This window comes from Capra hircus, chromosome 29, assembly GCF_001704415.2.
Source record: "Capra hircus breed San Clemente chromosome 29, ASM170441v1, whole genome shotgun sequence".
In the NCBI taxonomy this organism is placed as follows: Eukaryota; Metazoa; Chordata; class Mammalia; order Artiodactyla; family Bovidae; genus Capra; species Capra hircus.
The window spans coordinates 42,143,869-42,197,615 of record NC_030836.1 but is presented as its reverse complement, the minus strand read 5'-3'; the positions used below and the strand labels follow the sequence as shown (position 1 = coordinate 42,197,615).

The following is a 53,747-nucleotide window of genomic DNA, read 5'->3' as shown; positions in this document are numbered from 1 at the left end:
TGGTGGCCTGCAGTCCATGGGGTCGCTAAGAGTCGGACACTACTGAGCCAATTCACTTTCACTTTTCACTTTCATGCATTGGAGGAGGAAATGGCAACCTACTCCAGTGTTCTTGCCTGGAGAATCCCAGGGAAGGCGGAGCCTGGTGGGCTGCCATCTATGGGGTCGCACAGAGTCGGACACGACTGAAGCAACTTAGCAGCAGCAGCAGCAGCAGCTTACTGCATTGTGGTCAGAAAAGATGCTTGGAATGATTTCAATTGTTTTGAATTTACCAAGGCTAGATTTATGGCCCAGGATGTGATCTATCCTGGAGAAGATTCCGTGTGCACTTGGGAAAAAGGCGAAATTCATTGTTTTGGGGTGAAATGTCTTATAGATATCAATTAGGTCTAACTGATCTATTGTACCATTTAAAGTTTGTGTTTCCTTGTTAATTTTCTGTTTAGTTGACCTATCCATAGGTGTGAGTGGGATATTAAAGTCTACTATTATTGTGTTATTGTTAATTTCCCCTTTCATACTTGTTAGCATTTGTCTTACATATTGCGGTGCTCCTATGTTGGGTACATATATATTTATAATTGTTATATCTTCTTCTTGGATTGATCCTTTGATCATTATGTAGTGGCCTTCTTTGTCTCTTTTCACAGCCTTTGTTTTAAAGTCTATTTTATCTGATATCCTGCTTTTTTTGGTCTCTATTTGCATGGACTATCTTTTTCCAGCCCTTCACTTTCAGCCTGTATGTGTCCCCTGTTTTGAGGTGGGTCTCTTGTAGACAACATATATAGGGGTCTTGTTTTTATATCCATTCAGCCGGTCTTTCTCTTTTGGTTGGGGCATTCATCCCATTTACGGTTAAGGTGATTATTGATAAGTATGATCCTGTTGCTATTTACTTTATTGTTTTGGGTTCGAGTTTATACACGCTTTCTGTGTTTCTCATCTAGAGAAGATCCTTTAGCATTTGTTGGAGAGCTGGTTTGGTGGTGCTGAATTCTCTCAGCTTTTGCTTGTCTGTAAAGCTTTTGATTTCTCCTTCATAGTTGAATGAGATCCTTGCTGGGTACAGTATTCTGGGCTGTAGGTTATTTTCTTCCATCACTTTAAGTATGTCTTGCCATTCCCTCCTGGCCTGAAGAGTTTCTATTGAAAGATCAGCTGTTATCCTTATGGGAATTCCCTTGTGTGTTATTTGTTGTTTTTCCCTTGCTGCTTTTAATATTTGTTCTTTGTGTTTGATCTTTGTTAATTTGATTAATATGTGTCTTGGGGTGTTTTGCCTTGGGTTTATCTTGTTTGGGACTCTCTGGGTTTCTTGGACTTGGGTGATTATTTCCTTCCCCGTTTTAGGGAAGTTTTCAATTATTATCTCCTCAAGGATTTTCTCATGGTCTTTCTTTTTGTATTTTTCTTCTGGGACTCCTATGATTCAAATTTTGGGGCCTTTAACACTGTCCTGGAGGTCTCTGAGATTGTCCTCATTTCTTCTAATTTGTTTTTCTTTTTTCCTCTCTGATTCATTTATTTCTACCATTCTGTCTTCTACCTCACGAATCCTATCTTCTGCCTCTGTTATTCTACTATTTGTTGCCTCCAGAGTGTTTTTGATCTCATTTATTGCACTATTTATTATATATTGACTGTTTTTTATTTCTTCTAGGTCCTTTTTAAACCTTCTTGCATCTTCTCAATCCTTGTCTTCAGGCTATTTATCTGTGATTCCATGTTGTTTTCAAGATTTTGGATCATTTTCATTATCATTATTTGGAATTCTTTATCAGGTAAATTCCCTATCTCTTCCTGTTTTGTTTGGTTTGGTGGGCATTTATCCTGTTCCTTTACCTGCTAGGTATTCCTCTGACTCTTCATCTTGTTTATATTGCTGTGTTTGGGGTAGCCTCTCTGTATTCTGGCAGTTTGTGGAGTTCTCTTTATTGTGGAGTTTCCTTGCTGTGGGTGGGGTTGTAGGGGTGGCTTGTCAAGGTTTCTTGGTTAGGGAAGCTTGTGTCGGTGTTCCGGTGGGTAGAGCTGGATTTCTTCCCCCTGGAGTGCAATGAAGTGTCCAGTAATGAGTTATGAGATGTCAATGGGTTTGGAGTAACTTTGAGCAGCATGTATATTGGAGCTAGGGCTGTGTTCCTGTGTTGCTGAAGAATTTGCAAGGTATGTCTTGCTCTGGAACTTGTTGGCCCTTGGGTGATGCTTGGTTTCAGTGTAGGTATGGAGGCATTTGATGAGCTCCTGTCAATCAATGTTCCCTGGAGTCAGGAGTTCTCTGGTGTTCTCAGGATTTGGACTTAAGCCTCCTGCTTCTTGTTTTCAGTCTTATTTTTACAGTAGTCTCAAGACTTCTCCTTCTATACAACACTGTTGATAAAACATCTAAGTTAAAGATGAAAAGTTTCTCCACAGTGAGGGACACCCATAGAGGTTCACAGAGTTACATGGAGAAGAGAAGAGGAAGAAGGGATTTAGAGGTGACCCGAATGAGATGATCTGGAATCAAAAGAGGAGAGAGCATGCTAGCCAGTAATCACTTCCTTATGTGCACTCCACAACTGGACTGCTCAGAGATGTTCACGGAGTTATACAGAGAAGAGAAGAGCGAGGAAGGAGACAGAGATGGCCAGGAGGATAAAAGGGTGGAATCAAAAGGAGAGAGACAGATCCAGCCAGTAATCAGTCCCCTAAGTGTTCCCCACCGTCTGGAGCACACAGAGATTCACAGAGTTGGGTAGAGAAGAGAGGGGGTAGGGAGGAGACACAGGTGACCTGGTGGAGAAAAAGGAGAGTCCAAAGGGGGAGAGAGTAGTGAAGCCAGTAATCTCTCTCCCAAGTAAAAATGGGTACTGAAGATTGGGTTCTTAAAGGTACAAAATTGATAACAAATACCAAAGAGCAAAGATTAAAAATCTAGAGTAGAGTTTGGAATTTCGAAAATACAATATTAAAGAAAAGAAGAAAAAAAAAAAGGAAAAAAAATAAAGAGAAGAAAAACAAAGTCACAAAAATTATTTAAAAAATATATATGAAGTTTGCTTTTAAAAAATATAGGGTCTTTTTTTTGCAAAGTAATAGGTTATAAAAGTGAAAATTAAAGGAGTAATAGAGGACTTAAAAATTTAAAAATTAAAAAGAAGAATGATCATAAAAATAGTAAAAATATATCTAGGACTTTCTCTGGTGGTGTTGTGGGTATTGTGGGGTCAGTTCATTTTCGGATAGTTCCTTGGTCCGGCTTATATTTCTCAAGATCTATAGGCCCCTTCCTATGTAGTCGGTACTAATGACAGGGTTTTAATCTATTGCACCTGTCACTTCCAAGGTGGTTCCCTCTGTTTTAGCTTCTTCTGTTTGCTGGTCTCTTCAGTGTCTGATTTCTGCCCTGACACAAAGGGAGCAGTGGTGGACACTTTTTTTAGGCTCTCTTGTTCAGTCGCGCTGTAAGGGGGGAGGGAGGCTGCAAACAATTAACACTGGCGTGTGCTTGCAGTGCCTCAGCCACACTGGGCCTGCCCCCACTCACAGTGTGTGTACTCTCCCTGCCCACACTGCTCAGGCTCTAGGTTGCTCCACTGGGAACCATCCGAGGCCGGGCCTGGGCTGCATGCACCTCCCAGGTCTAAGCCGCTCAGGTTCAGGCACTGGGTAGTCCTCAGAGGCGCAGACTTGGTTGGGCCTGCGTTTTGTGCCCTTCCCAGGTCCGAGCAGCTCAGGTGATGAGGTGTTTGGCGAGCGCAGTTGCTGCGCTCCCCCATCCGTTCTCAGGCTGATGTTGACCGTCCAGAACCCCAAAGTCTTAGTTAGCAAAGAAGCCTGCTTACAGTTTTGTAGATAATGTCTCTCTGGGGCTGCGATCGCCCCATTCCGGCTCTGGCTGCCTGTCACCGGAGGGGAATGGTCTACAGCCGGCTATCTCTGTTTAGTCCTTTGTTCTGTGCGTGGGCTTGGCGGTGTATTAGGTTAGTTACCACTTTTCATGTGGTAGCTATCCCACAGCCTGGTTTGCTAGCCCAAGTTAGTTCACCCAGATTGTCCTCACGGCATTCAGGCCAGATCCTTACTCTAAGCAATGCAGCCCTGGCCTCCCTGCCCATCTCCCGCTTGCTAGTGGCGGGTGCAGGCGTCTGCGCTGCTTCTCCCCTGGGGAAGTTACCCTTGGGCTCTTAATCTGTGGGTTTTAATTATTTATTTATTTTTCCTCCCTGTTATGTTGCCCTCTGTGCTTCCAAGGCTCGCCACAGACTCGGCAGTGAGAGTGTTTCCTGGTGTTTGGAAACTTCTGTCTTTTTAAGACTCCCTTCCCAGGGCAGAGCTCCATCCCTACCTCTTTTGTCTCTTTTTTTTGTCTTTTCTATTTTTTCCTGCCTCCTTTAGAAGACAATGGGCTGCTTTTCTGGGTGCCTGATGTCCTCTGCCAGCATTCAGAAGTTGTTTTGTAGAATTACTCAGCATTCAAACGTTCTTTTGATGAATTTGTGGGGGAGAAAGTGGTCTCCCCTTCCTATTCCTCCGCCATCTGAGGACCACGTCCCCCATGTTTCTTAAATAGCCGTTGTCTGATTGCACACAATGTGAAGAGCAAGTATGAAAATCAGACATTTACATATACTTCTAAAGTCCTCTTTAGAAGAGAATATCCTGTTGGCATTAATGGCTCAGCTGTGTGGCAGGATATGCATATGCCTGTTGGAAAGCTGGAATGACCACCCAGTGATGCGCCTGGAACCGTCAGGGAGGGGCCGCTGGACCTGCAGGACGCAGCGGGGCTCACAGGAAGCCTGAGGAGGAATGTCCGTCTCTGAACAGCCGAGTTATCGAATGACCAGCTTCTTAATTCACTCGTGTGTGTTTCCCCTTTAGCTCACCTGTGTTATTTTGTTTCAAAATGCCATTTAGAAAAAGTCCCTGCCCCAGCTCGCTCCAGCTATAGGAGCAGGGATGGAGGTAGAGAAAGAGACTCTGCTGAGTCAGTACCAGGATGGGCAGCGCTTAAGTTTTGGCAGGGTTGCCAATCCCAACGAGAAGGGGAAGGTGGAGGAAAGAAGGTTAACGTAGGCATGGATATACGTCGCCAAGAACTGATTCTTTTCCATGAGAAAAGCACATTGTCTCCTCTGTCTCTACCCGAATGCCCCAACCTCGAGTCTCTCTCCTGGGTTCATTTTCCTTTTTCTGCCTCCCAGACTGGGCATCTCCGCGATGGGCTTCTTCCTTTCTCCAGTAGAGGGCGCCATCTCCCATGTTGCTGAGGGGAACTTGAACAGCCGCGTTTTGTTTCCTTGTTTTGACGGGCTGGGTAGGCAGTTTCTTTATTTTTTTATTTTTATTTATTTTTTAATGTCAACCATTTACTGTGGCTTCTCCTCTGGCAGGCACTACATTAAGACATGCAAATATTATATTAGGAGTATTCAAGTTCACTACAACAGACACCAAAGTAATAATTATTTAGCCAGAATAGATGTTTTTCTCTTTTGCATGACTCTCATAAGACATATGAGTATGTGTCTTACATTCTTGATATTGAGACTGTGATCCTTGGACCAGAAACATAAGCATTTTGTGGGAGCTTGTTGGAAATGCAGTGTCTCAGGTCCAAAAACGGTGTTCTGAATTAAAAACAGAATTTCCACAAGATATCCAGGTGGATCGAATGCATATTAAAGCTTGAGAAGGCTTGTGTGCATGTGTGCTCAGTCATTTCACCATTCACTTACCGGTAACTCCGCAACCCTACTTGTGTTTACCCAAAAGAAATGAAAATATATGTTCATGCATACAAACAAACCTGTATGGTAACGTCCATCAGTTCACTTCAGTTCAGTTCAGTCGCTCAGTTGTGTCCGACTCTTTGCGACCCCATGGATTGCAGCACCCCAGGCTTCCCTGGTGCCTACTCAAACTCACTTCCATCGCGTCGGTGATGCCATCCAACCATCCTCTGTCGTCCCCCTCTCCTCTCGCCTTCAATGTTTCCCAGCATCAGGGTATTTTCCAGTGAGTCAGTTTTTTTTGCATCAGGTGGCTAAAGTATTGGAGTTTCAGCTTCAACATCACTCCTTCCATTGAATGTTCAGGACTGATTTCCTTTAGGATTGACTGGTTTGATCTCCTTGAAGGTCAACGGACTCTCAAGAGTCTTTTCCAACACCACAGTTCAAAAGCATCAATTCTTCGGTGCTCAGCTTTCTTCACAGTCCAACTCTCACATCTCATACATGATCACTGGAAAAACCACAGCTTTTAGTAGGCAGACTTTTGTTGGCAAAGTCATGTCTCTGCTTTTTAATATGCTCTTTAGGTTGGTCATTGCTTTGCTTCCAAGGAGCAAGTGTCTTTTAATTTCATGGCTGCAGTCACCATCTGCAGTGATTTTGGAATTCCCCAAAATAAAGTCTGTCACCATTTCCACTGTTTCCCCATCTATTTGCCATGAAGTGATGGGACCAGATGCCATGATCTTAGTTTTCTGAATGTTGAGTTTAAGCAACTTTTTCACTCTCTTCTTTCACTTTCATCGAGAGGCTCTTCAGTTCTTCTTCACTTTCTGTCATAAGGGTGGTGTCATGTGCATATCTGAGGTTATTGATATTTCTCCTGGCAATCAAATATCAAAAGTCACAAAAACGTCCTTCAGCTGGTGAATAAACAAACGCTGGGACATGCATGAAACAATACACCACTCAGCAGTAACAAGGAACAAGTCCATTTTTGCTGAAACATAAGTGAGTGTCAGACATTCATTAAGTCAGCATTCTGCTAAGTTAAAGAACCAGACACAAAAAGCGAGCTTCTGTATGATTCCATTTCTATGACACTGTAGAAACGGCAAAGCTCTAGGGAGAGAAAAGAGATCGCAGGAGCTGAGGGGGGCAGCTGGGGGTGAGGGGCTGGCTGACAACAGTGGGGCATGGGGGAGCTTTAGGGGTGAGTGACTCTCCTGTGATCTGCGTTCTGCTGATGGTCACATGGATATGCGAGTGTGTCAGCAGTCAAAGAACTATATACAAAAGGGTCAATTTACTATTAGTAAATGTTCTTCACTAAGTCTACTTTATATATTTATTTTGAATACAAACATATATATATACACACACACACAAATACATGCACACCTATGTGTATGCATATGTGCTGTAAAGCTGTTTTAATGGTTGTATAACATGCCATTCATGCAAGGGCTTCCCTTGTAGCTCAGCTGGTAAAGAATCCACCTGCAACGCAGGAGACCCCAGTTCTATTCTTGGGTAGGAAAGATCCACTGGAGAAGGGATAGGCTACCCACTCCAGTATTCTCAGGTTTCCCTGTTGGCTCAGCTGGTGAAGAATCCGACTGCAATGTAGGAGACTTGGGTTCAATCCGTGGGTTGGGAAGACACCTTGGAGAAGGGAACGACTACCCACTCCAGTGTTCTTGCCTGGAGAATTCCATGGACTGTATATCTATGGGGTCGCAAAGAGTTGTACATGACTGAATGACTTTCACTTTCACTTAACATGCCATTACCTGCAGGTATCTATTTTATTTGGCCAATTCCCTGCTGTTTCCAGGGTTTGGGCATTCTCTTTAATGCTGTGATGCTGTGGAAGGAAGCAGGGAGTTGGTCCAGGACCTATCCAAGCCTGCCCCAGTGCCTCCACACACGCCTTCACTCCATCCCTACACAGCCCAGAGGCAGGGATTATTATCTGCTCTACAGAGGGTGCAGCTGAACTTAGCAGGGGGGTGGGGGAAGTCACGTGTGCAAGTTGCACACTCAGGGAGCAGGAGACCGAGGATCCCCAACTGCTTCTGTCCAGTTGGGAGGCCCACGCTCCTCTCCTTACACTGTGTGGCCAGTTGTTAATGATTGGGAGGAAATAGCTATTTCTTCCTCTTGTTCGTCCCTCCAGAACAACAAATATACAGGAGACTGGACCCAAGATGAGATGCTTCCCAAGAACCGGGGGCTGGCTTGAACTGAACCCCACTTTCCAATGGAATAAAGTCAACAGTCTGCCCATGAACTCACTTCTAATGAAGACGAGCCCTTGGCACGCTGTGGGGTGGGGAGCGTGCTGAAGTCAGCAAATGGCCCTCGAGTGCCTGTTGTGCCAGGCACTGAAGGGAGAACCAGTGCCTGCTGGTGCAACTGCTCCCCCTCCACCTCGACCCTGGGGCTTAAACAGAGAACCCGTCCTTGCTTGAGGGAGCCAGAAGGCTCACACAGCCCCTGCTCACAGAGAAGGCCAGTGTTCACAGCCAGAGGCAGGAGTCTCAGTCAGGTCTCCAAGTCTCAGTCTTGGCTTGGCCTGAGACAGGAAAACCAGAGACAGGCAGAGGGCAGCCCTGGCAGGGAACAGTCTAGAACCTGACCTCAAGGAGCCCCAGTCCAGCCTGCAGGCTCCCTCTGTTCATCACCCGCAGTCAACAGTTGGGAGCCCTTCTTGCACTGGTGAGAAGTCCCTCTCTTTACCTGGATGACTGGGCTGGAAAGGTGCTCTTTAGAGGACAAAGGCGAGACGGAGAGGGGGTCCAGAAGGCAGTGTGGGTGGACATGCAGCAGGGCAGTGAGTCAGAGTGATGTACACAAGCTGGGTGTGAGTGCACTGTATGTGCAGAGTATGTGTGTGTCAGAGAGTGAGTCCTGACTCCCAGGAGGTCTGATATGCCTCCTAAAGGGCCACCCGCCTTGTTCCCTGGGCGAGTGATATGAGTGATGGAGGTCCAACCTGCAAAGCCCGACATGCCAGACATGGTGCTCAACATGGAGCCGCATTATTGTCATTCCTGCGAGTAAGACCTGTCACTGCCCCACCTGACAGATGGGAAGACTGAGGCTCATGGATGTTAGATGGCCTTTCTCACCTGTAAGTAGAAGAGAAAGACCAAAACCTAGTTCTGAATGTTTCCAATGTTATGCCCTTCACGAACCCAGGACATCAAGGCCATCCTGGGACAGCTCAAGTCTGGCTCCAGGCCTTGAGCTGGCTGGGGATCATAGAGTGTGGTTGGGGTTGGTGGTGGGCAGTGCCATTTTGGAGCTTGCAGGAACAGGATATATGTTGCGCTGGTCACACTCAGAAGGCAAGAAACACCCTCCCACAGGAGTTTTTTTTCAGGAAGTCTCTGAGGTCAGGCAGCATCACAGCTTCCTGTGACCTGGCTGAGCCAGCCACACCCTGACCAGGGGGCTGAGCGACTGCTGTGGGCAGAGGATGCCAGCCGATAGTGGGGAGACATGGCTGAGAGCGAAGCCTTTGATTATAGGAGTCAAGACTCAACTTGGCCAAAGATGCGACAGTTTACACATTAAAAAGAATAACTACACAGAGATTGAATCGTATCCAATATATTGAAATCTATGTGCTCATTATGATATTTTTAAATTAATTTGTCACCTTTGGAAGGTATGAAAGACTCACCATATCATTTGAAAAACTGATAAACAAAGGAAAAGATCCAATCGATCATTTGTTAAATGAGCTATACTCAGGGAACCAGATGAAAAACTGCACCAAAATCTAAAGTCACAACACAATACTGAAAAGGTAGCCATACTTATGTCTGCAAATGAGTAGAAAAGTGATCTGGAAGGGCACACACCCAGCTTTCTAAAGGAGAAACTGTCTACATAGGAGACGATGGTGGAAAGGGATTTTAGCCTTAATGCTGACAGTTTTGATTGGGCTTTGGTTTGGTTTTGTGGTGGCGTTGTTATTGTTAACAAGGAAAATGTATCTACATGTTACTTGTGAAATTAAAGAAATTTTTTTTTAAGTTCGGGCTTTGGAGTCAGAGTCTCCTAGGGTCAGATTCCCGCTCTGTCTCTTGGAGAAGTTCCTTTACCACAGCATTGGTGCTCTCGAGTGTGAACTTGGGAATAATTAGTCCTACTTCACAGCTTCCCTGGTGGCTCGGCGGTAAAGAATCTGCCTGCAATGCAGGAGACACAAGAGATGTGGGTTCGATCCCTGGGTCGGGAAGATCCCTTGGAGGAGGAAATGTATACCCGTTCCAATATTCTTGCCTGGAGAATCCCATGTACCGAGGAGTCTGGTGGGCTGCAATCCCTCAGGTTGCAAAGAGTTGTCACAACTGAGCAACTGAGCACGCACGCACACATTCCTACATCACAGGGTTGTTTCAAAAGCTGAATAAAACCCTTTCTCACACTGCAGGCTGTGGTGAGTACTCAGGGAGTGTGGATATTTTTGAGCCAGAAGGGAGAAGGAACACGTGGAGGAGGATAAAGGGATGGAGGGAAAGCAGAGGGGCTGCCGCGATGGAAGATGAGGGGGGACAAGGATGCTTTCTGACAGCCCACCCAGGCCCTCTGCTGTGAACCACGCTCCTGGTCCCACTGATACGGACAGTGTGACTGAGCAGGTGGGGCTGGGCTCCCTGAGCCCTCCATCCCTGCCTTCTGAGGACTGCCCACAGGAGTGCTTGCCACCCAACCTGGACCCTCAGGTCTCAGCTTGTACCTGTGCCCCTCTGAGCCAGAGCTGCAGACCAACAAGGAAATCACCACCAACAGAGTTTGTTTTCTCTTTTTTAAATAAAAGCTTATCTGCAGTTTAGACTGACCAAGGCCATCTTTTTGTCAAGATGATGTCTGTCTGTTTTGCTGCCTGGATGTCCAGCCTTTATTGTTTTAAGAGTTTGGTTTTTCCTCTGTTGCTGCCCAGGCATAAAAATCTTTAGAAACGTGAGTCAGAGTTCACATTAGAACTGCTCTGTCTTTAAGCAGAGCCAGGTTACGTGCTGGGTAGACAAGCAGGCCCTGAAGAAGAGCCATCAGTTTGGGATGTAGGTTCAGAAGGAGCTGGTGGGGTCAAGGTCATGGTCAACACTCACCAAATTTCAGGGCAGAGAGGAGAGGGGAAGAGTTGGTCATGGACAGGGAGGCCTGTTGCAGTCCATGTGGTCGCAAAGAGTCAGACACGGCTGAGCGACTGAATTGAACTGAACTGAACTGAACATCCTGCTTATTGAATGATTTTAAAAATACTGACTGTGACCCACTAAAAAAAAGTTATCACTTGCTAACGGGTCACAAACCAGAGTTGCTGGATTGTAGGGTATGACCTTTGGCTTTGTTAGAAAAAGAATGGAAAATGAAGCTTTTCACTGGCAGAATACCAGAGGTGTAACTGCTCAGTATTTAAATATTTGCCAGCATGGTATCTGCAGCATACAGGGTCTTTCAGTTAACATTTCTATAATTGCTTATGAAGTGCTTCATTTTGTCATGTGTTTGTGAGACGTTTGTATTCACTCCTCTGTGAAAAGCCCATTAATGTATTTGTCCACTTTTCTGCTGGGTTGTCTTTCTCTTATTGATTTCTTCGTGCATACTGAATACTAATCCTTTGTCGATTATTGTGTTACAAATATCTTCTCCCAGATGTTGCTTGCCTTTTCATTTTCTTTATTATTCTTATTTGATGGAATCAAATTTACCTTTTTGTGGTTTATTATTTTTTTCTGTATTATTTTGTGCTACAGAATTACAGAAAGGTCATAAAGATGTTCTCCTGCATTTTCTTCTAAAAATTTTATACATTTGCCTGTGATGGTTAATTTTGTATCAACATGACTGGGCCAAGGTGTGCTCAGACAGCTGACAAAACATTACTTCTGGGTGTATCTGTAAGGGTGTTTCCAGGTGAGATGAAGTGTTTGAATTAGTAGACTAAGTAAAGATCTGCTCTCACCTGTGGGCAATGAGAAATGTGAAACAAAATGGAATCACAAAGGTCAAGTTTTTTTTTTTTTTAAATGGAGCCAGAAGGCCACTAGGTAGGTGGACCTTTCCCACATGCTACTTAGATGGAACCTCAACTTTTGAACTGTGTGAAGCCACAAATCCCAAGGACTCTGCAAAAACACCTAAAACTTGTTGTGTGTGTGTGCTCAGTTCTCCAGGCAAGAATATTGGGGTGGGTTGCCATTTCCTTCTCCAGGAGATCTTCCTTACCCAGGGACTGAACCCATGTCTCTTGTGTCTCCTGTACTGGCAAGCCTATTCTTTACCACTGTGCCACCTGGGTAATCCCCAAAACTTGTCATAGCAACAGGTTTTCACCTTGCTCTAGTCATAGCTTTAGTAATCCTGTTCAGCCAGGACTGGCTTCTGCATCCGGCGCCAATTAAAATTCTTTGCCATACAAGCCTCCCTTCTTTGTCTTTAAAAGCCTATGATGGTTACTCCCTCGTAGTACACAGTTCAGGTTGCTACTCACATCTGTGTGCTCTGCATTGTAGTTTTTTGATCCCAAATAACAGCTTTCTACCTCATTATCACCTTCTAGGCTTCCATGGTGGCTCAGATGGTAAAGAATCTGCCTGCAATGCAGGAGACCTGTGTTCGATCCCTGAGCTGGGAAGATCCCCTGGAGAAAGAAATGGCAACCCACTCCAGTATTCTTCCCTGGGAATTCTATGGACAGAGGAGCCTGGCAGGCTACAGTCCTTGGGGTCACAAAGAGTCAGACACAACTGAACGACTATCAGTCACTCACTCAGGTTTATTTAGGTTGACAATGAGCCTCATCCCATCTCCTGATGGCCCAAATAGAATAAAGAAGGTGAAGGAAGAACTCTCTCTTCTTGAGATGGGAGGTCCATCTTTTTCAGCTTTCTGATATCAGATTTCCTGGTTCTCTGACCTTAGACTCTAACTTAGACTCCAGAGCTTACCCTAGCACCCCACGCTGCAAGTTCTCAGGCCAGGAACTGGGGCTTGGACCATCAGCTCCTTTGGTTCTCAGGCCTTGGGCTTGGACTCAGTTATATCACTAACTTTCTGTTCTCTGCTTGCAGATGGCAGATCATGGGACTTCTCAGCAATTGTAGCCATGTGAATCAATTCCTATAATGAGCCTCTTCTTGCATCTATCTACTCCCCCCCCGTTTTGATCACAATAATAATTTATAATAAATCTTGATATTTGATAGTGCAAGTCTCCCTGTCTGGTATTTCTTCTTGGCAATGAAAAAGCTAATCTTGCCTCTTTACTTTTTGGAAGTCCACTTGAGAATCTGGCAGCAAATTTCAGCAAAGACCCTGCTGGAATTTGGTTTGGAATTGCATTGAATCTGGAGATGAAACTTGGAAAGAATCTGACTTTTATGATATTGAGGTTTCTTATCCATGAATACTGTTTCTCTCTCCAATCACTAGATTTCCTTTGATGTCCTTAAATAATTTTTACACAGAGATGTCATCTGTATATTGCTTGAATGTTTGGTAAGACTCATCTGTAAAACAATCCAGGCCTGCCTTTTTTTGTGGGACAATTTTAAACTACTGATTTAATTCCTTTAATGGTAATAGAGCTGCTTAGATTTTTTGGATTCATCCTGGATTCAATTTTGACAACATGTTTACCTTAGAATGGTGGCTCAGATGATAAAGCATCTGCCTACAATGCGGGAGACCCAGTTTCAATCCCTGGGTTGGGAAGGTCTGGAGAAGGAAATGGCAACCCATTCCAGTATTCTTGCCTGGAAAATCCCTTGGATGGAGAAACCTGGCAGGCTACACTCCATGGGGTCGCAAAGAGTCGGACATAACTAAGCGACTTCACTTTCCTTTCCTTTTCCTTAGAATGTATTAATTACATCCAAATTTACTAATTTATTGTCGTTATTTATTGATTTCTTGTTGTTTGATCTCCTTAGCATCTGTAGTTATATCTCCATTTTCCCCTAAAACATTAACTTGTACATTCTCTTTTGTTGCTTATTTTGATTCATTTCTTTTGGTTCATATCTTTTCACTATCTTCCTATTTTTCCCTTCTGCCTCTTTCTATCTTCTTTTTTCTTTTCAGTCTTTTAAAGGTATAATTAACCTACAACATTGTCTTAGTTTATCTTAGTTTCAGGAGCACATCAAAATAATTTGATATTTGGATATATTGAAAATTATCGCTACAACAAATCTGGTTAACCTCTGTCATCATACATAGTTACAAACGTTTCTTTTTCTTGTGATGAGCACTTTTAAGATCTACTCTCCTAGAAACTTTCAAATATGCAATGCAGTATTTTAGCTATAGTCACCACTGTGGTGTTGGAGAAGACTCTTGAGAGTCCCTTGGACTGCAAGGAGATCCAACCAGTCCATTCTGAAGGAGATCAGCCCTGGGTGTTCTTTGGAAGGAATGATGCTAAAGCTGAAACTCCAGTACTTTGGCCACCTCATGCGAAGAGTTGACTCATTGGAAAACTCTGATGCTGGGAGGGATTGGGGGCAGGAGAAGGGGACGACAGAGGATGAGATGGCTGGATCACATCACTGACTCGATGGACATGAGTTTGAGTGAACTCTGGGAGATGGTGATGGACAGGGAGGCCTGGTGTGCTGCGATTCCTGGGATTGCAAAGAGTCGGACACGACTGAGCGACTGAACTGAACTGAACTGAACCATGTGGTAAATTACAGCCTCATAACTTATTTATCTTATAACAGTAAGTTTGTACCTTTTGACCTCCTTCACCCATTTTGCCCACCCCCAAGCCCCACCTCTGCCAACCACCATCTGTTCTTTGTGTCAATAAGCATGAGTCTTTTTAGAGATCCAATATATAAGTAAGATCATATAATATTTGCATATCTGACTTATTTCACTTAGCATAATGCCCTCAAGGTCAATTTATACTGTTACAAATGGCAAGATTTCATTCTTTCTTATCCCTGAATACTGTGCTGTTCCATATATATATATATATATATATATATACCACAATTTTTTTCATTTATTAGTTTGCAGTGAATCAGCACCTTTTTAAAATTAAAAAAAATTTTTTTAACCACCAAAAACATTTTGTATACTACAATTTCTTCATCCATTTATCGACTGATGGACACTTGGGTTGTTTCCGTATCTTGGATGTTGTGAATAATGCTGGGACAAACATGGGAGTGCATATATCTTTTCAAATTAAACTTTTTCTTTTGTTTGGATAAATACCTAGAAGGGGGAATGCTGGATCATATGGTAGTTCTATTTTTAATTGTTTGAAGAACCTTCTTACTGTTTTCCATAGTGGTCCCACCCATTTACATTCCCTCCAACAAGGGACAGGGCTTGTCTTTTCTCCACATTCTCACCAACATTTGTTATTTCTTGCCTTTATGATAATAGCCATGAACTGATATCTCATTGTAGATTTGATTTGAATTTCCCTGATGATTATTACAGTTAAGCATTTTTTCATTTACCTATTTGCCATCTGGGCTTCCCTTGTGGCTCAGCTGGTAAAGAATCTGCCTGCAATGCGGGAGACCTGGCTTCGATCCCTGGGTTGGGAAGATCCCCTGGAGAAGGGAAAGGCTACCCACTCCAGTATTCTGGCCTGGAGAATTCCTTGGACTGTATAGTCCATAGGGTCGCAAAGAGTGGGACATGACTGAATGATTTTCGCTTCCCTTCTCTTCGCTGGTCATCTATATGATTCTTTCTGTTAATATCTTCTTAAATTAGATGATTAACTCATTCAGTTCAGTTCAGTTCAGTCACTCAGTCATGTCTGACTCTTTGAGACCCCATGAACTGCAGCACGCTGGGCCTCCCTGTCCATCACCAACTCCTGGAGTCCACCAAACTCATGTCCATTGAGTCGATGATGCCATACAACCATTTCATCCTCTGTCTTCCCCTTTCCTCCTGCCCCCAATCTTTCCCAGCATCAGTGTCTTTTCCAATGAGTCAGCTCTTCACATCAGGTGGCCAAAATATTGGAGTTTCAGCTTCAACATCAGTCCTTCCAATGAACACCCAGGACTGATCTCCTTTGGGATGGATCTCCTTGCAGTCCAAGGGACTCTCAAGAGTCTTCTCCAACACCACAGTTCAAAAGCATCAATTCTTCAGTGCTCAGCTTTCTTTATAGTCCAACTCTCACATCCATACATGACCACTGGAAAAACCATAGCCTTGACTAGACGGACCTTTGTTGGCAAAGTAATGTCTCTGGTTTTTAATATGCTGTCTAGATTGGTCATAACTTTTCTTCCAAGGAGTAAGCGTCTTTTAAAAATTTCATGGCTTCAGTTACCATCTGCAGTGATTTTGGAGCCCAGAAAGATAAATCAGCCACTATTTCCACTGTTTCCCCATCTCTTTGCCATGAAGTGATGGGACCAGATGCCACGATCTTCGTTTTCTGAATGTTGAGCTTTAAGCCAACTTTTTCACTCTCCTTTTTCAGTTTCATCAAGAGGCTCTTTAGTTCCTCTTCACCTTCTGCCATAAGCATGGTGTCATCTGCATATCTGAGGTTATTTATATTTGTCCCGGCCATCTTGATTCCAGCTTGTGTTTTATCCAGCCCAGCGTGTCTCATGATGTACTCTGCATATAAGCTAAATAAGCAGGGTGACAATATACAGCCTTGACATCCTTTTCCTATTTGGAACCAGTCTGCTGCTCCATGTCCAGTTCTAACTGTGGCTTCGTGACCTGCATACAGATTTCTCAAGAGGCAGGTCAGGTGGTCAGGTATTCCCATCTCTTTCAGAATTTTTCAGTTTATTGTGATCCACACAGTGAAAGCCTTTGGCATAGTCAATAAAGCAAAAATAGATGGTTTTCTGTTATTCTCTTGCTTTTTCTATGATCCAACAGATGTTGGCAGTTTGATCTCTGGTTCCTCTGCCTTCTCTAACTTTCAGCTTGAACATCTGGAAGTTCACGTTTCACATACTGCAATACTTTGCTATCGTGTTAGATGAGTGCAATTGTGTGGTAGTTTGAGCATTCTTTGGCATTGCCTTTCTTTGGAACTGGAATGAAAACTGACCTTCTCCAGTCCTGTGGCCACTGCTGAGTTTTCCAAATTTGCTGGCATTTTGAGTGCAGCACTTTCACAGCATCATCTTTCAGGGTTTGAAATAGCTCAACTGGAATTCCATCACCTCCACTAGCTTTGTTCATAGTGATGCTTTCTAAGGCCCACTTGACTTCACATTCTAGGATGTCCGGCTCTAGGTGAGTGATCACACCATTGTGGTTATCTGGGTCATGAAGACCTTTTTTGTACAGTTCTGTGTATTCTTGCCACCTCTTCTTAACACCTTCTGCTTCTGTTAGGTCTATACCACTTCCTTTATTGAGCTCATTTTGCATGAAATATTTCCTTGGTATCTCTAATTTTCTTGAAGAGATCTCTAGTCTTTCCGGTTCTATTGCTTCCTTCTATTTCTTTGCATTGATGAACTCATTAATTTGCACCTTTTTCTTTCTTAATGTTAGAATTCATGGTATAAATTCCTCTCTAGGTATCTCTTTAGTGGAATGACCCAAATACTTATATCTTAATACTTTTGTAATCATCTAGTTCTAAATATTGTCTAGTTTCCATCGTGTTTCCTTCTCTGACTCATAATTTATCGTCAGTGTGTTGTAAAATGTCTTAAATTATAGGATTTTTCTAGCTATCTCTTTGTCATTGATTTCTAACTTAATTGCATTACAGTTAGAAAAAATAATGTTTGTCTTACCAGTCCCTTGAAATTTGTTCAGACTTGCTTCAAGGTCAAGGACATGGTCAGTTTCATAAGCATTCCTTTGTGTGTGGTGAAAAAGAATCTGTATTCCACAATTGAACTGTATGTGTTCATTAAACCAGCTTGTAGGTAAGTTCTTCAAAGCTTCTGTATCTTTACCGGTTTTTGTGTACCCTTAATTTATCAGTTCCTGAGAGAGGTGTCTGTAGATCTCCCACTGTCATGGTGAATTTGTTAGTTTCCCCTTGCAACAGGCTAACATTTTCAATACCTATTTGAGGACTTTTATCAGATGCAAACAATTTTAGACTCATCATACTTTCCTACTGAGTTGCAACTTATATCAGAATTGTGAAGCATTTTTTTTTAAGACTACCCACTAAGTACTGAAGTTCCAAACCGCACCTTTTTTTCTGAGCTAACCACAGAACTCACAGCGTCAGTGCTCAGCACCCTGACTGCCCTCCTTCTACTTCAGATGCTGTTCACCAGTTGCAAGCCCCAGGTCACACCTATTTCTGTCAATGGATTAAAAATCACAGGTTCCCACAACCCCTCTGATGGTTCAATAATTTGCTAGAGAAGCTCACAGAACTCAGGAAAGCACTTTAATTATGTTTAGTGATTTATTATAATTGATACAACTCAGGAACCACTAAATGGAAGAGATGCATAGAGCAAGGCATGGCGGCAGAGGAGGCAAGGAGCTGCCCTGTCCTCTTCAGGCAGCCACTCTCCAGATACCTTCTTATGTTCACCACCAGGAAGTTCAAGTCTCCTCGCTGAACAGTTTCTATAGAGCTTAATCTTCACCACCCCCTCCCATGTTCCCTTCTTAGAGATCTGTAGCCTGAAATTTCCAACCCTCTAATCACTGGGTCTTTCCGATGACCAGCCCCATCCTAAGGTTATCTTAGGGTCTAAATCACCCCATTAGCCCAAACTCAGGTTGATCAAAGGGGTTCCTTAGAAATAGCAAAAGACAAGACTATCAGTTGGGAAATTCTGAGGGTTTTAGGTGCTCTGGCCGAGAACCAAGGACAAAGACCAAGTGTATTTCTTATTATGCCACACTTTTTATCCTCTTTCTGTCTAGTAATCAATTTTGCTTTAAAGCCTATATTAAAGAATATGAAAATGCTATACATGCTTTTAGTTAATTAGTATTACTAATTAACCAAATTTTAGTTAGTACTGGCCTAGCATATCTTCTTTTAATTAAAAATAATTATATAATTGATAGAAACAATTTTGAAAGTTTTATTTAAATTATTAAGTTCAAATTTCAGAAAATTTTAAGATGTTTTAAGTGAAAATTTTAATATACAAAAAGTACTAGAAAGACTAGTACAATGACCATTCATATACCCAGTGTATTGATTAAAAATTTATTTTTTGTCATATTTGCTTTATCTGCATCTATTTTTAGACTGGATCATGTACTTTACATAAAATTTCATGCTTATCACGTTTAATAAAATTCATAATTTCTTCATATTGTAAAATATTCCATATTTAAAATTTCCCAGTTATTCCAGATTGCTTTTATAATTATTTTTCACATTTAATTGTTTTACCTCCAACATGTTTTTCAGTCTAGGACAATTTATGCACACCCTCAATTTTTCTTCTTGATAACATTAACATTTTAAAGACATCAGATGAGTTTCCATGTAAAATGTCCATTTTTAATTTGTGTTCTTATACTTCATTTTATCTGCTGTAAGCAGTATTCCCTGGTTAGTTTTCTAATCCAGTGCAATGTTTGCTTTTACTTGGCAAGTTTAGTTCATTTCTATTTATCATTACTAATACATTTGGAATTAGTTTTGCCATCTTATGTGGTTATTTCTACACAGCACACTTTTTGTATTTTTATTTCTTTATTCTTAAATTGAACTGATGTTTTGATTTGCTTCCTTGTGTTTATTTTTCTCATTTTTTTTCTCACATAGTTAGTTTGGAGGTTTATAGTCTATGTGTTCACATCACATTCTGCCCCATGTAAGAGAAGGGGCTCTAAGACACACACCCTTCTATGTTTGGCCTGTGTCTCTTGGCTTTGGGGAGCTTGAGAACTGGTATGACATGTTACATAAATAGGGCTGAACCGAAAAAGAAAAAAATAAAGCTACACTGGGAGAAAATTATTCTTATATCAATACTGGGGCATAAAAGGGCACAAGCTTATCCTAGCCAGATATAGTCCAAGCAGCAGGGAGCTGGCAAGGACCCATTTATAAGTTCTGTCCAGGATTCCACAGACAGATGGTCCCCATACAACCGGAGCTGATCAAGGAAACACTGGCAACTAGATGTAGGAGAAGACTTGTCCTGTGGACTGAAGGACAAATTTGCCCCATCAGGGTGCTTCTGAGGACCCCATGAAAGCTCTTCTCAGGAAAATGGTCACTTTGAACATCTGTCAAGCCCAGCGAGTGATAGCAGCAAATCTGAAGTGTCCAACCAGGAATGATCGTACCTCCTTCCCTAAGCCCTCTCCAGAGGCCTCAGCAGCAGGCAGGTCAGCTATAGGACCATCCACACCCACACTCCATAAGGTCTGAGGCAGCCTTGTACCATGTGACCTGGCTCCACTGGCCAGAGCTGACTGGCCTAGTGGGGACACTTGACCCAAATGGCAGTCAACCATCAGTAGACAGCTCAGTGTGGTGAGGGAGCCAATCAGATTTTCTCTCAGGAGCTTGTGCTAGGAGCTCCTCTCAGGCCAGGGGTAGGGATGGAGCTGAGCGGATATGGGAAGAGAAGCCACAGGAGTGGGTGCAGAATCAGAGACCTGGGGATTATAACAAGCCCCAAGAGGAGAGGATGCAGGATCACTGCAGGGTGGAAGTGATAAGGCAGAGAAAAGCTGTGGAGAGCAGGGGAGGTTTTAAACAAGATTGGCCAGAGCATATAATTTTCATTTTGGCTGTGGTTTGGTTTGGTTTGAGCCCCGCTGGACATCTACAGACTCTGCCTGCTGACTCTTAGAAGCCGGCCTGGGTCTAGTTTCAGGTCAAGGGTCCTGATTGCCCTTGGTTCCTGTTCTTGCATATCAGTCAGGTTTGTCTGTTTTCCTTACTGCCCACCTGTACCTACACAACTGGAAACACCCATTACTTGAGATAACCAGAACTGGACTTTGTTTCCTGCAGGCAAAGAACACAGCCCACAAATAGAAAGGGAGAGAAAATCACCAAAGAGCCAGAGCACAGCCTGGCATCAGCAGGAACAAAGCCTCACTGCAACCTCAACAGAGTTCATGCCAGGCAGATCTTGATGCATGTCCCCTAAAAATCTTCCCTTATTGGGTTTTGTTTTTATTATTGTAAGAAAAAATGAAATCCACAAACCAAACCAGAAACTGATAGCTTATGGTGTTTGGTGTCGAATTTGTGGTCTCCAAAGGAGAAGATTTAACTCCAGGACCAAAGATGCAGTCACAGTCACTTAGAGCTTTGTGCAGCAAAGATTTTTATTTAATGTAAAAGGATAGAGAAAGCTTCTGACATAGGTATCAGAAAGGGGTAGAAAGAAGGCCCATCTTACTAGTTTAAGCAGGGCATTATATAGTTTTCAACCGGCTGCTGAGAATAGATAAAAAGAAAGCCTCAAGACTGACAAAGTTTTATCCAGACTCTCCCACAGCATACATCTTGAGATAACATTGGCCCAAGACTAGTCTGGAAGAATGGGTTTCAAGCACTCTGTCCCTGGGAGAGATGTATTATTGTTGTGTAAACAGTGAGGAAATAGGCTCCCAGGCAACATTTGTTACAGTTATAATGACTAACATAGAGACATAGAGTCTGAGAAAAGCATACCCAGGAGTAAGATATATTATGCTAAAAAGGCCAGTTTTCAAATGAAATAGATTGTTGCAAAATTAACACAGAGCTTTTAAAATAAGCATTTCCTTGAGCAAGATATATCATAGCTCACAGGGCCTAGGAGACTAAGGTAAAAGAATATGAAAAAGAAGGAAAGTTTACTTCCTCCTTAAAGGGGCCTTGGACTCCCTATCAACCTGCCTGTTAACTCTCTCAAAACTGTCTAGCAAAACAAGACTCCCCTCAATGTCTAAAGCCACTGCTGACAAGACACTCCCGTCAGGTCATTGATTTTGCTTCTTGTTTCTTGAGAACGTGAATTCAGTAAATGGGGCTTTCAGATGCGCTGCCATGTTAATAGCTGCTGTGACAGCATCTCTGACCTGCAAGAGAGAGGAGAGTGAGTCAGACTCTGTGTCAGTAAGCTGAGTACAGACTGTACATTCAACAAGGATGTCCAGCTCAGGGAGTTTCATGTGCCTCATAGCCTCTTTGACAAATTCAAGAGTCAACAAATATTGGCAGGGAAATGCAGAGAGGAGGGCAGCATGAGGAAGGAATTTGTGAATGGGGCAGCTGTCCAATGACATACACAGGCCTGAAGAGGGAAATTCCCTTCAGCCTGAGGGTTTTAAAGCAGACAGATCCCCAGAGGGTGACTATGGAAAGGACAGGGAGATGAGACCAGATGGTTGAAATCCTGGCCGATCAACAGGGAGCTTTTGAGGTACGTATACAGTTGAAGAGGATTTGCTATTAAATCCTCAATGAACTCTGACCTGGGTCTTACAGAACCCTCACTTGTCTACATCTTTGCTGTGTCCCCAGAGCCCAGACCTGCCAGGTGGCAAGTGCTCTCTGCACATTCTTCAATAAATGACTCAACTATGAAAAAGAGTGGTGATGTTATACTTTAAATTATTATGATATCTTACTTACATTGATTGTACTAGAGAAAAAAAGAAACCTGCAAAACTAAGAGTAAGTTTCAGGGTAGAAACGGAACATGTATCAAATTTCACTGCTTCCTGAACTCCAAACAAAAATAAAGTAAGACATTAGTTTTAGGCATAATTCCACTAGGACTCAGAGAACACTAAAGGCTAAGGCAGCTATGGAAAAAGCTGAATATTAATGTTAAATACAGTAAGTCCCCTACATACTAACCTGGTCAGTTCTGAGAGCACATTCTTAGTCCAATTTGTTTGTAAGTTCAACAAAGTTAGCTTAAGTCCCCAAGTAACACAATCAACTATACAGTACTGTACTGTAAAAGATTTATAATAGTTTTCATACAAAAAATACATAAAATACAAAAACAAACAATAAAGAACACACCTTTTTAAAAAAACTTCGACTTAAATTCTTTATTGTCACACTCAAAAATACTTATTGAAAGTGAAAGCATTAGCTGTTCAGTTGTGTCTGATTCTTTGTGACCTCATGGAGTGCTTCCTGCCAGGCTTCTCTGTCCATGGAATTCTCCAGGCAAGAATACTGGAGTAGGTTGCCACTCCCTTCTCAAGGGAGATTTCTTAAACCAGGGATTGAGCCCCAGTGTCCTGCATTGAATGCAGATTCTTTACCATCTGAGCCATCCTTTTAATAGGGTTCTCATACATTAAAAAAAAAAAAAAAGATTTCCTCATTGATTTTTGGCTCACTGGGTCTTCATTGCTCTCTTCAGACTTTCTCGAGTTGCAGGAAGTGGGGGCTCCTCTCTGTCGTGGAGCATAGGCTCTAAGCTTGGGCTCAGTAGTTTTGGGCTCAGCAGTTGTGGCACATGGGATGCTCCTGGACCAGGGATCGAACCTGTGTCCCCTGCATTGGCAGGTGTATTCTTTACTGCTGGAACCACCAGGGATGTCCCTCTCATATATTTTAAATCTTACAGTATAGTACTTTGAAAAGTACAGTAGTGAAGAACAACAGCTGGCATCCAGGGGCTGGTGTCACGTGAACAAGTAAGAAGAGTTACTGACTGGAGGAGGGAGAGGAGGTGGGAGATGGTGGAACTGAAGGATTGTCAGTAATAGGAGATGGAGGGCAAGCTTCAATGTCACTCCTTCCTGACTTTGCTGGAACACAAGTTCGCATCTTTGAAAGTTCAAAATTTAAATGTTTATATATTGGGGGCTAACTGTGTACAACAGAATCCCTGAAAAAGACACATATTGACATCACCAGGTACTTCTGGAAGTGGGTGAAAGAGAGAGAGAGCTGAGGCCCCTCTCTAACTGCAGTGAAAATCAGAAGATTTGGGGTCTGTAAACAGAAGCACATGTGAGGGTGTGGGTATCATACCTCCAAAAAGGGATTGAGAGGCCATACATATGTGAAATGGAGACTCTTGGCTTTCCCGTCCCCTCTGCTCCCAGTGCTTTACCTTCTACATAAGAGTCAGGAAAACTGTTCTGGGGAATCGGACTGGCCCAAGTGGAAACAATGAAAGGTACCAATATGAGGGTTCTCAGTCTACCCTGAGGTGAACCTCAAAGTCAACAAGCCACTGCCCTCTCAGAGCTGACTCCGCAAGACCCCTAGTCTTAATCATGAGTGCACAGTCCAGATATACCCGACATCTAGCTGCTGCTGCTGCTGCTGCTGCTGCTAAGACACTTCAGTCGTGTCCAACTCTGTGCGACTCCATAGACGGAAGCCCACCAGGCTCCGCCATCCCTGGGATTCTCCAGGGAAGAACACTGGAGTGGGTTGCCATTTCCTTCTCCAAGGCATGAAAGCAAAAAGTGAAAGTAAAGTCGCTAAGTCATGTCCAGCTCTTTGCGACCCCATGGACTGCAGCCTACCAGGCTCCTCCATCCATGGGATTTTCCAGGCAAGAGTACTGCAATGGAGTGCCATGCCTTCTCTGAGACATCTAGAAGGACCTTTGAAATAGAAGACAGAGAGCAAAACAGAAAAAGGCAATCTGGAGAACGAAAAGACAACATCTTTTAAAAAACTGTCTTTAGAGAATAGAATGTATACAGTAAAGAAGAGGGACTTCCTGCTGGCTCAGTGGTAAAGAATCCACCTGGCAATTCAGGATCCCTAGGTTGGGAAGATCCCCTGGAGAAGGCACTCCAGGATTCTTGACTAGGAAATCCCACGGACAGAGGCACCTGGTGGGCTATGGCCCATGGGGCTGCAAAAGAATCAAATATGATGTAGTGACTAAACAACAACAACAATAAAGAAGAACACAGTGCTATTAAAAATAATGGAATGTTGAGAGAAAAAAGCAATTCTCAGAAAATAAAAATATGATGGAAATTACAAACTCAATAGACATTTTAGAGATAAAGTTGGGAAATCCCTCAGAAGGAACAGCAGAAAAGATGAAGCTATAGAAAACAGCTTCCAAAGGTAAAAATGAAGGAATAATCCAGTCAGTATAACATTTGAATAATAAACTTTCCAGAAAGAGGGACTAGAGGAAACTCAGATTGGGGGAAGCAAGAGCAAAATAACTAATGAAAATTTATTAGGATCAAAGGATATATGTTTTCAGATTGAAATGATGCTTTGAGGATAAAAGCAGACCTATGCCAAGGCACATTAGTTTGAGATTTAAAATACTGGGTAAAGACAGGACATTACATCTTCTAAAGCTGGAGAGAAAACAGGAAACTGAGAAAAGATCAGAAATCAGAATTACTTTATATTTCATCATAGCAATGCAGGAAGCAAGAAGACAATGGAAGAATGCCTTCAAAATCTTAAAGTAAAACAATTTCTAACCTAGAATTACATACCTATGTGCTTAGTTGCTCAGTCGTGTCCAACTCTTTGTGACCCTATGGATGATAGCCCACCAGGCTCCTCTGTCCATGAAGAATCTCTAACCAAGAATACTAGAGTGTGTTGCCATGCCCTCCTTCTCCAGGGGATTTTCCCAACCTAGGGATTGAACCCAGGCTTCCCACATTGCAGGCAGATTCTTTCCTGTCTGAGCCACCAGGGAAGCCCAAGAATACTACAGTAGGTAGTCTATCCCTTTTCCAGAGGATCTTCCTGACCCAGGAATCAAACCAGGGTCTCCTGCATTTCAGGAGGATTCTTTACCAGTTGAGCTACCAGGGAAGCCCTGGAATTCTAAACCTATAGAGACTATTAAATCAAATGGGAGGTGCTGTCCTAAGATGGTGGAGGAATAGGACGGGGAGACCACTTTCTCCCCCACAAATTCATCAAAAGAACATTCAAACGCTGAGTAAATTACACAAAACAACTTCTGAATGCCAGCAGAGAATATCAGGCACCCAGAAAAGCAGCCCATTGTCTTCGAAAGGAGGTAGGAAAAAATAGAAAAAAAACAAAAAACAAAAAAAAGAGACAAAAGAGGTAGGGACAGAGCTCCGTCCCAGGAAGGGAGTCTTAAAAAGAGAGAAGTTTCCAAACACCAGGAAACACTCTCACTGCTGAGTTTGTGGCAAGCCTTGGAAGCACAGAAGGCAACATAACAAGAAGGAAAAATAACTAAATATTAAAATCCACAGATTATGAGCCCAACGGTAACTACCCAGTGGAGAAGCAGCACAAACGCCTGCACCTGCCACTAGCAAGCGGGGGCTGGGCAGGGAGGCCTGGGCTGCACTGATTAGAGTAAGGACTGGGCCTGAATGCCCCAAGGGCAATCTGAGTGAACTAACTTGGGCTAGCAAGCCAGACTGTGGGACAGCTACCACGCGCAAAGCCCTAACCTAAGACACCACCAGGCTGGTGCACAGAACAAAGGACTGAACAGAACTAGCCAGCTGCAGACTGCCCCCCCACATCTCCGGTGACAGGCAGCCAGAGCCAGAAGGGGGCAATCGCCGCCCCAGAGAGACATTATCTACCAAACTGTAAGCAGGCTTCTTTGCTAACTAAGACTTCTTGGGGTTCTGGACGGTCAACATCCGCCTGAGAAGGTGCACCTGTTGTACAGAAAACCAAGCAACAGGGACGGGGGAGGCGATAAGTTGCAGTGACGGCACTTGCCAAACACCTCATCATCTGAGCCTCTCGGACCTGGGAAGGGCGCAAAACTCTGGCCCAGGGTTCAACCAGAGAAACAGAACCAGGAGGAGGTATATGTATGCAAAGATTTATTGGCTTGTGTGATTTGGGGCTCTGGTCAGGGGCGGTCCTAAGATGGCGGAGGAATAGGATGGGAAGACCACTTTCTCCCTCAAAAATTCCTCAAAAGAACATTTCAACGCTGAGCAAACTCCACAAAACAACTTCTGAAGGCTGGCAGAGGACATCAGGCAACCAGGAAAGCAGACCATTGTCTTCAGAAACAGAGAGAAGAAAACCAGCTCCACCCACCAGAACTCCAACACAAGCCTCCCTAACCAGGAAACCTTGACAAGCCACTGATACAACCCCACCCACAGTGAGGAAGCTCCATAATAAAGAGAACTCCACAAATTCCCAGAATATAAAAAGGCCACCCCAAACGCAGCAATATAATCAAGATGAAGAGACAGAGGAATACTCAGCAGGTAAAGGAACAGGAGAGTTGCCCACCAAACCAAACAAAAGAGGAAGAGGTAGGGAATCTACCGGAGAAGGAATTCCGAATATTGATAGTGAAAATGATCCAAAATCTTGAAATCAAAATGGAATCACAGATAAATAGCCTAGAGACAGGATTGAGAAGATGCAAGAAATGTTTAACAAGGACCTAGAAGAAATAAAAAAGAGTCAATATATAATGAATAATGCAATAAATGAGATCAGAAACACTCTGGAGGCAACAAATAGTAGAATAATGGAGGCAGAAGATAGGATTAGTGAAATAGAAGATAGAATGGTAGAAATAAATGAATCAGAGAGGAAAAAAGAAAAACAAATTAGAAGAAATGAGGACAATCTCAGAGACCTCCAGGACAATATGAAAGCTCCAACATTCGAATTATAGGAGTCCCAGAAGAAGAAGACAAAAGGAAAGACCATGAAAAAATACTTGAGGAGATAATAATTGAAAACTTCCCTCAAATGGGGAAGGAAATAATCACCCAAGTCCAAGAAACCCAGAGAGTTCCAAATAGGATAAACCCAAGGCAAAACACCCCAAGACACATATTAATCAAATTAACAAAGATCAAACACAAAGAACAAATATTAAAAGCAGCAAGGGAAAAACAACAAATAACACACAAGGGAATTCCCATAAGGATAACAGGTGACCTTTCAATAGAAACGCTTCAGGTCAGGAGGGAATGGCAAGACATACTTAAAGTGAAGAAAGAAAATAACCTACAGCCCAGATTACTCTACCCAGCAAGGATCTCATTCAAATACGAAGGAGAAATCAAAAGCTTTACAGACAAGCAAAAGCTGAGAGAATTCAGCACCACCAAACCAGCTCTCCAACAAATTCTAAAGGATATTCTCTAGACAGGAAACACAAAAAGGGTGTATAAACCCGAATCCAAAACAATAAAGTAAATGGTAACGGGATCATACTTATCAGTAATTACCTAAAACATAAATGGGTTGAATGCCCCAACCAAAAGGCAAAGACTGGCTGAATGGATACAAAAACAAGACCCCTCTATATGCTGCTTACAAGAGACCCACCTCAAAACAAGGGACACATACAGACTGAAAGTGAAGGGCTGGAAAAAGATATTCCATGCAAATAGAGACCAAAAGAAAGCAGGAGTGGCAATACTCATATCCGTTAAAATAGACTTTAAAACAAAGGCTGTGAAAAGAGACAAAGAAGGCCACTACATAATGATCAAAGGATCAATCCAAGAAGAAGATATAACAATTATAAATATATATGCACCCAATATAGGAGCACAACAATATGTAAGACAAATGCTAACAAGTAAGAAAGGGGAAATTAACAATAACACAATAATAGTGGGAGACTTTAATACCCCACTCACACCTATGGACAGATCAACTAAACAGAAAATTAACAAAGAAATGCAAACTTTAAATGATACATTAGACCAGTTAGACCTAATTGATATCTATAGGACATTTCACCCCAAAACAATGAATTTTACCTTTTTCTCAAGTGCTCCTGGAACCTTCTCCAGGATAAATTACATCATGGGCCATAAATCTAAACCAGATAAATTCAAAAAAATCAAAATCATTCCAAGCATCTTTTCTGACCATAATGCATTAAGATTAGATCTCAATTACAGGAGAAAAACTATAAAAAATTCCAACATATGGAGGTTGAACAACACACTTCTGAATAACCAACAAATCACAGAAGAAATCAAAAAAGAAATCAAAATATGCATAGAAACTAATGAAAATGAAAACACAACAACCCAAAACCTGTGGGACACTATAAAAGCAGTGCTAAGAGGAAAGTTCATAGCAATACAGGCATACCTTAAGAAACAAGAAAAAAGTCAAATAAATAACCTAACTCTACACCTAAAGCAACTAGAAAAGGAAGAAATGGAGAACCCCAGAGTTAGTAGAAGGAAAGAAATCTTAAAAATTAGGGCAGATATAAATGCAAAAGAAACAAAAGAGACCATAGCAAAAATCAACAAAGCCAAAAGCTGGTTCTTTGAAAGGATAAATAAAATTGACAAACCATTAGCCAGGCTTATAAAGAAGCAAAGAGAGAAAAATCAAATCAATAAAATTAGAAATGAAAATGGAGACATCACAACAGACGACACAGAAATACAAAGGATCATAAGACACTACTATCAGCAATTATATGCCAATAAAATGGACAACGTGGAAGAAATGGACAAATTCTTAGAAAAGTACAATTTTCCAAAACTGAACCAGGAAGAGATAGAAAATCTTAACAGACCCATCACAAGCATGGAAATTGAAACTGTAATCAGAAATCTTCCAGCAAACAAAAGCCCAGGTCCAGACGGCTTCACAGCTGAATTCTACCAAAAATTTAGAGAAGAGCTAACACCTATCCTACTCAAACTCTTCCAGAAAATTGCAGAGGAAGGTAAACTTCCAAACTCATTCTACGAGGCCACCATCACTCTAATACCAAAACCTGACAAAGATACTACAAAAAAGAAAACTACACGCCAATATCACTGATGAACATAGATGCAAACATCCTCAACAAGATTCTAGCAATCAGAATCCAACAACACATTAAAAAGATCATACACCATGACCAAGCGGGCTTTATCCCAGGGATGCAAGGATTCTTCAATATCTGCAAATCAATCAATGTAATTCACCACATTAACAAATTGAAAAAGAAAAGCCATGTGATTGTCTCAATAGATGCAGAGAAGGCCTTTGACAAAATTCAACATCCTTTTATGACAAAAACTCTCCAGAAAGCAGGAATAGAAGGAACATATCTCAACATAATAAAAGCTATATATGACAAACCCACAGCAAACATTATACTCAATGGTGAAAAATTGAAAGCATTTCCCCTAAAGTCAGGAACAAGACAAGGGTGCCCACTTTCACTGCTACTATACAACATAGTTCTGGAAGTTTTGGCCACAGCAATCAGAGCAAAAAAGGAAATGAAAGGAATCCAAATTGGAAAAGAAGAAGTAAAACTCACTGCAGATGACATGATCCTCTACATAGAAAACCCTAAAGACTCTACCAGAAAATTACTAGAGCTAATCAATGAATATAGTAAAGTTGCAGGATATAAAATCAACACACAGAAATCCCTTGCATTCCTATAAACTAATAATGAGAAAGTAGAAAAAGAAATTAAGGAAACAATTCCATTCACCATTGCAACAAAAAGAATACAATACTTAGGAATATATCTACCTAAAGAAACTAAAGATCTATATATAGAAAACTATAAAACACTGATGAAAGAAATCAAAGAGGACACTAATAGATGGATAAATATACCATGTGCATGGATCGGAAGAATCAATATAGTGAAAATGAGTATACTACCCAAAGCAATTTACAAATTCAATGCAATCTCTACAAGCTACCAGCGATATTTTTCACAGAACTAGAACAAATAATTTCGCAATTTGTATGGAAATACAAAAAACCTCGAATAGCCAAAGCAATCTTGAGAAAGAAGAATGGAACTGGAGGAATCAATCTGCCTGACTTCAGGCTCTACTCCAAAGCCACAGTCATCAAGACAGTATGGTACTGGCACAAAGACAGAAATATAGATCAAAGGAACAAAACAGGAAGCCCAGAGATAAATCCAAATACCTACCGACACCTTATCTTTGACAAAGGAGGCAAGAATATACAATGGAGTAAAGACAATCTCTTTAACAAGTGGTGCTGGAAAAACTGGTCAACCACTTGTAAAAGAATGAAACTAGATCACTTTCTAACACCCCACACAAAAATAAACTCAAAATGGATTAAAGATCTAAGTGTAAGACCAGAAACTATAAAACTCCTAGAGGAGAACATAGGCAAAACACTCTCCGACATAAATCACAGCAGGATCCTCTATGATCCACCTCCCAGAATTCTGGAAATAAAAGTAAAAATAAACAAATGGGATCTAATTAAAATTAAAAGCTTCTGCACAACCAAGGAAAATATAAGCAAGGTGAAAAGACAGCCTTCTGAATGGGAGAACATAATAGCAAATGAAGCAACTGACAAACAACTAATCTCAAAAATATACAAGCAACTTCTGCAGCTCAGTTCCAGAAAACTAAATGACCCAATCAAAAAATGGGCCAAAGAACTAAATAGACATTTCTCCAAAGCAGACATACGGATGGCTAACAAACACATGAAAAGATGCTCAACATCACTCATTATTAGAGAAATGCAAATCAAAACCACAATGAGGTACCACTTCACACCAGTCAGAATGTCTGCGATCCAGAAATCTGCAAGCAATAAATGCTGGAGAGGGTGTGAAGAAAAGGGAACCTTCCTACACTGTTGGTGGGAATGCAAACTAGTACAGCCATTATAGAGAACAGTGTGGAGATTCCTTAAAAAATTGCAAATAGAACTGCCTTATTACCCAGCAATCCCACTGCTGGGCATACACAGCGAGGAAGCCAGAATTGAAAGAGACACGTGTACCCCAATGTTCATCGCAGCACTGTTTATAATAGCCAGGACATCGAAACAACCTAGATGTCCATGAGCAGATGAATGGATAAGAAAGCTGTGGTACATATACACAATGGAGTATTACTCAGCCATTAGAAAGAATACATTTGAATCAGTTCTAATGAGGTGGATGAAACTGGAGCCGATTATACAGAGTGAAGTAAGCCAGAAAGAAAAACACCAATACAGTATACTAACACATATATATGGAATTTAGAAAGATGGCAATCACGACCCTGTATGCAAGACAGCAAAAAAGACACAGATGTGTATAACAGACTTTTGGACTCAGAGGGAGAGGGAGAGGGTGGGATGACTTGGGAGAATGGCATTGAAACATGTATACTATCATGTAAGAATCGAATCGCCAGTCTATGTCTGATGCAGGATACAGCATGCTTGGGGCTGGTGCATGGTGATGACCCAGAGGGATGTTATGGGGAGGGAGGTGGGAGGGGGGTTCATGTTTGGGAACGCACGTACACCCGTGGTGGATTCATGTCAATGTATGGCAAAACCAATACAGTATTGTAAAGTAAAATAAAGTAAAAATAAAAATTAAAAAAAAACAAACCTCTGGCCCAACCGAGTCTGCGCCTCTGAGGACTACCCGAGTGCCTGAACCTGAGCTGCTTAGACCTGGGAGGTGCATGCAGCCCAGGGCTAGTAGAAGGAAAGAAACCTTTAAAATTAGCACAGGAATAAATGCAAAAGAAACAAAAGAGGCCATAGCAAAAATCAACAAAGCCAAAAGTTGGTTCTTTGAAAGGATAAATAAAATTGACAAACCATTAGCCAGGCTCATCAAGAAACAAAGAGAGAAAAATCAAATCAATAAAATTAGAAATGAAAATGGAGACATCACAACAGACGACACAGAAATACAAAGGATCATAAGACACTACTATCAGTTACTATATGCCAGTAAAATGGACAACGTGGAAGAAATGGACAAATTCTTAGAAAAGTACAACTTTCTGAAACTGTACCAGGAAGAAATAGAAAATCTTAACAGACCCATCACAAGCATGGAAATTGAAACTGTAATCAGAAATCTTCCAGCAAACAAAAGCCCAGGTCCAGACGGCTTCACAGCAAAATTCTACCAAAAATTTAGAGAAGAGCTAACACCTATCCTACTCAAACTCTTCCAGAAAGTTGCAGAGGAAGATAAACTTCCAAACTCATTCTATGAGGCCACCATCACCCTAATACCAAAACCTGACAAAGATACTACAAAAAAAGAAAACTACAGGCCAATATTATTGATGAACATAGATGCAAACATCCTCAACTAGATTCTAGCAATCAGAATCCAACAACACATTAAAAAGATCATACACCATGACCAAGCGGGCTTTATCCCAGGGATGCAAGGATTCTTCAACATCTGCCAATCAACCAATGTAATACACCACATTAACAAACTGAAAAATAAAAGCCATATTATTGTCTCAACAGATGCAGAAGACTTTAACTAAATTCAACATCCAGCTATGATAAAAAAAAAAAACTCTCCAGAAAGCAGGAATAGAAGGAAAATACCTCAACATAGTAAAAGCTATATATGACAAACCCACAGCAACATTATCCTCAATGATGAAAAACTGAAAGCATTTCCCCTAAAGTCAGGAACAAGACAACGGTGCCCTCTTTACCCACTACTCTTCAACATAGTTTTGGAAGTTTTGGCCACAGCAATCAGAGCAAAAAAGGAAATGAAAGGAATCCAAATTGGAAAAGAAGACGTAAAACTCTCCCTGTTTGCAGATGACATGATCCTCTACATAGAAAACCCTAAAGACTCTACCAGAAACTTACTAGAGCTAATCAATGAATATAGTAAAGTTGCAGGATATAAAATCAACACACAGAAATCCCTTGCATTCCTATACACTAATAATGAGAAAATAGAAAGAAATTAAGGAAACAATTCCATTCACTATTGCAACGAAAAGAATAAAATACTTGGGAATATATCTACCTAAAGAAACTAAAGACCTATAAATAGAAACACTGGTGAAAGAAATCAAAGAGGACACTAATAGATGGAGAACTATACCGTGTTCATGGAACAGAAGAATCAATATAGTGAAAATGAGTATAATACCCAAAGCAATCTACAGATTCAATGCAATCCCTATCAAGCTACCAGCAGTATTTTTCACAGAGCTAGAACAGTAATTTCACAATTTGTATGGAAATACAAATAGCCTCGAATAGCCAAAGCAATCTTGAGAAAGAAGAATGGAACTGGAGGCATCACCCTGCCTGACTTCAGGCTCTACTACAAAGCCACAGTCATCAAGACAGTACGGTACTGGCACAAAGACAGAAATATAAATCAATGAAACAAAATAGAAAGCCCAGAGTTAATCCAAACACCTAGCGACACCTTATCTTTGACAAAGGAGGCAAGAATATACAATGGAGTAAAGACAATCTCTTTAACAAGAGGTGCTGGGAAAACTGGTCAACCACTTGTAAAAGAATGAAACTAGAACACTTTCTAACACCATACACAAAAATAAACTCAAAACGGATTAAAGATCTAAGTGTAAGACCAGAAACTATAAAACTCCTAGAGAAGAAAATAGGCAAAACACTCTCCGACATAAATCACAGCAGGATCCTCTATGACTCACCTCCCAGAATATTGGAAATAAAAGCAAAAATAAACAAATGGGACCTAATTAAAACTAAATACTCCTGCACAACAAAGGAAACTATAAGCAAGGTGAAAAGACAGCCTTCAGAATGGGAGAAAATAATAGCAAATGAAGCAACTGACAAACAACTAATCTCAAAAATATGCAAGCAACTTATGCAGCTCAATTCCAGAAAAATAAACGACCCAATCAAAAAACGGGCCAAAGAACTAAACAGATATTTCTCCAAAAAAGACATACAGATTGCTAACAAACACATGAAAAGATGCTCAACATCACTCATTATCAGAGAAATGCAAATCAAAACCACAATGAGGTACCATTTCACGCCAGTCAGAATGGCTGCAATGCAAAAGTCTACAAGCAATAAATGCTGGAGAGGGTGTGGAGAAAATGGAACCCTCTTACCCTGTTGGTGGGCATGTAAACTAGTACAGCCACTATGGAGAACAGTGTGGAGATTCCTTAAAATACTGGAAATAGAAGTGCCTTATGACCCAGCAATCCCACTGCTGGGTCTACACAACGAGGAAACCAGAACTGAAAGAGACACGTGTACCCCAATGTTCATTGCAGCATGTTTATAATAGCCAGGACATGGAAGCAACCTAGATGTCCATCAGCAGATGAATGTATAAGAAAGCAGTGGTACATATACACAATGGTGTATTACTCAGCCATTAAAAAGAATACATTTGAATCAGTTCTAATGAGGTGGATGAAACTGGAGCCTATTATACAGAGTGAAGTAAGCCAGAAAGAAAAACACCAGTACAGTATACTAATGCATATCTATGGAATTCAGAAAGATGGTAACGATAACCCTGTATATGAGACAGCAAAAGAGACACAGATGCATAGAACAGTCTTTTGGACTCTGTGGGAGAGGGAGAGGGTGGGATGATTTGGGAGAACAGCATTGAAACATGTATAATATCATATATGAAACGAATCGCCAGTCCAGTTTCGATGCATGATACTGGATGCTTCGGGCTGGTGCACTCGGATGACCAAGAGGATTGGTACCGGGAGGGAGGTGGGCGGAGGTTCAGGATGGGAAACGTGTATATCCGTGGTGATTCATGTTGATGTATGGCAAAACAAATACAATATTGTAAAGTAACTAACCTCCAATTAAAATAAATAAATTTATATTAAAAAAATAATTCAAGTGGGAGGGTAAATTGAAAAATAATTCAGACATACAAGATCTCAAAAAGATTCTCTTTCCATGCATCCTTTTTTAGGAAGCTGCTGAAGAATTTTCCACCACAAGAAATGCATAAACCAAGACAGGGCTTCCCAGGTAATTCATTGGTAAAGAATCCACCTCCCAAAGCAGGAGACATGGGTTTGGTCCCTGGATTGGGAAGATCCTCTGGAGAAGGAAATGGAACCCCCTCCAGTATTCTTGCCTGGGAAATCCCACGGGCAGAGGAGCCTGGAGGGCAAAAGTCCATGGTGTCGGAAAAGAGTCAGACACAATTTAGTTACAGCATTTGGCCATCTGTTACAGCAGCCAGAGAAACTCATACAGCAACCAATTCAAGTTAGAGCCTGGTATGTAGAGTTAACTGTTGTCACCATTATCCTATATATTTTAAGGCAACTTCTGGGGGATGTGGCCTACCTGAGTAAGAGAAACAGCAGAGAAATAAGAAACTAAGAGGCCATGGAGCTAGGGACACACTGAGGACCCACCTGGTCGCTGCGGGAGACCCCGTAGCGCAGCTCATTGACGAAATGCTCGCAGTTCTTGCAGATCAGACTGTACCACAACTCCCGGCCCACCAACTCTTCTGCCTGCTGGACGATGTTGCTGGGAGGGAATGGGTTGTACTCATCATCGTGCTTGTTGTTGACCTTGTATCGATCTTTCCCAACCACGTCACACAGCTGCTCTTTCTTTACTATGGCCCTGTCGAGTGCTGAAGACACGATACTGGACCCACCAGCTCCCGAGATTCCGCCTGTGGATTCAGGATGAGGAACACGATTGGTCCTGGGCAGGCCCCCAGCCTAGCATCCACCACATCCACAAAGGGATGAGCAGATGAGTCAGGGTCAGAGCTGTGTGGCCTTGGATAAGACCCTTGTGGTCTCTGGTCCCTGGTTTTCTTATCTGAAATAAGGAGGAGTAAAATCCTATTATTTGCTGTGATTTTTTTCTTTAACGTAGAGAAGCTGGCCTTGTACACCCTGTGACACTTCAGTGGCCCTCTTGATTGTGCAGTATGGGCCCTGAGCACACCCACTTCCCTAGGGGAATAGAGTGTAAATTGTTTGTGATCCTGCCAAGGCTCCACTTCCCTGACACACACAAAGCTGATTACTGCAGAAAAGTTGAATGGATTTGCAGAAGGGAATTCCATCCTTCTGGGAACAAAGGGACCAATACCCCACAGCTGTTCCCAGAGGAGTGACACCAGGGAGGTCAAGGAAGGGTACATTCGCACAGCCCTGGTCAGTGCTGAGGGTCTGGATGGGGCAACAGACTTCCTGAAACAAAACTGCCTTAAGAAAGGGATTTGGGGTCAATACAGGGGCCAGGATGGTTTGGAGCAAAAGGTGGTGCCTACAGAGATATCCCTGTTGAGGTCACCAGCTTATATCATGTAGGGAGGGTATGATGACTGAAAACTGGGCTGGCATTAAAGAGGTGGACTCTAGGGAACATCACAGAGGAGATTCATGTCCCTCAGAGAGCCTCTGTGGCCCTGCCATGATCAGGAACCCCCAGGTCTCTCCCAGGAGGGGAAGTATCCCATTACACGGGGCAGGACCCATCTTGCATTGTGACGCCACATGACAGCAACAAGCAATGTCCAGAGGGCCTGATCAGAGTGCAGGTCCTGTTCTCCTTGGCATTCCAAAGAGGACTGAACCCCTCTGCCCTGAGAACAACTCTGAGGTTTAGAAAATCAAGGAATTCAGATTTCCTCCTAGTAGGGCAGGAGGTGCTTAATGGATTCAGTGAGGTAAATAGAAGATGATGCTGTGTTTGAGCCCCAAGTCTATTGAAAGGATCAGTGTGGGGACTGGATCAGGGGAGCTCTGGAGACCCATCTACCTTCAGACCCTCGGTGGGCAGGTTGGAGGCTGGGACTGGGGAGAAGCAAGCAAGGTGCCTGGGGCACAGAATTTCAGGAGGTTCCAGCTCCAGAGGTGCAAGTTCAGAGTGAATACCCAACAGTGAGGGCTTCCTTACACTCCACATGCTGGGTGTCATCCTGGTGAGAGTGTATACAGGCTCAGAGGCAGAAGCAATGGGTGCTGATTGTGGTTCCATCACTGCATGGTCTTGACATGTCACTTAACTTAAGTGAGCCAAAGCTGGGAATCACAAATAGAAACTAATATGGATTCATGAACACACATCAATTTAGGAATTTAAGGCTCCTTTTAAAAGAATTATTTTTGCTTTTAAAGTTAGTAGTGAGAGACTGTTTTCTTGGGCTCCAAAATCACTGTGGACGGTGACTGCAGCCATGAAATTAAAAGATGGTTGCTCTTTGGAAGAAAAGCTAGGACAAACCTAGACAGCATACTAAAAAGCAGAGACATTACTTTACTGACAAAGGTCCATGTAGTCATGTATGGATGTGAGAGCTGGACAATAAAAAAGGCTGAGCGCCAAAGAATTGATGCTTTGGCACTCGGTGTTGGAGAAGATTCTTGAGAATTCCCTGGACTGCAAGGAGATGAAAGCAGTCAATCCTAAAGGAAATCAATCCTGAATATTCACTGGAAGGACTGATGTTAAAGCTGAAGCTCCAACATTTTGGCCACCTGGCTCAAAGATCTGACTCATTGGAATAGACCCTGATGCTGGGGAAGACTGAAGGCAGGAGAAGGGGATGACAGATGAGGGATGATATTACGGACTCAATGGACATGAGTTTGAGCCAACTCTGGGAGTTGGTGAAGGACAGGGAAGCCTTGTATGCTTCAGTCCATGGGGTCACAATCAGTTGGACATGACTGAGCAACTGAACAACAACATTAAAGAAAACACCAATTAAACAATGGAGAAAGGGCAGATGAATATGGCAAATAATCAATGACTGAAATTTGGGGAACCTCAGACTTCACAGCAGAGCATCAGTTTTAAAGGCAGGAGATAGGGTCAGAGCCAGGGTTTGAGTCCCACCACTGCGACTTTCTGCTATATGACTGTGGACAAGTTGCTTAACTTCTCTGAGTCCCCAATTCCTTGTAGAACAGGTCCAATAATTTCCACCTGTGCCTACAGCTGTGGACGAGGAGCTGCAAGGATTTAAGAAACAGATTAGGTAAGGTGCCTCCCCCAGTGCCTGGAACAGGGTTAGTGCCCAGCAAGTGTTCACTCTCATTAGTACTGGGTTGTTCTCTAAGTTTCCTTCCAGCTTTAACTTCCACCACTTTTTCAGTAGTATGAGGTCAGTCCCCCTTGCCTCACCTATTTCACAAGATTCCTGTGAAGCTCCAATGAGAAGATGTAGTTAGAAACATACTTTCCCTTTAAGGAGCATTGCTCACCCAGTGACGGGTGTCACACTGTCCACCAAGACCTCTGTCATGCCTTTCCTGTCTCTTGTCCAGTATTTACACCACTCAGCACGGTCAGTCAATACTGAGGCCCTACTATGTGCCAGGCCTTGTCTAAGGTGCTGAAGCCCTCCATGAACTTGACAGCGTACCTGCCCTCGACTAGTATACACTCTAGTGAAAGGACACTGACAGTGAACAAATAGAAAAAAAAAAAAACTTTTAGATTTTGAAAAGGCTGTGGGGAAGATTAAGTGAAGTCACATAGGAGAGGATGACCAGGGAAGGCTGCCCTCACTCAGGCTGGGGAGGGCCATGCCCAAGAATGGCCATTTGAGTTGAGACTTGAATGATGAAGGGGAGGCAGCTGTGCTGAGAGCCAGGAAAGAGCATCACAAGCAGAAGGGAGACAAAAGCAAGGACCTCAGGAATGAAGGATGCAAGGAGGCCAGTGAGGTCCGGAGACCCAAGAGGAGAGAAGAGGAAGATCAGATAGGCAGCCTGGGCCAGACCATGCCAGGCTCAGAGGCCACAGCACAGATTTGAAACTTTTTCTATACGTGATGGAATGCCAGTTGAAATGTTAAGGAGAGGAGTGACATAATCAGATTTATATGTTAGAACGATCATGCTGGCTGCCCAGTGAAGGAAGGACTGACAATCGTGGACAAGAGGCAGAGAGACCAAGCAGAACTGCAGTAGCATCAGGTGAGAGAGCACGGTATCTTACGCCAGGCACATCAGTGGAGATGCTGAGAAATGATCAGATTGCAGGTCTGCTTTGGAGATAAAGCCAATAGGATTTCCTGATGGATTAGATAGAGGGTGAAAAGGATCAAGGATGATGTGTAGACTTTTGGTCTTAGCTCTGAATGTTGTTGTCGTCTGGAGCACTCCATCTGAGGAGTGTCAAGTTCAACATGCCAGTTAGACACCTAAGTGAAGATGCCAAGTAGTCAAGAGGGTATACAAGTCTGAAGCTGAGCAGGATCAAGGCTAAGTTAAGGTTGCGGTCTTAGCGAGACATCAACAAATAGAAGGTATTAGAATCCAAGTAACAGGTGAGGGAGGAGTGAAAATGAGAGATATGGGAGAGAGGAGGAAGCCACCCAGCCCCCTCCCACAGGAGGCCACAAGGAAGGGCCCAGTGGGAAAGGAAGAAAGGCAGTACCAGGGTACGCATAGAGAGAGGTCACTCGTACGAAATGCTGCAGAGAAGCAAGGAGGCCGGAACCAGGAAACTGATGAAGCCTTGATAAGAGCTGCTCCAGGAGGGGGGTAAATACCCCCTGGTGGAACAGAAGAGAGGATGGGAAGTGAGGAGCCAGCAATGGTCATGGCAGACAAGAGATCTACCGCATGGGAAGTTAGAGAGGATGTGTGGTCAAGGAGGTCTTTGTTTAACAGTGAGAGATATTTCAGTGGTTTCAAAGCCAAGAGGAACAACACAGAAGGCAGGGGGTAATTTGAGGTCAAAATGCTTATGAAAGTAAGAGGAAGAGTCCAGGGCCCTAGTCCAACCCAGGGGCTGGCTTTATAAATAAGGGCAAGGGCAGATTCTGTGGATGTCGAGATTGGTGGTTTGGTTGATCAGGGTGGGGATGGTGACTTCTACCCTGGTTACTTTGATTTTTCTGTAAATGCAGCCTGAGGTCTCTGATTTTGCTACCATCCTAGGTCAGCAGAAGACACACCCAAGAATGTCCACAGCAGCTGCACGCAGAGCAGCCTACACCTGGAAACATCCAATGCCAACCAGCAGAAGAGGGGTTAACAAATTGAGGGATTCCCATTGTCCGAGGACACACAGCAATGGAGAAGTAAGGACAGCATGGGGGACTTCACGGGGCCAGTGAAAGAGCTGGAGACAAGAGTTGCCCTGAAGTTCCAGAGCAGGCAAAGAAAGCAGGAGGACCTAGAGGAGTGGCTTCCTCTCAGGAGGGAGAGAGGGTCCTGAAGAGGCATGAGGGGCTCTTAAGGGCCGTGGAAATGTTCCAGGCCTTGATCTGTTCATCGTCACATGGATGGATACATTTTTAAAAAATTCATTGACTATACACTTGAATATATTGTGCATTTTACTGCATTTAAGTTTGTCCACAGTTAAATAATGTAGAAAAAGTAAGTGGGGGAATCCTCACAACAATACCCCAAGTTAAGAATTCTCAGCCTCAGTTTACAGATGAGGAAACTGAGGGTGAATAATGAAACTGGATCCACCATCACCTCTGCTGCCCAAACACCTGTGCTCTTTCCAAGTGATTTATTTAATTAAGATTCAACTTAAAAGTTGAATGTGTTTTATACTAGGTCATAATATATAAAATGCATTACAGTAGAACTGCCCCGTTGGAATCCCACCTCAATGTCTGCATACCCCTTGGGTTCCAAGGAGCAGAGTTTGAAAACCATGGCCCTACACCAAGATGTCTTCTTGTAACACTCAGGAAACAACTGCCAGTTGGGGAGCAAGAAGAATGTTGGGGATCCCGGTTACCCACAGCTCCCCCATCCCTTCTGCTTCCTGCCTCAGCACCATGGAGGCCCTGGGTGCCCTTACTTGAGGGTACCACGTGTACCACATATCCGCCACCAACGTAGACAGCCCAGTGTCTGTAGAAAGGGCGGAAAATCTCGATGAGGTCTCCAAGCCTGGGCTCGGGCTGCAAAACCAAGAAGAAGGCTGTTAGAGGTGATGGGAGAGCTGGGGACCAAGGGTAGGGCTCAGCCCAGAGGGAGCAGCCCAGCGGCCTTCATCTCACAGCTCTCCAAGATGTCCTCCCGAGCCCGCCTGGCCATGCCAGTGCCCAGCCCACTTCACGCGTCTGCCAGGGACTATGGGCCTGCCCACCTGTCGTTACTACTTGCAAAGTGCACACCTTGCTAGGACGTCTACCTTATTGTTACTCTTTGTAGTATATTATTTACTGAATGCTTTCTCTGAGCCAAGGACTCTGCTGACCAGTTGTACAGGAATAGTTCAATAAATTCACACAACCTGCCTATGAGGTGGGCACTGTTGTGAACCCCGTGTGATGAAAGAGGAAATCAAGGCTCAGAGATGGAGAGGAGATTTTGCAAAACCACCCGGCCCCTGAGTGATGTGACCAGTTCTCAGCGCTAGGCCGCCTGATTCCAAGGCCATCGTCTTGACCACCACAGAGACTGTTAGGCAAGCACACGGGTTATCTGACTACTGCCCACCCAGGAGCCCTGCAGAGGCTGTCAAATCTGGGGGGACGGTATTCCACAGACACTCCGCTACCTGATCCAGAGCCTGGCAGACAGGTGGAGTCAGCCTCTGGCAGTCATGTCCCCCTGGGTGCTCCTCCTGAGGGTGAGAGTGCGTGCACGTGTGTGTGACAAGCAAAGAAAACTCTCTCTGCACTGTGCTCACTCCTCTACTTCTGACCCGGATGTGTGGGTTTCCCACACTAAGCAGTTCAATCCTCAGTGCACACTGACTGGGTGTCCCACAGTTTAACTCAGTTCTGACACTCACGGCCCAAAGTCAGTGCAGACCCCACAGGCTTAGTTCCAGGAGAGTGAACTTCAGATGCCAGGTGCAAGTTGAAGTTGTTACCTGTGCTCTGAACAACTGGCTGTAAATTGATGGTTCCCACAGCCACCTTCCTTGGATTCAGTGGTTTGCTGGAACAGCTCATAGAACTCAGGAGAACAGTTTACTTGCTAGAACACCCATTTACTAGAAAATATGCAACTCAGGAACTCAGAGGGCAAACTGTGGGGCAGGGGGGATTCAGAGCATCCTTGCCCACTTCAAGGAACTCTGCTCTCCAGCACCTCCATGCTCTCGCCAAAACCCCAGCTTAGCAGTTTTATGGAGGCTTTATTATGTAGGCTCAGATGATGAGATCATTGGCCGTTGGTGATTAATGCAATTTCCAGCTCTTTGATCACCTGGTCAGTTGAAATGGGCTTCTTCTGAATGATGAAATGCATTCCTCCCTCCCCCACTGCTCAGGAAATTACTCAGGTTTTAGAAGCTCTGTGGCAGGAACCCAGGACCAAGACTAAATATACATTTCTCATTACATCACATTGGGCGTGTATGGGAGTGAGGGTGTGCATGCCTCTGAAGGGGAAGGTGGGAAGGCCTTCCCACTCCAAGGGAAGTGGGAAACGCTCCTCAGAGCCCCACCCTGTGAAGAGAGCAGTGGCCCAGAGCCTGAGAACAGTCAGGAGAGCTTCAAGATCACCGTCATTCAACGTACTGAGGTCCCAGTACTAGACACTGTGGTAAGAGCTACTGGTGGGGGCACTCTGATCTGGACTTCCCTCGTCTAAACCAACCATAAATCTCTTTGGGACACCTGGAGACAGAGCTCCTCAAAGGTTGTTCCAGCCCTCTGTCCTTTTCCGCTCTCCCCTTGCTCTTTGGGGACAGACCCATAGGGGCCTGCCCACATCCCACCTCCAAACTCTGGCCTGACTGAGAGACTCCACCAAAGATGAGTAGGGAGTGTGGACTCCCCCGTGTATGGCCTCCCCTAGGATAGCAGTGTAGGGCAGTGGGAATAGCTCATCACCAGTCTCTAGTGGCTGTGAAGCAGGGTCAAGGGAAGCTCATTTCTATTTATAGAAGCACTAAAACTGCCAAGAAGCATCCCATGTGGCAGGACAAATATCTTTTTTTCTGGAATTTTACAGACAAAATATGCTATCTTATTGCAGTAACTATAATTTATCTTCCTAGAAGAAGTCACCCAGATCTTACTGAGAACTGATTTCAGAACACTGGACAATGGTCACAATTTATGAACCTCATTTGTTTTCCAGGATAGAAAAAAAAAAAGTACATTAATTGTTGGGTAAGAGTTAGGAAGTCATCAGGTATCCCCAATGGAGAAGGAAGTGGCAACTCACTCCAGTATTTTTGCCTGGAGAATCCTATGGACAGAGAAATCTGGCAGGCTACTGCTCATGGGGTTGCAAAGAGTCAGACATGACTGAGGGACTGAGCACAAGAATCCCCAAAGGGGAATTTAACTGAGCTTTTCTATGAATAATCCAGGATGTAAAGGCAAAGCAGAGACCCAGGCCTCAAGGAGCTTATGGATTAGAAAAAGAGACATTTTGGACATGAGTACTATGGGGTCAAGTAATAAGCAGCCAGTAGGTACACAGACTCAAGGAGTTCACTGTGTCCCAGGCAAATACCAATGAAAGGAGAACTATACAGAGAAACAAGGTTGCAAATATATATATATACCTAGCAGCAAAATTATCTACAGAGAAACTTGGACTCATCTCACCTCCCCTTTCTTTCTCAAGTTCATGTCCAACTGAAAAGGCTGACCCTAAAAGTTGTCCCTGACTGAATTCGCTGCCTCCTCATCTCCCGTCCACTGACTTGGTCTGGGGCAGCCCCGTCCCTGCCTCTATGACTCCCTCTGATCCCTGAACCCCCACCCCCACCCCACTTCCTGTCTCCATCTGGAGAACATATAGATGGACTGTTCACTCCATCCCTAAGTAATCCCAGATGTCTAAGACCACGGCCGGGGTAGTGGTGACAGCAGACAGGGAAAAGGCAGAACATCAGCTGTGTCTCTACTTGGAAAGGAAATGGGGCAGGAGCCAGGCACGGAGTAGCTCAGAGTGAGGCTTGATGCTGCATTTCTTGAGAAATATGACACCTCTTCCCTGCATTGGTTGATTTTCAGTAATGGCAGGAATCTGGCTTGTTCCTTTCCAGCTCCACTCTAGGAAAGGAGCCTGCCCCTCCCACTGAAACTTCTCTCATTCAGAAACTCTGGCTGCTTGGGAGAGAGCTTTTCAGGAACAGATCGCTGAAATGCAAGTGCATTCTCTGCAGCAGGACTGATGCCTTGGGTGACGGAGGAGGCAGAGGAGGTGGGATGCACTCATCTCCCTTGTCCCAGGGTTGCCCCCTCCGCTGCTACCCCAGCCTCCTCCTCACGGCCCCCAGAACAACCCACCACTCCTCCCCATGGAAGTCCCTACCCCCCACTGTGCTGGGTGCAGACAGGAATCTCACTCTGCCCTAAGACCTCAGGGTTCCAGCAGGAAAAGGGAGTTTTAAACAACCAATATATTTTCCTATGAAAGCCTTCTCCAGACAGGCTCTGGGAAGAGCAAGACCCGGCCTTTACAGGAGGGGAGCTGCCCTCTCATTTAGTCAGTGGTGGGGGGTTTCAGGGAACTTACCGAAGCCATCGCAAGCCAGAGCAGTACTGCAATCTTGCCGCTCTCACACCAGCTTTTATGTCAAAGCTAAGAATTTCACTTCTGCTTTTCTTCTCTTTTAAAAAGATATGAGCTGTAAACTTTTTTTTAAGGGAGACTATGGTTTGCTTTAAGTGGAAAGGTCGATGATTACCTACCTCAAAACATAAAATCGCTGGGACTTTAAAGACCCCTGGAAGTAGAGTAGGAGGCCGGTGCTATCATCTGGCCTTGCTTGAGAAACCCAAGGTCTCTTCCAACAGAATCCTTGATGGCCGTTCCTACTCCAGGAAGAGGGGCATGTAGAGGCTCAGAGGTGCCAACCCCCTAGTACACCTTCTAGGCCATTGTAATGACTCTAGGAAATACTGGGTCAGAAGCCATGGGGTGGGCCAGATGGGGTGTTGAACTCCACAGGACAAGCCTTCAGGAGGTGGGTGCCTCGTGGCATGTGGGACCCAGGATCTCAATGCCCCTGTAGGATGCGTTTGGCTTCAAGAGGCAGAACTTAACTAAAACAGGTTTTGACAGCCTGGGCAGCCACTGACTCTGTAACAGGAAGACAGAGGCCGGCGGCTCAGATCCATTTCAGTAGCTCATTGAGGCCACTAAGGAGCTAGGCTTTTCCATCATGCTGGTGCTGTGTCCCCAGTGACAGCCTGCCTGGTCACCATGGCTGCAGCAGCCTCAAGGGGCACATTTTTCCTGGCGATGTCCAAATGCACTAAAGGAAGATGTTTCTCATCACTTGTCCTTTTTTCCCCCCCTCTAGGGAATATAGTATTTCTTATAGCCCCCTGGCTGGCCTGCTCTCCCTCTTCACTGGTCAGAACTGAGTCACGCTTCCCCTTCCAAACCAATCGTGGGCAAAGAGAAAGGGGCTTCCAGAGCAGCTTCAGACCGCTCACGGTGCATCTGCTGGAGCTGGAGGGTCGCCTGCTGCCTGATGAACAGCAGGATTGTGAGCCTGGGAGAAGGTGAGTGACTGGTGTGTGTGTGCATCACGGGGAGGGATGGCTACTGACTATATGATCAACATATGGGATGCACTCACCTGCTTCTCATCTGGGTGAAAACCAGCTTATTTCAAGGCTACAAAGAGACAGGAACCAGTTCGCCAACAATCAGACAGCATCTGGCAGGAAAATCAGGGGCAATTGACTCACTGGGGATGGGAGGAGGATGCAGAGCAGGCTTGTGGATATGTAGAGAGCCTCTGAGTTACTGAAACTCAGTCAATTTCTGGAAAAGTTATCATATTTCTTAGGAAGCACGGGCCTGTGTGGCTTTGTTCTGTGCTGCTCTGGGCCTACATCCTGCCGCATTTCCTTTCCAAGTAGAGACTGCCTTTCCACTGTCTGCTGTTGTCAGCATCCCAGCTGTGGTCTTAAACAACTGGGGACATTTGGGCATTGAGTGATGGAGATAGGAGGTGGGGGGGCAGTCAGAGGGTATAGGGGGTCACAGAGGGAGGGACGGGGCTGGCCTGGACCAAGTCAGTGGGTGAGAGATGGACAAGGCAGTGAATTCAGGATAAACTTCCAGGGTGGGCACTGACTGGACTTTGTGGTTGGATGCAGGTGGCAGGGGTGGGGGTGAGTGTGAGGCAGAAGGAAAGGATGTGTTAGGGAGATGGAGGACTTAGGGTGGCCCTCTCTGGGGACTAGGAAAGCTGGAAGAGGGGTTGGAACAGGGGACATCATTCCCCAGATCAGGAACATAGCAGGAACAGAAAAATGATTCATTTTTGCAGCTGGGGTGCCCTGGGGTGGAACACAGACCATGAGGAATGGGGTGCAGAAAGGGAGTCAGGCAGGACTGTGGGGTGCCTAGTGGGAGATGTGGGCAAAGGCCCGGCTTGGCCTCTTGGCACAAGTGACCTTGAGCAGGGCATTGCCCTCTGGGAACCCTGGTTCCTGCGCCTCCACAATGAGATGATGCTCCCTTTTCAGGTTGTTGTGTGGGTGGAAGGGCCACATGGCAGGTGTCCACCCTATTGCTGACAGCTGTGTGATCGATCCCACAAGGTTTTGGTCCGTGGCTAAACTACCTGTTGGGTCACATTAAGATCTCTCCAACTTGCATTTTAATAATTTTAAAAAATTATTCTTATTCATCAATGTTGTTTCATGAAACAGTAGTTTGTTATTTATTTTCACTGGGTAGTATTCCATTATGTGGGTGCACTATAATTTTTAAATTTTAATTTTAGCTTTAATTTTAAATTAATTTTTATTGGAGTATAGTTGATTTACAATGCTGTGTTAGTTTCTGCTGTACAGCAAAGTGAATCAGTTTTACAAGTACACACACATACACCTACTCTTTTTAAGGTTCTGTTTCCATATAACTCATTACAGAGTACTGAATAGTGCCCCTTGTGCTATTCAGTAGAACTTTCCAGGTGGCTCAGTGGTAAAGAATACGCCTGGCAATGCAGGAGATGTGGGTTTGATCCCTGGGTTGGGAAGACCCGCTGCAGAAGGAAATGGCAGCCCACTCTAGTATTTCTTGCCTGGGAAATCCCATGGACATAGGAGCCTGGTGAGCTACAGTCCATGGGTTGCAAAAGAGTTGGACATGACTTAGTGACTGAACAACAACTGCTATGCAGTTGATTCTTAATAGTTTATAGTCTATCTCAGTCTCCCAAATTAAGCCTTGTTCCCCTTCTCTTCTGCTAAACACTAGTTTGTTTTCTATAACTCTATTTCTGTTTTATAAATAAATTCATTTGTAGCTCAGTTGGTAAAGAATCTGCCTGCAATGCAGGAGACACTGGTTTGACTCCTGGGTCAGGGAGATCCTCTGGAGAAGGGATAGGCTACCCACTACAGTATTCTTAGGCTTTCCTGTGGCTTAGCTGGTAAAGAATCAGCCTGCAATGCGGGAGACCTGGGTTCGATCCCTGGGTTGGGAAAATCCTCTGGAGAAGGGAAAGGCTACCTATGCCAATATTCTTGCCTGGAGAATTCCATGGACTGTATAGTTCATGGGGTCGCAAAGAGTTGGACATGGCTGAGTGACTTTCACTTTTCATTTGTACCCTGCTTTTAGATTCCACATATAAGCAATATCATATTTGTCTGTGTGTGACTTACTTCACTTAGTATGACAATCTCTAGGTCCATCCATGTCACTACAGGTGGCATTATTTTGTTCTTTTTTATGGCTGAGTAATATTCCACTGTATATTTGTACCACATCTCCTTTATCCATTCCTCCCTTGATGGACATTTATGTTGATTCCATGTCCTGGCTATTGTAAATAGTGCTGTAATCAACACTGGGGTGTATGTATCCTTTCAAATTATGGTTTTCTCCAGGTATATGCCCAGGAGTCAGATTGCTGGATCGTATGGTAGCTCTATTTTTAGATTTTTAAGGAATCTCCATACTATTCTACAATTTCCTTCATAGCTCAGTTGGTGAAGAATCTGCCAGCAACGCAGGAGACCTGGGTTCAATTCCTAGGTAGGGAAGATCTCCTAGAGAATGAAATGCCAACCCACTCCAGTATTCTTGCCTGGAGAATCCCATGGACAGAGGAATCTGGCAGTCTACAGTCCATGAGGTCAAAAGAGTTGAACATGACTTAGCCACTAAACCACCACCATACTGTTCTCCATAGTGGCTGGGATGTACTATTTGTTTATTCACTAAACTGATAGAAATTTGGATTATTTCCAGGTTTTTTAATTAAAAGGATTTATGGGAGAAACATCAATAACCCCAGATATGCAGATGACACCACCCTTATGGCAGAAAGTGAAGAGGAACTAAAAAGCCTCTTGATGAAAGTGAAGGAGGAGAGTGAAAAACTGGCTTAAATTCAACATTCAGAAAATGAAGATCATGGGATCTGGTCCCATCACTTCATGGGAAATAGATGGGGAAACAGTGGAAACAGTGTCAGACTTTATTTTGGGGGGCTCCAAAATCACTGCAGATGGTGACTGCAGCCATGAAATTAAAAGACGCTTACTCCTTGGAAGGAAAGTTATGACCAACCTAGACAGCATATTAAAAAGCAGAGACATTATTTTGCCAACGAATGTTCGTCTAGTCAAGGCTATGGTTTTTCCAGTAGTCATGTATGGATGTGAGAGTGGGACTGTGAAGAAAGCTGAGTGCTGAAGAATTGATGCTTTTGAACTGTGGTGTTGGAGAAGACTCTTGAGAGTCCCTCAGACTGAAAGGAGATCCAACCAGTCCATTCGAAAGGAGATTAGTCCTGGGTGTTCTTTGGAAGGAATGATGCTAAAGCTGAATCTCCAGTACTCCTCATGTGAAGCCACCTCATGTGAAGAGTCAGTCGACTCATTGGAAAAGACTCTGATGATGGGAGGGATTGGGGGCAGGAGGAGAAGGGGACGACAGAGGATGAGATGGCTGGATGGCATCACCGACTCGATGGATGTGGGTTTGAGTGAACTCCGGGAGTTGGTGATGAACAGGGAGGCCTGGTGTGCTGCAATTCATGGGGTCGCAAAGAGTCGGGCATGACTGAGCGACTGAACTGAACTGAACTGATGGAAGTATAACAACATAGATACAAAAAAGTGCACAAATGTTGAGTATACAGCTTGATACATTTTTTTAAAATTAAGTATACTTTTGATGTATTAGTTTTTAATAAAGTCACTATGATCATTCAAATGTGGGTTTTTTGCATTGACATGTATTTTCATTTCACTTGGGTAAATTAGGAGTGGGATTGTTGGTCATATGGTAAGTGTATATTTAAGCTAATAAAAAACTGCCAAGCCACCAACCAGTCTCTGAAATAAGTCTGTATTTTGTGGACTTGTTCTTAAGGTTCTCACTACTCGCCCTCTCGCTCCTGCTTCCATTGCTGTTCCTTCTTTCTCCTCCATCTCACCATCACACATGCACACTCTGCCCACCCACTCCTCCTACCCCACCCCAGGCCCCCTCATACACTTAACATAACATACACCAACCCTACAATCCAGCAATTTCACCTGTAGATGTTTACTTATTCAACTAAGTAAACAAACAATGTCTTTAGGTGAAGGAAAACCAAGAAAATTCATTACCAGCATCTGCTCTATAACAATTGCTAAAGGAAATTCTTCAGAAAAAAAGAAATGATACTAAAAGGAAATCTGGAACAACAGGAAGGAAGGAAGAACAACAGAAATTAAATACAATAGACCAGCGGTTTTCAGCTGGGGAAATTTAACCCCCCACCCCCTACCACCCTGGACATTTGGTGGTATAACTGTATCGTGTCCAACATTTTGTGACCCCGTGGGCTGAAGCATGCCAGGCTCCTCTGTCCTCCAGTGTCTCCCAGAGTTTGCTCAAATTCATGTACATTAAGTTGGTATGGCTATCTAACCATGAAAAACAGTATCATATCTAAAGCACTTTAATATGCACCAAAAAAACAGATCTTCAAAATAAAGAAAGCAAAACCAGACAGAACTGAAAGTAAAAATAGACAAACATGTGATTATAGCTAAAGGTTTTAACATTCCTCTCTGAAAACCTGACAGGACCTGTAGATGGAAAACCAGCAAGAATACAGAAAAGCTGAACGTACTATCAACAAATTGGATCTGACATTTATTGAACAATTAACATCAGAGTACACATTCAAGTGCCCACAGGCATTTGAAGTTTATATTCTGGATCATGAGAAAATCTTGAAAATTTTAAAATAATTAAAATTATACAAAGTGTGTTCCTGACCATAATGGAGTTAAACTATAACTCAATAACAGAAAGATATCAGACTGGTTGACAACACTTGGAATTAAATAACACACTTTTAAATAATGCACCAATCAAAGAGGAAGTCTCAATGGACATTAGCAAATATTTTTTTTTCTGAGTTTTATTTTATTTTTTAATATAAATTTATTTATTTATTTATTTTAAGATTTAAAATGTTTTATTTTTTATTTTATTTTTTTTTAAATTTTAAAATCTTTAATTTTTACATGCGTTCCCAAACATGAACCCCCCTCCCACCTCCCTCCCCATAACATCTCTCTGGGTCATCCCCATGCACCAGCTCCAAGCATGCTGTATCCTGCATCAGACATAGACTGGCGATTCAATTCTTACATGATAGTATACATGTGAGAATGTCATTCTCCCAAATCATCCCACCCTCTCCCTCTCCCTCTGAGTCCAAAAGTCCATTATACACATCTGTGTCTCTTTCCCTGTCTTGCATACAGGGTCGTCATTGCCATCTTCCTAAATTCCATATATATGTGTTAGTATACTGTATTGGTGTTTTTCTTTCTGGCTTACTTCACTCTGTATAATCGGCTCCAGTTTCATCCATCTCATCAGAACTGATTCAAATGAATTCTTTTTAATGGCTGAGTAATACTCCATTGTGTATATGTACCACTGCTTTCTTATCCATTCATCGGCTGATGGACATCTAGGTTGTTTCCATGTCCTGGCTATTATAAACAGTGCTGCGATGAACATTGGGGTACATGTGTCTCTTTCAATTCTGGTTTCCTCGGTGTGTATGCCCAGCAGTGGGATTGCTGGGTCATAAGGTAGTTCTATTTGCAATTTTTTAAGGAATCTCCACACTGTTCTCCATAGTGGCTGTACTAGTTTGCATTCCCACCAACAGTGTAGGAGGGTTCCCTTTTCTCCACACCCTCTCCAGCATTTATTGCTTGCAGATTTTCGGATCACAGCCATTCTGACTGGTGTGAAGTGGCACCTCATTGTGGTTTTCATTTGCATTTCTCTAATAATGAGTGATGTTGAGCATCTTTTCATGTGTTTGTTAGCCATCCATATGTCTTCTTTGGAGAAATGTCTATTTAGTTCTTTGGCCCATTTTTTGATTGGGTCGTTTATTTTTCTGGAATTGAGCTGCAGAAGTTGCTTGTATATTTTTGAGATTAGTTGTTTGTCAGTTGTTTCATTTGCTATTATGTTCTCCCATTCAGAAGGCTGTCTTTTCACCTTGCTTATATTTTCCTTGTTGTGCAGAAGCTTTTAATTTTAATTAGATCCCATTTGTTTATTTTTGCTTTTATTTCCAGAATTCTGGGAGGTGGATCATAGAGGATCCTGCTGTGATTTATGTCTGAGAGTGTTTTGCCTATGTTCTCCTCTAGGAGTTTTATAGTTTCTGGTCTTACATTTAGATCTTTAATCCATTTTGAGTTTATTTTTGTGTGGGGTGTTAGAAAGTGATCTAGTTTCATTCTTTTACAAGTGGTTGACCAGTTTTCCCAGCACCACTTGTTAAAGAGATTGTCTTTACTCCATTGTATATTCTTGCCTCCTTTGTCAAAGATAAGGTGTCCATATGTGTGTGGATTTATCTCTGGGCTTCCTATTTTGTTCCATTGATCTATATGTCTGTCTTTGTGCCAGTACCATACTGTCTTGATGACTGTGGCTTTGTAGTAGAGCCTGAAGTCAGGCAAGTTGATTCCTCCAGTTCCATTCTTCTTTCTCAAGATTGCTTTGGCTATTCGAGGTTTTTTGTATTTCCATACAATTCTTGAAATTATTTGTTCTAGTTCTGTGAAAAATGTTGCTGGTAGCTTAATAGGGATTGCATTGAATTTGTAAATTGCTTTGGGTAGTATACTCATTTTCACTATATTGATTCTTCCGATCCATGAACATGGTGTATTTCTCCATCTATTAGTGTCCTCTTTGATTTCTTTCATCAGTGTTTTATAGTTTTCTATATATAGGTCTTTAGTTTCTTTAGGTAGATATATTCCTAAGTATTTTATTCTTTTCGTTGCAATGGTGAATGGAATTGTTTCCTTAATTTCTTTTTCTACTTTCTCATTATTCGTGTATAGGAATGCAAGGGATTTCTGTGTGTTGATTTTATATCCTGCAACTTTGCTATATTCATTGATTAGCTCTAGCAATTTTCTGGTGGAGTCTTTAGGGTTTTCCATGTAGAGGATCATGTCATCTGCAAACAATGAGAGTTTTACTTCTTCTTTTCCAATTTGGATTCCTTTTATTTCTTTTTCTGCTCTAATTGCTGTGGCCAAAACTTCCAGAACTATGTTGAATAGTAGCGGTGAAAGTGGACACCCTTGTCTTGTTCGTGACTTTAGCGGAAATGCTTTCAATTTTTCACCATTGAGGATAATGTTTGCTGTGGGTTTGTCATAGATAGCTTTTATTATGTTGAGGTATGTTCCTTCTATTCCTGCTTTCTGGAGAGTTTTTATCATAAATGGATGTTGAATTTTGTCAACGGCCTTCTCTGCATCTATTGAGATAATCATATGGTTTTTATTTTTCAATTTGTTAATGTGGTGAATTACATTGATTGATTTGCGGATATTGAAGAATCCTTGCATCCCTGGGATAAAGCCCACTTGGTCATGGTGTATGATCTTTTGTTGGATTCTGATTGCTAGAATTTTGTTGAGGATTTTTGCATCTATGTTCATCAGTGATATTGGCCTGTATTTTGTGACATCTTTGTCAGGTTTTGGTATTAGGGTGATGGTGGCCTCATAGAATGAGTTTGGAAGTTTACCTTCCTCTGCAATTTTCTGGAAGAGTTTGAGGAGGATAGGTGTTAGCTCTTCTTGAAATTTTTGGTAGAATTCAGCTGTGAAGCCGTCTGGACCTGGGCTTTTGTTTGCTGGAAGATTTCTGATTACAGTTTCAATTTCCGTGCTTGTGATGGGTCTGTTAAGATTTTCTATTTCTTCCTGGTTCAGTTTTGGAAAATTGTACTTTTCTAAGAATTTGTCCATTTCTTCCACGTTGTCCATTTTATTGGCATACAACTGCTGATAGTAGTCTCTTATGATCCTTTGTATTTCTGTGTTGTCTGTTGTGATCTCTCCATTTTCATTTCTAATTTTATTGATTTGATTTTTCTCTCTTTGCTTCTTGATGAGTCTGGCTAATGGTTTGTCAATTTTATTTATCCTTTCAAAGAACCAGCTTTTGGCTTTGTTGATTTTTGCT

The 53,747-nt window shown here is 43.0% G+C and overlaps 1 protein-coding gene across 1 annotated transcript; it reads right to left on the bottom strand.

Annotated features, from left to right (window-relative positions):
• On the bottom strand, positions 35,644 to 44,778 carry LOC108634204 (HRAS-like suppressor 3). The gene is made up of 4 exons (XM_018042753.1): positions 44,763 to 44,778; positions 41,131 to 41,233; positions 35,745 to 36,013; positions 35,644 to 35,673 (listed from the first exon to the last, which is right to left on the bottom strand). The coding sequence occupies exons 1-4, from the start codon at positions 44,769 to 44,771 to the stop codon at positions 35,644 to 35,646; spliced, it is 411 nt and encodes a 136-aa protein (XP_017898242.1). The 5' UTR covers positions 44,772 to 44,778.

What these genes read in the sequence shown, in the direction of transcription:
- LOC108634204 (XM_018042753.1), bottom strand. An exon ending in GGTACACGTGGTACCCTCAA is followed by an intron (nt 36,014 to 41,130) that starts GTAAGGGCACCC and finishes CTGAATCCACAG; the next exon opens with GCGGAATCTCGGGAGCTGGT. An exon ending in GGGTCTCCCGCAGCGACCAG is followed by an intron (nt 35,674 to 35,744) that starts GTGGGTCCTCAG and finishes TCTCTTACTCAG; the next exon opens with GTAGGCCACATCCCCCAGAA.